This window comes from Aegilops tauschii, chromosome 2, assembly GCF_002575655.3.
Source record: "Aegilops tauschii subsp. strangulata cultivar AL8/78 chromosome 2, Aet v6.0, whole genome shotgun sequence".
Classification (NCBI taxonomy): Eukaryota; Viridiplantae; Streptophyta; class Magnoliopsida; order Poales; family Poaceae; genus Aegilops; species Aegilops tauschii.
This window is the reverse complement of record NC_053036.3, coordinates 123,935,771-124,005,488: the sequence shown is the minus strand read 5'-3', so window position 1 is coordinate 124,005,488 and position 69,718 is coordinate 123,935,771. Positions and strand designations below refer to the sequence as shown.

General features: G+C 52.6%; 4 protein-coding genes and 1 long non-coding RNA gene across 5 annotated transcripts; 3 read left to right on the top strand and 2 right to left on the bottom strand.

Annotated features, from left to right (window-relative positions):
• The first annotated feature begins 24,020 nt into the window (after positions 1–24,020).
• Positions 24,021–24,593, top strand: LOC109744633 (uncharacterized). The gene has a single exon (XM_020303792.1). The coding sequence runs from the start codon at positions 24,021–24,023 to the stop codon at positions 24,591–24,593; it is 573 nt and encodes a 190-aa protein (XP_020159381.1).
• A 3,757-nt stretch (positions 24,594–28,350) lies between these two features.
• Positions 28,351–31,056, bottom strand: LOC120973634 (uncharacterized). Its single transcript, XM_073508208.1, has 4 exons — positions 30,968–31,056; positions 30,439–30,884; positions 29,491–29,595; positions 28,351–29,360 (listed from the first exon to the last, which is right to left on the bottom strand). The coding sequence occupies exons 2-4, from the start codon at positions 30,770–30,772 to the stop codon at positions 28,999–29,001; spliced, it is 801 nt and encodes a 266-aa protein (XP_073364309.1). The 5' UTR covers positions 30,773–30,884; positions 30,968–31,056; the 3' UTR covers positions 28,351–28,998.
• Positions 31,057–38,188: 7,132 nt separating this feature from the next.
• On the bottom strand, positions 38,189–44,475 carry LOC141020570 (uncharacterized). The gene is made up of 2 exons (XR_006669614.2): positions 44,276–44,475; positions 38,189–38,821 (listed from the first exon to the last, which is right to left on the bottom strand). It is a non-coding gene; the product is annotated as an uncharacterized lncRNA (long non-coding RNA).
• LOC109744619 (sucrose synthase 2) lies at positions 38,652–42,985 on the top strand. The gene is made up of 15 exons (XM_020303771.3): positions 38,652–38,769; positions 38,914–39,043; positions 39,126–39,277; positions 39,367–39,559; positions 39,968–40,086; positions 40,175–40,391; positions 40,501–40,596; positions 40,680–40,853; positions 40,937–41,053; positions 41,137–41,303; positions 41,388–41,612; positions 41,693–42,011; positions 42,109–42,353; positions 42,461–42,599; positions 42,693–42,985. The coding sequence occupies exons 1-15, from the start codon at positions 38,660–38,662 to the stop codon at positions 42,738–42,740; spliced, it is 2,451 nt and encodes an 816-aa protein (XP_020159360.1). The 5' UTR covers positions 38,652–38,659; the 3' UTR covers positions 42,741–42,985.
• Positions 44,476–44,619: 144 nt separating the features above from the next.
• LOC109744620 (uncharacterized) lies at positions 44,620–48,049 on the top strand. Its single transcript, XM_020303772.4, has 5 exons — positions 44,620–44,806; positions 45,598–46,455; positions 46,533–46,733; positions 47,041–47,236; positions 47,650–48,049. Exons 2-5 carry the CDS (start codon positions 45,652–45,654, stop codon positions 47,832–47,834), a joined length of 1,386 nt encoding a protein of 461 aa, XP_020159361.1. The 5' UTR covers positions 44,620–44,806; positions 45,598–45,651; the 3' UTR covers positions 47,835–48,049.
• Positions 48,050–69,718: the final 21,669 nt, after the last annotated feature.

Genomic DNA, 69,718 nt, shown 5'->3' with positions numbered 1-69,718 from the left:
AACCGAAGGCCCAGTGCAAATTGCTGTTTTTTTTGCCTATTTCAGTGTTTCGCAGAAAATGAATATCAAACGGAACGAAACCTTCGCGAGGATCTTTCTTGGAACAAACGCAACCCAGGGGACTTGGAGTGGAAGTATGGAACTCCGCGAGGAATTCACGAGGCAGGAGGGCCCGCCCCAGGGGGGTGGGCACGCCCCCCACCCTCGTGGGCCCCTCGCAGCTCCACCGACCTACTTCTTTCGCCTATATATACGCTTATACCCTGAAAACATCCAGGAGAGCCACGAAACCACTTTTCCATCCCCGCAACCTTCTGTACCCATGAGATCCCATCTTGGGGCCTTTTCCGGCGCTCCGCCGGAGGGGGAATCAATCATGGAGGGCTTCTACATCAACACCATAGCCTCTTCGATGATGTGTGAGTAGTTTACCACAGACCTTCGGGTCCATAGTTATTAGCTAGATGGCTTCTTCTCTTTCTTTGGATCTCAATACAAAGTTCTCCTCGATCTTCTTGGAGATCTATTCGATGTAATAATTTTTGCGGTGTGTTTGTCGAGATCCGATGAATTGTGGGTTTATGATCAAGATTATCTATGAACAATATTTGATTATTCTCTGAATTCTTATATGCATGATTTGATATCTTAGCAAGTCTCTTCGAATTATCAGTTTGGTTTGGCCTACTAGATTGATCTTTCTTGCAATGGGAGGAGTGCTTAGCTTTGGGTTCAATCTTGCGGTGCTCGATCCCAGTGACAGAAAGGTAACCGACATGTATTGTATTGTTGCCATTGAGGATAAAAAGATGAGGTTTATATCATATTTTTGAGTTTATCCCTCTACATCATGTCATCTTGCCTAATGCGTTACTCTGTTCTTATGAAATTAATACTCTAATGCATGCTGGATAGCGGTCGATGTGTGGAGTAATAGTAGTAGATGCAGAATCGTTTCGGTCTACTTGACACGGACGTGTTGCCTATGTTCATGATCATGCCTAGATATTCTCATAACTATGCGCTTTTCTATCAATTGCTCGACAGTAATTTGTTCACCCACCGTAATATATGCTATCTTGAGAGAAGCCACTAGTGAAACATATGGCCCCCGGGTCTATCTTACATCATATAAGTTTCTGATCTATAATTCTAGTTTACTATTTAGTTTATTTTGCAATCTTTACTTTCCAATCTATACAACAAAAATACCAAAAATATTTATCTTATTATCTTTATCAGATCTCACTTTTGCAAGTGGCCGTGAAGGGATTGACAACCCCTTTATCGCGTTGGTTGCAAGGTTCTTGATTGTTTGTGCACGTACTAGGCGACTTGCGTGTAACCTCCTACTGGATTGATACCTTGGTTCTTAAAAACTGAGGGAAATACTTACGCTACTTTGCTGCATCACCCTTTCCTCTTCAAGGGAAAACCAGCGCATGCTCAAGAGGTAGCAAGCGGCTCGCTGACGAGCTCCGCGACATTGGCGCCAAGGTGTCCGACAACCTCATGCTGAGCACCCTCACCGCCGGCCTCAATGAGGATTTCGGCAACGCGGCTTCGAACCTCACCCTGCTGCCAAACCCGACGTTCCACTTCGTCGTCGCGTACTTACGCTTGGAGGAACGACGGATGAAGAAGGTCAAGGCTCGCGTCCACACCACCGCCCTCGCCGCCGGGACTTCTCGCGGGGCGCCTCCGCCGGCCTCGCCTCACCCGCGCCAACCTGCACCACCGAGGTATTTCCCCCTCCCGCCGGCCCCGCCCACGCCACCTGCCCCCTCGCAGCAGCCGCAGCAGCAGGGCGGTGGCCGCTATGGAGCACCACAACAGCAGCAGCAGCCGGGGTACGGGGGGGCTCCACGTCATCACCAGCCCTCCCCTCCCTGGTCCGTCGGCACCAACCCATGGACCGGCGTGGTCCATGCGTACCACATGCCGGTACCACGGGCCCCGGGCATCCTCGGTCCGCACCCCGCTGGCCCACAGGCGCACTTCGCCGCTGCCCCGTATCAGGCGATAGGAGGCGGCTACCCGGCGACTGGAGGTGGCTACCCGCCGGCGCTCGCGCCTCCACCGGGTGGCTACCCGCAGCCGGGCGGCTACGTGCCACCCCCCGCGCCGACCCAGCCCGGAGGTTACTCCCTCCCGCCGGCCCCGTGGGACCCTGCACTTCTCGCCGTGCTGCACTCGGCGTCGTCTTCCTCCACCTACAGAGGTCGCGGTGATTGGTACATGGACACGGGGGCTACCGCCCACATGACGACGCACCCCGGTAACCTTGCTTCCTCCTTTACGGTCACCACCTCGAACCGCATCACCTTCGGTGATGGTTCTTCCGTACCCATTACTCATGTCGGTCATAGTTCTTTCCGTCTAGTTCTATGCCTATTAACATGACTAATATTCTTGTCTCACCTAACCTAGTTAAAAAGCTTGTCTCCGTTCGTCGTCTTGCACATGACAATCCTCTCACCGTTGAATTTGATGATCTTGGTTTCTCTGTGAAGGACGCCCGTACACGGTTGGTACTCCACCGATGTGAGAGCCCAAATGGCTTGTACCCGGTGCTCTCCGCCTCCATCGCCACCACCTCTCCGGTCGCCCTCTCCGCCGGTGTCAACCTTTGGCATGCACGCTTGGGTCACCCCAACTCCACCGTCCTTCGTCAGATTCTCAAGAGTTTTTCATTTTCATGTAATAAATTCGACGAGCACACTTGTCATGCTTGCCGTCTCGGTAAACATGTTTGTCGACCCTTTAGCGAGTCAAACACTATTTCTACTTTTCCATTTCAGTTAATTCATAGTGATGTATGCACATCTCCCGTTGCGAGCAACACGGGCTACTTATATTATCTTGTTTTACTTGATGATTTCTCTCATTTTGCGTGGATGTTTCCACTCCGTCGCAAATCCGATGTCCTTGCCACTCTCGCAGCCTTTTACTCCTACATCACCACCCAGTTCGGGCGCCCTATTCTCGCCCTCCAGACTGACAACAGAAAAGAGTTTCACAACGCTGCCACTCACCACCTTCTCGCGTCTCACGACGCCACTTTTCGTCTCACGTGCCCCTACACATCCCAGCAGAATAACCGCGCCGAGCGGATCCTCCGCACTCTTAACGATTGCGTCTGCACATTGTTGTTCCACTCCAACGTGCCCCTCGGTTTTGGCCCGATGCTCTCGCCATCGCCACTCTCCTAGTTAACATTAGGCCATGTCATCCTCGCTGGAACTACACTCCGCACCAACTTCTCTTCGGTTCCCCTCCATCCTATGATGGTCTCCGTATCTTCGGTTGTCTGTGTTATCCTAGCACCGCCTCCACTACACCACACAAACTCGCTCCTCGCTCCGTAGCGTGTATCTTCCTAGGCTACCCCCCTAACACCAAAGGTTATCGGTGCTACGACCCCGTCTCCCACCGTGTGTACACCTCCCGACACGTGTACTTTGATGAGCGGGTATTTCCTATTCACCAGGTACCGCCTTCTGCAGAGGGTTCAGCGTTGTTTGACGGTGTTTCGGACGCGGCCCTGGTGCAGCCCCCGACGCGGCCACCTGTGGCCTCGACGCGGCTCCTTACGGCCCCTCCCGGCATGGCCTCGGCACGCCCTCCCACGACAGGCCCCTCTGGCGCGGCCCCTGATGCGGGCACCTCGGCACCCGTGCAGGCCCCCTTGCCGCGGCCCCGGCTGCGGGTCCCTCGGCCTTGGTCCCGGCGCGGCCCCCCGTGGCCTTGGGTGGCCCTTCGGCTCCCACTCTGACGGGTGGTGATACGTCTCCAACGTATCTATAATTTTTGACTGTTCCATGCTATTATACATTCTGTTTTGGATGTTTAATGGGCTTTATTATACACTTTTATATTGTTTTTGGGACTAACCTATTAACCGAAGGCCCGGCTCGAATTGCTATTTTTTTGCCTATTTCAGTGTTTCGAAGGAAAGGAATATCAAACAGAGTCCAAACGGAATGAAACCTTCAGGAACGTGATTTTCTTAACAAACATGACCGATCAAAAACAAACATATTCTATTGTGTGTTGACCACCGGGAAACGAATGGATTAAGATGAAGACGGACGGTTCAATTAGCGAGCATGGGAAGGCTTGTGGAGGTTTAGCAATAAAAAGGGGATATATGCGTTCTCTCAAGCAGTTAAGAACAAGACCCCGTAGATTTCATTGTTCTTGATATAGATTGCAATCCTTCATGTCCTATTATTCTTGGTAGACCTTTCCTTAGAACGATTGGTGCAATTATTGATATGAAGGAAAGAAATGTTAGATTCCAATTTCCGTTAAGGAAAGGCATGGAACACTTTCCTAGAAAGAAAATAAAATTACCTTATGAATCTATTATGAGAGCCACTTATGGATTGCCTACCAAAGATGGCAATACCTAGATCTATCCTCGCTTATATGCCTAGCTAGGGGCGTTAAACGATAGCGCTTGTTGGGAGGCAACCCAATTTTATTTTAGTTTTTTGCTTTTTGCTCCTGTTTAGGAATAAATCTTTGATCTAGCCTCTGGTTATATTTGTTTTTGTGTTTTAGTTAGTGTTTGTGCCAAGTAAAACCTATAGGATCCTCTTGGATGATAGTTATTTGATCTTGCTGAAATTCCAGAAACTTTCTGTTCACGAAAACAATTGCAGCAGATCAATAAACAAATTATTTAGGTCTTCGTATTTTGGTAGAATTTTTTGAGTTCCAGAAGTTTGCGTTAGTTACAGATTACTACAGACTGTTATGTTACAGATTCTGTTTTTCGTGTGTTGTTTGCTTATTTTGATGAGTCTATGGTTAGTAAAATAGTTTATAAACCATAGAGAAGTTGGAATACAGTAGGTTTAACACCAATACAAATAAAGAATGAGTTCATTATAGTACCTTGAAGTGGTGTTTTGTTTTCTTTCGTTAAGGAGCTCACGAGATTTTCTGTTAAGTTTTGTGTTGTGAAGTTTTCAAGTTTTGGGTAAGGATTTGATGGATTATGGAACAAGGAGTGGCAAGAGCCTAAGCTTGGGGATTCCCAAGGCACCCCAAGGTAAATATAAGGACACCAAAAAGCCAAAGCTTGGGGATGCCCCGGCAGGCATCCCCTCTTTCGTCTTCGTCCATCGGTAACTTTACTTGGAGCTATATTTTAATTCACCACATGATAAGTGTTTTGCTTGGAGCGTCTTGTATGATTTGAGTCTTTGCTTTTTAGTTTACCACAATCATCCTCGCTGTACACACCTTTTTAGCGAGACACACATGACTCGGAATTTATTAGAATACTCTATGTGCTTCACTTATATCTTTTGAACTATATAATTTTTGCTCTAGTGCTTCACTTATATCTTTTAGAGCACGGTGGTGGTTTTGTTTTATAGAAACTATTGTTCTATCATGCTTCACTTATATCATTTTGAGAGTCCTACAAAACAGTATGGTGATTTGCTTAAATTGTGAAATTAGTCCTAATATGATAGGCATCCAAGATTAGTAAAAACTTTCTTATAAGTGCGTTGAATACTAAGATAAGTTTGATGCTTGATAATTGTTTTGAGACATGAAGATGGTGATATTAGAGTCATGCTAGTTGAGTAGTTGTGAATTTGAGAAATACTTGTGTTAAAGTTTGTGATTCCCGTAGCATGCACGTATGGTGAACCGTTATGTGATGAAGTCGGAGCATGATTTATTTATTGATTGTCTTCCTCATGAGTGGCGGTCGGGGACGAGCGATGGTCTTTTCCTACCAATCTATCCCCCTAGGAGCATGCGCGTAGTACTTTTTTTCGATAACTAATAGATTTTTGCAACACGTATGTGAGTTCTTTATGACTAATGTTGAGTCCATGGATTATACGCACTCTCACCCTTCCACCATTGCTAGCCTCTCTAATACCGCGCACTTTTCGCCGGTACCATACACCCACCATTACCTTCCTCAAAACAGCCACCATATCTACCTATCATGGCATTTCCATAGCCATTCCGAGATATATTGCCATGCAACTTACCACCGTTCCGTTTACTATGACACGCTCCATCATTGTCATATTGCTTTGCATGATCATGTAGTTGACATCGTATTTGTGGCAAAGCCACCGTTCATTATCTTCATACATGTCACTCTTGGTTCATTGCATATCCCGGTACTCCGCCGGAGGCATTCACATAGAGTCATATTTTTGTTCTAAGTATTGAGTTGTAATTCTTGAGTTGTAAGTAAATAAAAGTGTGATGATCATCATTATTAGAGCATTGTCCCAGTGAGGAAAGGATGATGGAGACTATGATTCCCCCACAAGTCGGGATGAGACTCCGGACGAATAAATAAAAAAAGAAAAAAAAAGAAAAAAAGAGGCCAAAAAAAGAGAGAAAAGCCCAAATAAAAAAAATGAGAGAAAAAGAGAGAAGGGACAATGTTACTATCCTTTTACCACACTTGTGCTTCAAAGTAGCACCATGACCTTCATGATAGAGAGTCTCCTATGTTGTCACTTTCATATACTAGTGAGAATTTTACATTATAGAACTTGGCTTGTATATTCCAATGATGGGCTTCCTCAAATTGCCCTAGGTCTTCGTGAGCAAGTGAGTTGGATGCACACCCACTTAGTTTCTTTTGTTGAGCTTCCATACACTTATAGCTCTAGTGCATCCGTTGCATGGTAATCCCTACTCACTCACATTGATATCTATTGATGGGCATCTCCATAGCCCATTGATACGCCTAGTTGATGTGAGACTGTCTTCTTCTTTTTTGTCTTCTCCACAACCACCATTCTATTCCACATATAGTGCTATGTCCATGGCTCACGCTCATGTATTGCGTGAAGATTGAAAAAGTTTGAGAACATCAAAAGTATGAAACAATTGCTTGGCTTGTCATCGGGGTTATGCATGATTAAATACTTTGTGTGATGAAGATAGAGCATAGCCAGACTATATGATTTTGTTGGGATAACTTTCTTTGGCCATGTTATTTTGAGAAGACATGATTGCTTTGTTAGTATGCTTGAAGTATTATTATTTTTATGTCAATATTAAACTTTTATCTTGAATCTTTCGGATCTGAATGTCATGCCACAAATAAGAGGATTACATTGAAAATTATGCCAAGTAGCATTCCACATCAAAAATTCTGTTTTATCATTTACCTACTCGAGGACGAGCAGGAATTAAGCTTGGGGATGCTTGATACGTCTCCAACGTATCTATAATTTTTTATTGTTCCATGCTATTATATATTCTATTTTGGATGTTTAATGGGCTTTATTATACACTTTTATATTATTTTTGGGACTAACCTATTAACCGGAGGCCCAGCCCGAATTGATGTTTTTTTTGCCTATTTCAGTGTTTCGAAGGAAAGGAATATCAAACGGAGTCCAAACGGAATGAAACCTTCGGGAACGTGATTTTCTTAACAAACGTGATCCAGAGGACTTGAAGTGGACGTCAAGCAATCAACGAGGAGGCCACGAGGCAGGGGCACGCCTACCCCCCGTGGGCGCGCCCTCCACCCTCGTGGGTCCCTCATAGCTCTCCTGACCGACCTCCTTCGCCTATATATACTCATATACCCTGGAAACATCATATACGGAGCAAAAACCCTATTTCCACCGCCGCAACCTTCTGTACCCGTGAGATCCCATCTTGGGGCCTTTTCCGGCGCTCCGCCGGAGGGGGCATTGATCACGGAGGGCTTCTACATCAACACCATAGCCTCTCCGATGATGTGTGAGTAGTTTACCTCAGACCTTCGGGTCCATAGTTATTAGCTAGATGGCTTCTTCTCTCTCTTTGGATCTCAATACAAAGTTCTCCTCGATTCTCTTGGAGATCTATTTGATGTAACTCTTCTTTTTGCGGTGTGTTTGTCGAGATCCGATGAATTGTGGGTTTATGATCAAGATTATCTATGAACAATATTTGAATCTCCCCTGAATTCTTTTATGTATGATTGGTTATCTTTGCAAGTCTCTTTGAATTATTAGTTTGGTTTGGCCTACTAGATTGATCTTTCTTGCAATGGGAGAAATGCTTAGCTTTGGGTTCAATCTTGCGGTGCTCGATCCCAGTGACAGCAGGGGAAACAACACGTATTGTATTGTTGCCATCGAGGATAAAAAGATGGGGTTCATATCATATTGCATGAGTTGATCCCTCTACATCATGTCATCTTGCTTAAAGCGTTACTCTGTTCTTATGAACTTCATACTCTAGATGCATGCTGGATAGCGGTCGGTGTGTGGAGTAATAGTAGTAGATGCAGGCAGGAGTCGGTCTACTTGTCACGGACGTGATGCCTATATACATGATCATACCTAGATATTCGCATAACTATGCTCAATTCTATCAATTGCTCGACAGTAATTCGTTTACCCACCGTAATACTTATGCTATCTTGAGAGAAGCCACTAGTGAAACCTATGGCCCCTGGGTCTATTTTCTATCATATTAATCTCCCGTCAACAAGCTATTTCTGGCGCCGTTTATTTTGCTTTCTTTACTTTTAGTCTTTATCATAAAAATACCAAAAATACTATCTTATTATCTCTATCAGATCTCACTTTTGCAAGTGGCCGTGAAGGGATTGACAACCCCTTTATCGCGTTGGTTGCAAGGTTCTTATTTGTTTGTGTAGGTGCGTGGGACTTGAGCGTGGCCTCCTACTGGATTGATACCTTGGTTCTGAAAAACTGAGGGAAATACTTAAGCTACTTTACTGCATCACCCTTTCCCCTTCATGGGAAAACCAACGCAGTGCTCAAGAGGTAGCAGGTGGCGCGACCTGCCCCGCCCCGGCCGGCTCCACTGCCCCTCCTGGCCCCGCTGCTCCGGCCGGCCCCGGTCCCGCTGCGACGTCGGGAGCGACGGAGTCTTCGCCACCTCGTCCGTTGCTCCTGCCGCAGCCGACCCACCTCCCGCCGGCATGATGATGCGGTCTTGTGCCGGTATCCACTGGCCCAGCATGCGCTACGCTGTTGATGAGTATGCGTGCATGGTGTCGACATCGTCCTCTCCACCGTCACCCATCCCCTCGTCCGCACGCGCCGACCTTTGTGATCCACATTGGCTCGCCGCGATGCGCGAGGACTTCGCTGCGTTGCAGCGCAACCGCACGCGGCATCTTGTGCCGCGACCCCCTCACGCCAACGTCATCAGTGGCAAATGGGTGTTTCGTCACAAGACCAACCCTGATGGTTCTCTCGAGCGCTACAAGGCTCGCTGGGTGGTGCGCTGCTTCCGCCAACGCGCCGGCGTGGACTTCACCGACACCTTCGCCCCGGTCGTTAAACCGGGCATGATTCGTACGGTGCTTCAGCTGGCGGTCTCCCGTGCCTGGCCTGTGCATCATTGGATGTCTCCAACGCCTTTCTGCACGGCCACCTCACAGAACGGGTCTTTTGTGAGCAGCCGACCAGCTTTGTCGACGCCGAGCATCCCGACCATGTTTGCTTGCTCTCTCGGTCTCTTTATTGACTGAAGCAGGCCCCCAGGGCGTGGTACCAGCGTATGGCTGGGTTCTTCCAGCAGCTTGGGTTTCAGACAACCCGCTCCGACGCGTCTCTTTTCGTCTACCACCAGGGCACTGCTATTGCATACCCGCTGCTCTATGTGGACGACATTATCCTGACGGCATCCTCACCTGGGCTCCTTCAGCAGCTCACGACTCGTCTTCGTGATGAGTTTGCCCTATAGGATCTGGGAGCGCTGCACTACTTCTTTGGCATTGAGGTCGTTCGCCGTGCCGACGGGTTCTTTGTGCATCAGCAGAAGTACGCTCATGAGCTTCCCGAGCGCGCGGGTATGCTTAATTGCAAAACCGCCCCTACGCCTGTTGACACTAAGGCGAAGGTTTCTGCTTTGGAGGGTTCCCCTGGACCGGATGCCGCGTTCTACCGCTCCATCGTCGGTGCCCTGCAGTATCGCACTCCACTCGGCCTGACTTGCAGTATGCAGTCCAGCAAGTGTGCCTCCACATGCACTCCCCGCGTGATTCCCACTGGACTCTGGTGAAGCGTATTCTTCGGTACATATGCGACACTATGACCCTGGGACTCACCCTGACGGCATCATCCTCCATCGACATGGTCGCCTACTTCGACGCTGACTGGGCTGGCTGCCCGGACACACATCGCTCTACGTCAGGCTATTACGTCTACCTCGGGCCCTCGCTGATTTTGTGGTCGTCCAAGCGGCAACCCACGGTCTCTCGCTCGAGTGCCGAGGCGGAGTATCGAGCAGTGGCTAACGCCGTTGCTGAGTGCTCTTGGCTCCGTCAGCTTCTCCTGGAGTTGCTTTGTGTGGTCCCCAAGGCCACGATCGTCTACTGCGACAACGTCTCCGCCGTCTATCTCTCCGTCAACCCCGTCCACCATCGCCGTACGAAGCATATTGAGCTCGACATTTACTTCGTTCGCGAGCATGTGGCTCTTGGGAAGGTTCGTGTTTTGCACGTTCCTACCACTCAGCAGTTTGCCCATGTCATGACTAAGGGACTACCGACCCCAGTCTTTGAGGAGTTTCGGTCCAGTCTCTGTGTCTCCGGCGACGCTTCGACTGGGGGGAGGGGTGTTGAGCGTACGTTGTCCACTGCATATGTATAGGACTTGGGTCTGTATTTATACCGTTGTATCTCTCTCTCCCCTCGTATATTTGTACATCTTGGGAGACAAGTAGAGGCCCGTCCACCCAGTACCTATATATGTGCACCATGCACACGATCAATGATTATCGATTCGTGCAATCTCATTCTTCCTAACTAACAGAGCTGAGAATATGTCTCCTCTTTCCACGTCTTGTTATTTCTTCTCATTTTGCATCAGCCGGCGGCATCAAAACAGATGAAACCTGTCACCAAAGCAGCCGAGGCAAATCACAGCAAGCCATCCCACGAGAGGCATAGCTAACAATCTCCACTCATCACGTGTAGTGGCACGAGAATCGATCCCTAATCCTCCAACTTAGCAGCAACACCACGCCACTTTCGCCACGACAAGCGATCGATGCCTCCTTTCTTTCCGCGACACAAGGATAAGTGATGCTCAATCTGTGAAGAGAAGATCGCACCAGATCTCATTCAACTTTCGAGCAAGGATTCTGCAATCAGTTCGGAAAGCAATCTGGCACCCGTGCCATCAAATCTCTGTCCTGGCTATCTCGAACACACGATTCTAGTCACTGATTTCGTAGGTTAACAGATGACTACCTATCCAAAAGAATACTACAGTACTACAGTAGTAAGATTGGTGACATGAGTCTAGTATCATAATGTTAAATTTCGTAGAACTTTTGCTAAAACAGTCCAATGTATAGGTAGAGGACTGCTGATATCTAAAACATTGCCTGTTTATGAACATAGAGTTTTTTTTTTAAAACGGAGGTAAAAGCTTTGCCTCACCCATTAAATAAGGGAGAATAGAGTTTGTTACAAGTAACCCGAATACACGACATGAGATTACTCTCGCAAAATAATAGATCCTAATTTCTTTGCACCAGCGATGACCCAAAGGTTGGCCTCGGTCTCGATGGAGGCAAACAATATAGTCGGTGGTGCGCTCTTGTGATTGAAGACTCCTGCGTTTCGCTCGTTTCAGATAGTCCATAAAACAAGCATGGTTAGGGACGCCTTAGCTTGGCGGTTTGGCGTGTCGTTGTCGCAGGTACTTGCCCACCAAGCCTCAACCGAGTCGAACAAGGGCCAACCGGAGGCGTCAAGTCCGAGAATGTGGTATTTGTCAATGATCAAAGACCAAAGCCTTCGAGAGCATCACACTAGTGAGATGTCACCTGTCACTGACCCACTGCATCTAGGCTTCATTGTTAGCCCTTCTCATCGCCTCTTTTCCTCGGAGGAAAAAGAAGACGGGGAAAAGTTTGGGCAAAGGCGCTTAAATGCTCCGTGAAAGGCAGTAGATGCGAGGCAATTTTTGCTTGGTGTGGATAGACAGCGACGGAGACCGAAGCTTGGAAGGAAAAATGTCAGTTGGTTTCTTAAACTTTGCTTGGATCATTGGATGTATGGCATCGCCAGTTATTGCCGTGCGAGGTTGCAGCATACACATTATGCTGAAGGCAAGGCGCATTTGCTAGTGCCAGAAGTGAAACAAAAGAGAGGCGACGGAAACCACAGGACAAGAGAAGGGGGTTCAAAATGAACAAAGTTGTCACCGTAGGGAAGAAATGCAGCTTGGAGGTTGCACTTGGTTAGCATCTCTGGTTGTGAAGGCAGATCCTATCTAAGCTAACGATTTTCATGGGCTTTTCCCCCCAAAAAGAAGGTGGAAACCCTGGCTTCTACATCAATTTATTCACACAACCATGCTTGTTAATGTTGATGTCAGCCTGTAAGGCCAAAATCATCAATAAGTGTAGTACTCCCCGTTTTTATTTACTCGGCATATTTGCTTTGACCTAAGTCAAACTTTATAAAGTTTAACCAAATTTATTGAAAATAATCTAAACTTTCACAATGAAATATATATATATATATATTATAAAAGTATGTTGAATGATAATTCTAATGGTATTGATTTGGTACTGTGGATGTCAGTTATTTTTGTATAAACTTGCTCAAAGTTTAGAAAGTTTGACCCTAGACAAAGCTAATATGCGAAGTAAATAAAAATGGAGGAAGTACATAGAAAAACAACTACAGAACCACTACAAGATATGAATGTAACACGTACGACTATATTGACTTCTTGTGTGACAAGCCTTCAAGAAGGGATAAACGCCCTCATGACACCATCTCACAGAGCCAACGACGTCTTCAACAAGATTTTCATGGGTTGTCTTGGTTAGTTTCTTTTCTTTCGGCTTTGGCTTTCCTTTCTTCTTCCCGATGGCCGGTTGCCATTGCCTCGAGAGAAGGGCCCTTGTGGGGTGTCGAACGACATGCAAGGTGGTCGTCGAAGGCAAGGAATGTTAGGAGAAGGAGGCAGCGGCGGAGTGGAGGTGATCAAGCAAGAGAGGAGGGAGGGAGGCTGACCTCGCACAAGAGAGGAAATCTTTTATTGAGACTTTGTTTTGACTCCTTAAATTTAAGAGAGAATAAAAAATTCTTCTTCAATATTTAAGGAATTGAAAGGTGTTGAGAGTTCAACCAAATGCGGCTTAACTCTTCGAAAACGTTTTAAAGAAGTTAAGCCCTTTTAAACTTCAGTTAGAGATGCCCTTAGAGTGTCTACAACCACAATTCACGAATCCGGCCCTTAAGCATCCATGGACAGTGCTGGATCACCCCCTCAAATGTCCGCATCAATAACTATTTTCCTCATTTAGCAAATTCTAACCCCTTACAATCATGCAACGTTAAAATAACACACGTAATTCATCTAGGTCAATACACATAGCAACATATAGGCTTTCGTTTATACATGCCATCAGACTACCAAAAATTGACATGTTCTACAAGCTATAAAATATGGCTATCGAGGAAATTCACCCACGACCGTCCTTGCCCTTTCCGTCTTCGTCGCGGAAGTAGCGGTCGAAGACGCAACATGGGGCCAAATCTTCTCATTGTTGGAGTTGTCTGATCCATCACCGGCTCCTCCTCCTCTTTGGGGGGCAGTCAGGCGAGGGCACATACTGCCAGGGTTTGCTCCTTTATGAGGGCACGTGCCATCCGGACTTGCCGCTTCGCTGGGATGCAGGCATGGAGGGACCCTGGTCTTGTTCAGCGTGGCACATGACTCGGCCTTCATGATGTGACGCAACTTCTTCCTTGCACGATGGGCACTCCTCTACTCGGCGCATCTGTGGTCGTTCCGTCTGGTGGCGTTGACCTTAGACTCAGAGCTTGATGTCGCGGAGATGAGGCTCCACCACAGGGGTTGCGCTGCCAACCCGGGGTCATCTGGTTGGGCGCGGTGATCCCTGATGAGGTCACCTATTACAGGTAGGGTCAAGGACCCATCATATGGGACCCACATGGGGCCCATCACCACCATTGGTAGGTCCCTGGACCATACTAGCATTCAGATGCACTTATCAAGGAGTCTACTCAGACAGCTCGACAACACTCGGACGACCACCCGTTACTCGGCTGAACCAACCACCACTCGGACTCAAGAGGTGAAAGGACGGCGTGGGAGATGCAATGGTCGAGGAATCCTAAGTCGCCCTTAAGGCAGAGTCAAGACTACTGTTACCTGTAACTGTTGTAGTACAAGCTCATAACACCTGTAACTGACGGAATCAATGTCATTAGGCGCCCTAGCGACGTGGAGGACATGGGGCTGCGACGCACTCTATTTAAGCCGCACTCCACCTCCTGAGCTAGGGTCGAGCAATCTTTGTAATCACACTCATCAAATCAAAACCAAGCCCCTGGGCACGAGACGTAGGGTTGTTACCTCCGCCGAGAGGGGCTCGTACTCATTAAACACCGAGTGTTACACCTGCGCTGTAGCTAGGTTCTGCCCCTTATTTGTATCTCTAGTACTCATTGTCAGGATCGTAACCCCGACAGTTGGCGCCCACCGTGGGGCTAGGCGTATAGCGAAATTTCTTGCGTAGGTGGATTCCTTCATCATCATGTTAGTCGGCGGCAAAATCAGTTTTGGGGCCTCGACCTCTCCAAAAGGTCACTCGGTGATTCCTCCGAGGAGTACGAGTGCAAAAGTATCGAGTCGACTGCCGAGGTCCTCATGGTGGACAACTCCGAGCACCACGGGCCGCCGGGGTACACGGATCCCCAAGCCGGCCGTGCGGGTACGTCCCGTGGGAACACTAACGGCGGCGGCAAGAATAACCACTCCCCTGCTCATGAGCCGTACGTCCTGCAAGCTCTCACCCGGGAGCAGCGCGAGGAGCTTCGCTGAAAGAACGAGCAGTTCCTAAATACCCCCATCACGGGAATGACTCCTGAGGCCCTGGCCATGGACTCGACAAGCCTGGCAACTCTGGTCGAGCGCGATCGCCTCGAGCGGCTTCACAAAGAGCTGGACGAATGCGCCCACCGTCAATCCAGTTCCAGTCGGCATAAGCGCTGGCTTTACTCAAGTGACCAGCCTCGTAAGTATCAAGTTCTAAGTACTCCGCTTCAAAACTTGGCGGCAGCCACTCGGATCGTGGATCCCATCTAGCCCTCCGGTTCCACGGCTAAAGAGGGGATTCAGCAGATCCACGCGCTCTTGAAGACGGCGCTGTCGCAGAATGCGGCGGTGTTCCAGTCCAGAGATCGCATCCATATCGCGTTGGTGCATGCAGAGACCGTTCAGTTGGCTCACAGCCCACTCGGCTTTGATAGACGCCGAGTCACATCCTCCTCAAGAGATCACTACGAATATCGGAGGCGCGATCAGATTGCATCACCCGGCGCCACGACAATCGTGATCGTGCCCTGATGCCTCCACCACGAGATGGCGCATACGGGCGCCAGCCCTATGAACACAGACAGACACACGGCGGTGATTGTAGTCCAAGTCCTTCTCGTCACACGAGGACACTCGAGACCCACAGTTCAAGGCAAGATCCGTCCTCGCCCAGAACCTGGTCGACAGGAGCCGGGCCTTGCGAGAAGGCCAGGACGCCAATGTTCCGAGTGGTTCCGTACCCTTAGGTCCTGAATGTTTCATCCGATACATACGGGCGGCTGAGATCTCCAACAACTTCAGATTGGCCACGGGGATCAGCGAGTTCACTGGCGAGTCCAAGACAGAGATATGGCTGGAAGATTACTGGGTGGCTGTCCAGATTGGCGCGACAATGACAACATGGCCATGTGTCAGGGAAAATATACAGGGGCAGGCATTTTCCCCTGACTAGTGCATGGACAAGACAAGGACAAACCAAAGATTGAAGAACCAAGAGATTTGAAGAACCCACATGCAGCTCGGAGAAACCAAGATCAAGCCAGAAGAACGAGATATCTATAAGGAAAGGGCCTCCCTTGCGGGGCAGGCGAGCCCGGCAAGGGGCGAGGCCACCATCAGAACCAAGCGACCAAGACTCCCCGGCAGAGCCTACCGGGGCTCGCGGGGGCTGAACCACCCCGCCAACCACTCCAGCACGACCCACGTTGTCAATTAGTGCAGTGTCAAGCCGCAAGATGATTAAGTGGCAGCCATTCGCCACATGGCAGCCATCTCCTACAGAAGAAACTGACAGATGACACCCGTCTTGCGACGTGTCAGGAGAACAGATGCGGAGCTGGCGAGATAACCCGATAGGCCTTGCCGGGCAACCAGTGATGTGACACTAAGCGGTGCATTTAATGCACCCTGTCAGCCCGCAGAGTTAGGTATGATAGCACTGTTTGCTATCATATCAATGGATAATGACCACTTTGCCACTGTGGCGACCCCTTAATCTATAAAAGGAGACCCATGGCACTCGTAGGAGGGGTTAGGGGGTTGGAAAGTTGACAAACCCAAGCAACTATACGCGCGTAGTCGCTACAGCTCCGAGGCATTCCTTGCCAGGCAAAGTGTACTACGCACCACCACATCCATTCCATCATCAATCCACCAAAGCAGGAGTAGGGTCTTACGCCTCGCGGCGGCCCGAACCTGGGTAAATTGCTCGTGTGCTTTCTGTCGTGCTGTCGTGCGCTTATCTGCTCTTTGTGCAATGCGACGTCCCCCCGCCGAACCAGCAAGGGGCCGCCCGGTCCCATAGGTGGCCGCGGATATCACGCGACATCTTTGGCGCGCCAGGTAGGGGGCAGATCGCTTGCGCGAACCTGAAAGCGTGCACAGCGCGTCATCTTCATCACCATCTTCATCTTCAAACGACACCATTGATCGTGGCGTCCGCGGCGACGCGAAAGCGGAGCAGGGGAAGATCCACCCTTGCACCATGTTGTCACTCTCCAAGATTCGCCGTGGCAACGATTACTACCATGGCCACGATTGATGGCGACAGATTTACTCTGGCGTGTCGTATGGCGTTGTCGCCATCCAAGCACTGTCCAGAGGAAGGGGCACAAGATGTGCAGGCACGAGCTTCCTCCTTCCTATCCATCCACCTCGTCAGCAGTCAAACCGCTTTAGCCTCGGCATCGTCGACGTCGACGATTACCACACGACGCTCAGTTCAGCATTTCCCCCACCGTGGGTAATCCTGAGCAAAGCACTGGTATGAGTCCGTCGGTTGATTCCCCGGCAAGCACACTTCGGCGAGGCTGCCCGCATTGGCACGGTCCGTGCGATGGCAGTCGTTGTACTGACTCGAGGGGAGGGAAGTAAATGGGAAGGGGACCAGAGAAGCCCGCCACCGTGCCCCTACGCCTGCCCGCTGCAAGAAACACACACCGGCCCTTGCCGGGAACGAAGAAGCCACCAGATTTCCTTCTACTCCTCCAGGCGCCGCAGAAGCGTCGAACGCGCACGGCCCGGCAGACGAAAAAGAAGCTTAAAACGAAAGCTAAGTTGGTGTTATCACTCCTTCTTGATGCAGTTTCTAGATTCTTGCAGTTGTTTATCCCTTAACTCTAGCGAGTGTTCGTATCGAGAAACCCCTCATGCGATGGAACCTTGGCTAGTTTCTTTGATCGCACCATCGTCCTGTCCAGAGCCATGTTCGCAGGTCGAGAGGCTGCATTGATAACTACTTGGGAAAAATCTCCCGAGACGCATCCACGCCAAGATGACTGTTAAGGGCTGGACCCTTACGACAATCGCGGCAATATGATATCGGCAGGCATCCAGAGCATACATAGGAATTGATCATACGAACACAAGCATATAGAGTTCGACGGGATGAACGTGCATTTAAAGATCCAACTAGGAATGTCAGTCTTGTACAAACACTAGAGATAAAACGACTAAACACAAGATTCACATCATGTTTTCATTACAGGACTAGGCGGAACAACTTAAACACGAAGAACCCTGTCGGCATGGGGAGCAGCCTTCTCCTTAGCAGCAGCAACGTCAGCGCCCGCTGGCGGCTTCTTGAAGCCATCATCGAGATTGAGCTCTGTGTGGCGACAGGCGATGTTGCTCAAGACCATGAAGAGGGCATCACGAGCAAGCCTCCAGGACTCGGTCGTGAAGCACTCGGCCCTCCCCTCTTCATGCACCTTCAGCTTGTCGATCAACTCATTGAAGAAGATCCCCAGCTTGACACTCGGGACCTCCTGCTCGCTGGCTGAGTAGACCGGGCCATCCATGCCCATCGCCGCAGCTTGGGCACCAAGGCGTTCTGCAATATCAATCAAGCCGTGATCTAGAGGTTGCTCATATCAACCCGATTCTTCAGCCTATCCTCTGCATCTTGCCGGCGACGCTTGGCGTTTTCCAATTCTTTAGACAGCAACTACTGCCGGGATTCAAGGGACCCTGCCGATTCCTCCAGCGAGCCGATCCTTGCCTTCATATCAGTGATATTGCTGTTAGCAGCCTCAAGGCTCGGAAGAAAGATGCGACTGCACATCAGCCAGGTGAAGCTCTGCTTGCCGTGCCTCCTCTTTGAGTGCCTCCACATCCTTGGCACTCCCGGCAAGGTCTTCATTCAGTTTGGCCACCTGCCGGTCAAGCTCAGCCTTAGCAGAAGATGCAGCATCCAGATCTTCAACGAGCTTCTTCAGCTGGGCAGCATGATCAGCAGTAAGGGCGTCCAGAGCAGCCCCATGCCCGTCCTTCAGTTCTTTGGTGTGCTGCTGCACCAAGGTCTCCAAACTCTCATCCTTGGCGTGGAGGGTGGCTTCAAGATTCTCCTCCCGAAGGGAGATCGCTTGCTCCCTGGCATCCAAAGATGCTTTGTGGTCCGCTAGACGCCTCTCCCGAGCCACAACATCCTCCCTCATCATCTGGAGAGTCTCCTACTGCCTCATGAGCACCTTGAACTATTTGTCATGCCATTTGCACAGCTCCAGACATTTGCCCTTCAGCCTCTGATCTACTTTATCGGCGGATTCATGCTATGTCTTGAGCTCCCGCTACTTTTGGCGGTGCCGGGCCTGCATCTCCTTCATGCCTGCCGCCATGGACTCCATGAAGGACAAGTCCATGGTGACGGCCACAGAGTCATCGGCCTCCTCGCCTCCCAAATGCAGCGGTGCCAGAAGTCGCTGAAGCTCTTCGTCAAGCTCTGCGTCTGTCAAGGACGGGCCGGGGGCTCCGATATCAGGCAACAACGACACCACAGCCAACGTATTCGAGGAGGACGGTGGGGCATCAGCAGCGCCCCCGGAAGAAGGGAGTGGGCCCATGGTTTGAAGAGGAATCTTCGCCTCGATAACCACTCCCTCTACCGGAGCGCTCTCCAGAGAATGCTCCACCACTGCCGAGGAACCTTGTGTTCCCCCGGCAGTGAGATCTTGCCCCTCAGTAGCCGCGACCTGCGCGGCCTCATCTTCAACGGACCTCCCTATGTCCGCCACCACTTCCAGCAAGTCTGGCTCTTCGGCCTGGGGGGCTGCAGATGGAAGGGGCCAGTTAACAAACAAAGGAATGGAAGTCTCGAACCAAATAAAGAAGCCAGTGGAGGCAGCCAGAGTATAAAAGAAAAGAAGAATTAAGCTCGGTACCTGGAGAGGTCTGCCGGGCAGGGATCTCTGTTTCACCGGCAACAGTCATTGCCGGGTCGCAAGCTTCTTCCTCTGCCGGGGTAGACTCGGCAGCCTTCTGCGTCATCTCTGCCGCTGAAGATTCCATGACATGGGCGGCAGGGGAGGCGTGCTCCTCAAGGGGCGGCTCGCTCTGCATCACATCACCTTCTCCTCCGCAGGAAGGGGCGGAAAGGCTGCCTCCATCATCTCCGGCGGGTGGGGTCAAATCTCCGCTCCCAGTCCGGGGGCTGAGCTGGGGTCTCGGCATGGGATCTTCTGCATCCCTCCCTGCCGAAGCCGAGCCTTCTACGCCCTTCAGCGACCCAAGGCGCCGGAGCCTCTTCCGAGAGTGGTGGACAAGGGTCTCCTCCTCCTCCTCCTCCATTTCCCTGCCGACAACGACAAGCACAAGAGGTCAGTCAGCAAAAGCATTCAAATCTACTTAGGAAGATATCTACCACAAAGAGAAATCTTCCTTACTCTTCCGCAATAAGCATGGAGTTCAAATTGAACTCTGTGGGAGGGGACTCCCATCCTCTCTTCAGAGACGGAAGGGTGGAACTCCCCGGCAGCTTCGGTACCTGCCGTGACACCAAGAGCTCCGGGGAAGGCGAGCTCTGCGAAGAACTCGAGCCGGAGCGGGAGCTGGACTCCTCCTCTGAGACCACCAGCCGTTTTGCAGAAGATGCCCCGGCCCGAGCAAGACGAGGGGATTGGCGACACGCCCCCTCGGCCTTGGTAGTCTTGGTGGAGGCCTTCTTCACCTTCTTGGTGGGTGGCGCTGGGTTGGGGGTTGCAGCTCCTCGGACTACGGCGCGCCTGCAGGTGCGCTGGTCTAGATCCGGTGCGGGGGCTTGCGGTCCTGCCGCTAGCCACTCCTCCTCTTCAAGGGCCGCTGCCGCACCCTCCTCCCTCTCCTCCTCCCCTCCCTCCTGGAGTTGTGTGGCCGCCTTGGCTAGAGCGTCTAGCCCGGCAAAGTTGTCCCCGGCAGTATCCTTTGTGGCTTGCGCCTCGCTGCCGCCCTGGGAAGAGCTCTTATTCCCAGCCTTTCCTTTGCCCTTCCCGGCCTTCTCCATTTCTGCGTAGCGGGCAGCCTTGTCCTCCGCGACTCTCTTCAGAATATATGTTACCTCCGCAGCAGAGGTGCGTTTATACATTCCATCTTCGACCCTGGTGGCCTTCTCCACCAAGGTGCTCGACCACTAGAGCTCTTCGTCAAGGGAAGGGAGCTGCCAAGTACCCGATACTCCCTTAGCGTTGCAATCCGGCATCCACTTCAGTATCTCGTCCCGGGCAGAGTTGACATTCAGGGGGACGACGGTTGCCGGGAGCTTGGACATCTTGAAACGACCAAACAGCTGGTCGCACAACCAAGCGTGACCATAAACCGACAAGTTATTGGCCAGCCCCGGCAGCAACCTCATCCTGTCCACAGCGCAGCCATACAGCCACGCAGGCCTATCCCTGTCCTGCAGAGGTGAGATGCGGCGGAGGAGGAAATCTGCCCCCACATGCTCGATGGTTAACCCGGCAGCCGCCAGGCGGATGGTCCTATTAATTGTCGGGCGCAACTTGTCATCAGAAAGGCCCTTGGCGCTCCAATCCTTGCCGTGCTCGACGCACTCTTGCCGCGCCTCACAAAACTCGGGGGCTTCTTTATCCTGGATCCAACACCAATCCCCTTTCCATTCATCCCATCTCTCCCATTGGCACCCCGGGAGGTAATTCTTCTTCGACCTTGATATCCAGCTGATGGTCCCAGAGCGGTTAACCCTGCTCTCCACCTGTGGGACAAAGTAATGACGGAATAAATCCACGTTGGGCTTCACCCCGACGAAATTCTCACACAAATGCGCGAAGATGGCCATGGTCGCCATTGCATTTGGCGTGAAATCAAGGAGGTGGAACCCATAGATGTTCATGATTGCCTCAAAGAACTCAGAAAAAGGAGGACACAGTCCGCAGATGAAATAAGCGGCAAAGAACCGATAAGAGTTAGGGGGATCCACCTCACCCACCTCGAAGACTACAGGAGCCCCGTGTCCCTTCTCGATGGGCCGCCCCCACAGGAACCTGTACTTCGCCTGGAGGACGGGGCCGCGCAAGTTGGACGGAATGAAGACGACGCCCTCGCTCCGTTTCTTGTTCAACTCCACCGACCTCTTGTTCTCTTCGGCGGCGGTCTATTTGGCCGCATCGTCGGCTTCTTCACAGGTTTCTTCCCCTTTACTGCGGCAACGCGGAGAAGGGGAAGGGATTCGTTGGGTGGCGGCGGAAGGAGAGGCAAGATGAGAACTGGCGCTTTGCTTGCGGAGGAAGAAGATGGGAGAGCGGGGCGAGAGGAAGATGAATCACGCCGCTCCAATTTTCCCTGACCTTAAGAGGGGGGAAGGTGGGACAGAGGCGCGACGCTTCAGAAAGTTACCGTTTTACCTTAACTGCAACAGTCCCACGACCCCACGACACGCAATAATTACGCGAAAGTGGACGTTGGATTGACTGGTCATTGTGGCGAACCGCCGCGCACAACCCTCTCATGCCACGTGTCCGCGCACTATTTGGGGCCTAACCCAACGTGCCACGCGACACGTATGGCTCAGGCCCGGGGGCTTATGTCAGGGAAAAAATACAGGGCCAGGCATTTTCCCCTGACTAGTGCATGGACAAGCCAAGAACAAATCGAAGATTGAAGAACCATGAGATTTGAAGAACCCACATGCAACTCAGAGAGACCAAGATCAAGCCAGAAGAACGAGATATCTACAAGGAAAGGGCCTCCCTTGCTGGGCAGGTGAGCCCGACAAGGGGCGAGGCCACCACTAGAACCAAGCGACCAAGACTCCCCGACAGAGCCTGCCGGGGCTCGCGGGGGCTGAACCACCCCGCCAACCACTCCAGCACGACCCACGTCATCAATTAGTGCGGTGTCAAGCCGCAAGATGATTAAGTGGTAGCCATTCACCACATGGCAGCCATCTCCTACATAAGAAACTCATAGATGACACCCGTCCTGCGACATGTCAAGAGAACAGATGCGGAGCTGGCGAGATAGCCCGACAGGCCTTGCCGGGCAACTAGTGATGTGACACTAAGCAGTGCATTTAATGCACCCTGTCAGCCCGCAGAGTTAGGTATGATAGCGTTTGCTATCATATCAATGGATAATGACCACTTTGCCACTGTGGTGACCCCTTAATCTATAAAAGGAGGCCCATGGCACTCATAGGAGGGGTTAGGGGTTGGAAAGTTGACAAACCCAAGCCACTATACGCGCTTAGTCGCTACAGCTCCGAGGCATTCCTTGCCGGGCAAAGTGTACTACGCACCACCACATCCATTCCATCATCAATCCACCAAAGCAGGAGTAGGGTCTTACGCCTCACGGCAGCCCGAACCTAGGTAAATTGCTCGTGTGCTTTCTACCGTGCTGCCGTGCGCTGATCTGCTCTTTGTGCAACGCGACGTCCCCCCGCCGAACCAGCAAGGGGCCGCCCGGTCCCATAGGTGGCCGTGGATATCCCGCGACACCATGAAACACTTGCCGCTAATGCTCGAAGGATCCACTCGGGCATGGCTAACGCAGCTCCCGCCTGGTAGCATATACCGCTGGGATGATTTGGCGAGAGTGTTCATCAAGACCTTTGAAGGCACCTACAAGCGACCGGGTGGTTTGGCCGAGTTGCAGCACTGCGTGCAGCGGCAAAACGAGACTCTTCGGGAGTACATTCAGCAGTCGACCACCATACACAACATGGTGGAAAATGTCACTAAGCACCAGGCGATCTGCGTCTTCAAGGCTGGAGTCCGATACCAAGAGCTGAACATGAAGTTCGGCCGAACTGAGACCCCGACTCTCAGTCGGGCTATGTAGATAGCCAATTGGTACGCCAATGGTGAAGAGGAAGACCGACTGAGAAGCGACAAAAGCCGAGCAGGCGACGCTCATCAGTCGAACAATAACAAGGGCAAGAAGCACAATTGGAAAGCTGAGGCTGGAGGGAGTGTTGAGGCTGGGGCCCTAGCCAGCCAAGGCAAAAGCAAAGGCTCCCAAAAGCAGAAGAAATACTGGAAGGGGAAGAAGCAGGTCACCCAGAAGAGTGACGTTCTTGATCAACCCTGCCAAATCCATACGAAGAAAGACGAGGAGGGCAATTTGATTTTTCCCAAGCACACCACTTGGGAGTGCTGACTCCTGAAGCAAGAGGTGCGACAAGATTCCTCTGCGGACAAGGAGGAAGATGACGATGGAAGCAAGGGTGCTTCCGGGTACCCCAACGTCGAAAAAGTCTTGATGATCTTCGCCGACGTCGAGAGCATGAGTCGCCTCAAGGTTATAAACCGAGAGATCAACATGGCGGTTCCAACTGTCACCAAATACCTCGACTGGGCCAAGATACCAGTGACCTTCGATTAGTCGGACCACCCAGCCGACATACCGACTCCCGGGCAGAAGGCTTTAGTGGTTGACCTAGCCGTTGAGGGAGTTCGATTGCGCAAAGTCCTAATGGACGGCGGCAGCAGGCTCAACATCATCTATGCCGACACACTGGAGGCAATGGGCATTTTGATGTCCCGACTCAGCAATAGCAATATGCAGTTCCACAGGGTAATCCCCGGGAAGAAGGCCAAGTCACTCGGCCAGATCGCTCTCGACGTCGTATTCGGCGGAGAGAAAACCTTCATGAAGGAGCGACTGACTTTTGAAGTGGTAGACTTCCGGAGTGCTTACCACGCCATCCTGGGTAGGCCTGCCTACGCACGTTTCATGGCCCGTCCATGTTACGTGTATCTCAAACTTAGGATGCCAGGGCCGAATGGTGTGATCACTATCACGGGCAATCAGAAGCTAGCCGAGGAGTGCCTCCAGAAGGGCTCCCGGATCGCTGACGAGCAAATGGCGTTGGCCGAGCTGGACGAATACAAGAAGATTGTGGATTCGAGTGATCTGTTGAAGTCCAAGAAGCCGGCTGTGGAATCCGCTTTCCAGTCGGCCGGAGAGACGAAACCAGGGCACATTCATCAAGATGATCCGAATGTCACCCCTACCAACATCTCCACCACCCTTGACAGCAAATAGGAAGGCGAGCTCATCCAGTTCCTCCATGAGAACTGGGGCATCTTCGCATGGAAGCCTTCCGACATGCCGGGAACTGGCTGAGCGTAGACTCGGTGTCGACTCAAAGATGAAGCCTATCAAAGAGCACCTTCAGCGATCTTCCACAGAGAAGCGCAAGGCGATTGGCGAGGAGATCGCGCAGCTCTTAGCCGCCGAGTTCATCCGAGATGTGTACCACTCCGAGTGGCTCGCCAATGTCGTCATGGTGCCGAAGAAAAATAATTCTCTCTGAAGGTGCATTGACTTCAAGCACATCAATCGGGCCTGCCCGAAGGATCATTTCCCTCTACCTCGCATAGATCAAATAGTAGATTCTATTGCCGGGTGTGAGTGGCTATCATTTTTGGATGTGCATTCCGGGTACCACCAAATCCGAATGTATGGTCCTGATGAAATAAAGACTGTGTTCATCACCCCATTCGGGTGCTTCTATTATATTACCATGCCTTTCGGGTTGAAAAATGCTGGAGCAACGTTCCAGCGAATGATCCAGAAGTGTTTACAGAAGCAGATAAGTCGGAATATGGAGGCCTATATGGATGACATCGTGGTCAAGTCTAGGAAAGGTTTCGACCTCCTGACTGACCTCGCCGAGACCTTCGTGAACTTGCGTGTTTTCGGCATCAAGCTTAATCCGGCCAAGTGCACATCTGCGTACCCGCGGGCAAATTACTCAGTTTCCTCGTTTCCGAATGCGGGATCGATGTCAATCCTGAGAAAATATATGAAACAACCAGAGCGTCTCCATGACGTGCAACGCCTCACGGGCTGCCTGGTGGCCCTAAGTAGGTTTATCTCTAGACTCGATGAAAAAGCCCTGCCGCTTTACTGATTGATGAAGAAGTTTGACATGTTCGAGTGGACTCCCGGAGCGCAGGCCGCGTTCCAGGAACTCAAGGCCCTGCTCTCCACCCAGCGGTGCTAGCTGCCTCGAGCAGCAAAGAGCCCTTGCTCTTATACATTGCGGCCACGAGCCAGGTTGTTAGCACTGTGCTCACTTTGGAGCGGGAAGAACAAGGCAAAACCTTTAAACTCCAATGACCAGTCTACTATATCTCTGAAGTTCTGACCCCTCTAAGCAAAGGTACCCGCATTACCAAAAGTTAGTATACGGGATCTACCTGACTGTGAAGAAGGTGGCACATTACTTTCAAGAACACTCGGTCACGGTGATAAGTGACACCCCTCTGTCTGAGATCATGAACAATAGAGATTCTACAGGTCGAGTGGCGAAGTGGGCCATCGAGCTCCTTACATTGGATATCAAACTCGAAGCAAAGAAAGCTATCAAGTCGCAAGCTCTAGTGGATTTCCTTGCTGAGTGGATCGAACAAGAGCAACCCGTCCCAAGTCCTCCTAAGCACTGGACGATGTTTTTTTGACCACTCCAAGATGCTCCACGGCTCCGGAGCCGGAGTGGTCTTGGTGTCCCACAAGGGTGACCGACTCAGCTACGTACTTCAAATCCATTTCCACTCCTCCAACAATGAAGCCGAGTATGAAGCCCTTTTATATGGGCTGCAGATGGGAATTTCTCTGGGAATTCGTCGACTGATGGTCTACGGTGACTCGAACCTAGTGGTGAACCAAGTTATGAAGGAGTGGGATATCCCTAGTCCAGCAATGACAGGATATTGCAATGTTGTTAGAAAGCTAGAGAAACAGTTTGAAGGATTGGAGCTCCATCACGTGCCACAGCTCAAGAATCAAGGGGCTGATGATCTAGCAAAGTTGGGTTCCACTCGGAAGGCCGTCCCCAAGAATGTGTTCCTGGAGCACCTACACTCTCCCACAATCAAGGAAGACCCTTTTGTGGAGGAACCCCCGCAACCAGTCGGTCCTTCAAATCTGACTGAAGTGAACGTCCCTGCGGTGATTGACCTGGTCCAAGAGATCCTTGTTATCACTCCTGAGTGGACCGAACCTTATTTGGCTTACATGCTCAGGCAAGAACTCCCAGAAGATGAAGCTGAGGCCCGTCAGATCATCCGTCGATCCAAAGCATTCACTGTCATGGGGGATCAGCTCTATAAGAAAAGCACTACCAGAGTCACTCAGCGCTGCATATTACCAGAAGAAGGGTAGCAGATTCTGCAGGAGATTCACTTAGGAACCTGTGGACGCCATGCGTCCTCTTGGACGGTGGTTGCCAAGGCGTTCAGAGCCAGGTTCTATTGGGCCCGTGCCAATGAGGCCCCCCAAGACATAGTGGATCAATGCGTCGGGTGCCAATTCTACTCAAATCAGTCACACAAACCGGCGTCCGCTCTGAAGACAATCCCCCTCACTTGGCCGTTCGTCGTGTGGGGGCTCGATATGATTGGCCCTCTCTGGACCGGGGCAAGTGGTTTTACGCACCTGTTAGTGGCAGTCGACAAGTTCACCAAGTGGATTGAAGCGAAGCCCGTAAAGAAGCTGGACTCGGCAACTGTCGTTCAATTCATCAGAGAAATAATCTTCAGGTTTGGAGTCCCCCACAGCATCATCACCGACAATGGGTCTAACTTTGACTCAGATGAGTTCCGCGAGTTCTGATATTCCCAAGGCACTCGGGTCAATTATGCCTCCGTGGCGCGGCGCACCCGCAGTCGAACGGACAGGCGGAACGAGAGAATGGGCTGATACTCCAAGGGTTGAAGCCTCGCCTCATGCGCGATTTGAAGCAAGCGACGGGGGCTTGGGTCACCGAGCTGCCATCAGTCCTCTGGGGCTTGCGGATGACCCCCAACTGGTCCATGAATCAGACCTCATTCTTCATGGTGTATGGGTCAGAAGCGGTCCTGCCGAGGAGTGATCTTCTTCACAACTCACCCCGAGTTGATTTGTACTTAGAAGCCAAAGCTGAAGAAGCAAGGCAAGATGGCCTCGACCTCTTAGAGGAGGAGCGTGAGTTGGTGCTCATCAGGTCAACGTTATACCAGCAATACCTGCATCGCTACCACGATAGACACATCATAGGGCGTGCTTTTCACGAAGGGGATCTGGTTCTCTGAGTGGATCAACAGAGACCTCACAAGCTGGTGCCTGCATGGGAAGGGCCATTCGCCATATCGAAAGTCCTGCACAACGGAGCCTACAGGCTCTACAACTTCAGTAAAGACATGGAAGAGCCCAGAGCTTGGAACGCGGACCTGCTCCGCAAGTTCTACACGTAGAATAAATTTCTCCTTTGTAATAGTTTTCTGAATGAATTTATATGAATAAAAGTCTTACTTTTCCTGTATATCATCTAGTTCGGCCTAGAGACGTTTTTTCACTCAGGTGACTAACTACATTCGGAAACTAATACACCCCCAGTGGGTGAACCGGCTTAGTAGCAAACCAGCTTTTGCATAAACTCAAATACAATTCGAGTGCGGATCAGCTCCACACTCTGGGGCTTAGCCGCAGACCAACTTTCGCCTAAGTTAAAATACAATCCGAGTGAGGATCAGCTCCACACTCAGGGGCTTAGCCGCAGGCCAGATTTTGCCTAAGTTAAAATACAATCCGAGTGAGGATCAGCTCCACACTCAGGGTCTTAGCCGCGGATCAGCTTTCGCCTAAGTTAAAATACAATCCGAGTGAGGATCAGCTCCACACTCGGGGGCTTAACAGCAGACCAGCTTTCGCCTAAGTTAAACCACAATCCGAGTGAGGATCAGCTCCACACTCACAGACTTAGCCGTGGACCAGCTTCCGCCTAAGCAAAACGCAACAACAAATAAGAACTCAAAGGTTCCCAAATCAGAAGGTTCGATCAGTTCAAATGTTTCAAGCAAAAGTAAAACAAGCTCAAGGCTCGCCAAAGTATGCGGTTACATCAACCACCCAACATTCCAGGGAAAATTTAAGGAGTTTCTCAGGCATCCTCCTGGCGGCTGGCTGGCTCGACGAAGGTCTCCAGATCGATTCCGTCGGCGATGCGCGGGGCGACTTCAACGAACGTCTCCATGAAGTCTTCAAATTTTAGCTTCTTGGTGTTGACCACACGGAGGTTCTTTATCTTCTCCTCGTTGACGTCCTTGCAGTGGACTCGGACAAGCGACAGGGCCACATCAGCACTGCTCCGGGCAGCCGACTTCTTCCAAGCTTGCACTCGAGCAGGAATCTCATTCAGCCGTGTCATGATTGACTCCAAATCAGTCTGGGTCTTCTCGCCAGGCTGAAGCTCCTTCTCAATCCGGCTTACAGCGCCCCTCACCCGAGTGATGTAACCCAAGACATTGTCCAGATGGTCTTCCAGTCGCAGGACAACAAGAGCCGCTTTTTCGGCAACGAGTGACCTTGAGGGGTTCAGATCCCTCTCGATCCTCTCCATCTCCAGCTCCACGTTGTAGCAGTGTCTGTGAAGAGGAAACCATTCCTGAATGAGTGATCGAGGAAATCATAACAGCACAAGAATTCCATTCGGATAACAAAGAAACTTACCAACAAGCTTCTCGCTCATCTCCGTGCAGAATTCCTCAATGTATCCCTCCAGGGCATTCTTCTTCTCAGTGAGTTGTGTGACCTTCTCCTCCAGAGTTTGCTTCTCTTGCTCAAAGACAGCGGCTTGACCTGTGCACTTCTTCTCCCACTCGGCCGACTCGCCTTTAGCCGCGGCTGCAGCTTTGAGGGTCTCGATCTCCTTCTCCAGCTTGCTGACTGACGCCAGCTTCTCGTCAACAAGTTTGGTCTTGGTCTTGGCTTCCTTCTGGGCCATCGCCAGCTCCTTGTCTTTATTCTCAAGGGCTTGCTTCATGGTTTCTAAAGAAATAGAAGTCCTAAGCCTCTTTACGAGTTGGGTGTTCTTTCTACGAACATATGTCGGAGTGGAATGACTCGGATGAAAGAGAAAAAAACAACATGCAATGACTAGTCAGAAGAAATGTCTTACCTCCTAAGGCCTTCTTCTCTTGTGCTTCTCCGCGTCCAAGTCCAACCGAAGGGATACCACCTCCTTCTCCAAGGAAGCACAGTGAGATCCCAGCTCGCAGGCTCTCTGCACCACACAAGAGATAGTCAGTCAGAATGCATGAAAGTAAGAACGAAGTCCCAATATGTTACCACTCGGATGGCGACTGGGAACGCCCCCGGAGGAACAAGCTGGACCAGTACCAAATCCTCAAGTACCCTTTACCCATCGAGTCGGCAATGAAGAAGATAGAGGACAACAACACACCGGTCTACCTCCATTCAGCTGACCACCGAGTCGACAATGAAGATAGAGGACAACAACACACTGATCTACCTCCATTCAGCTGACCTTTGAGTCAGCAATGAAGGAGATCCCACCTATTGTCTCACCAGAATACGAGTGTTGCCAAGCACCCCGAGTGTCACACGACAGTTCTAAAGACCGCCGCCGATTGCCCGCAATCGACAGCAGTCTCGAGGACTACACCCAGTGGGTGCACTCAGCGTACCCCCACCGGAAAGGGACTCGTGTTGAGCTAAAAAATGGTAATCAGCCCCAGGGAAAAAATACCAAAGTTCTAAGACTACCATTGTCTGCATCCAGTCAGTAGCAGCCTCGGGGACTACACCCAGTGGGTGCACTCGGCGTGCCCCCACTGGGCCGCTAGCACTTGGAAACGCCCCAGCTAAGCCCGAGTGAAAGCGATAACAACAAAAAAGTAAGTTCTAAGACTCCCGTCGACTGCTTCCAGTCAACATGAGCCTCGGGGAGTACACCCAGTGAGTGCACTCAGCGTGCCCCCACTGGACCAAAGAAAGCACCTAGTGGGTGTGCCCTGCGCAAACCCACTTACAGAAACCCCACCGTGGAAAAAGGAACAGAAATTTGGCAAATGAGGTTGAAAATTCTACTCACAATGGTACTTACTCGGACGTTGGTCTGCAGCGCCTCGCTGGCATCGTAGGCATCTTTCAGCCGATGGCACATCAATCCCATCTGAATTAGGGCCCCTTGCTCGCCCCCACTTGGTCCTTCGGGACGCGGTGCAGGGAGATAGCAGTAGCAAGGGCCGATGGAGACGCTGATGCAAGCCTTGGAGCCGGAACCACGATGGCTGTGCGGCAGCCTGCTCGGAGGAGCCAAAGTAGACCTCGTAGCTGGGACCATTGCAGTCCCAGACGCTGAGCCGCCTTGGGCCAGAGGACTCGGCCCCGTGGCCTTCGCGGCGACCTTCGCCGGGGAAGTGCGATCCACTCGGCATGGGGAGACCTCCTGCATGACCACGTCGGCACTCGACACCTTTTCCTTGCCAGCCCCTAGATTAGACAGGTCGGGCCTCTCCTCGTCGTCGAACTGGATGATCTCAGGCGGAGCTGCATGAATACACAAACTAGAAAAGTAAGCAAAGAACAGTCGGAAGGTATTCGACCACCATGACTAGTCGACAAGAAGATACCCTTGGAAGTGGCAGCATCAGCCGCGTCGGCGTCACCTTGGTTCTGCTTGTGAGCTTGCGGGTCTGCTGATGTCGTCGAGGTGTCGTTGCTACAAGGATCAAATAGCACTCAGTTGTTAGCCGAGTCGATGAACCAATAAAGACCAAACTAACAAGAATACTTACGTGGAGGCCAAGGGCACTGTCACCCGAATTCGAGGCACCGCAGCCTTCTGGGGCTTGGATGCGACCTGCTTGGGTCGCTTCTTGGCCGAACTCTCCGTTTCTGCGCGTGAGCGTTTCGAGCTACGAGCCGTCCGCCCTAAGGCAATCGGCTGCTGAGCCCCACCCATCTTACCACTCAGATCGTGCAGTTCCTTGGAGCGAGGTTCCTTGGGGGCCTCATAGGATGGCGAGGACACCGCCTCCTCTCCCTCTTCGGAGCTCTCCTCCTCGTCGCTTTCCTCCTCATTGTCACTTTCATCATCGTCGTTAGAATCCTCCGAGTACCGCTGCTCAGTGTCACTCATCACGTCTTCGGGTGACCGGTCGACCACCGGGATCGCGGAGACCATCTTCTGAAAGTACTGAAAGACAAGAAAATCATAGCACCGGAATCAAGCACACATAGAGCAACACATTGAGAGGCCGATTGAGCGGAAGATGATTGCCTTAACATGCAACAAGTCCTTGAGGATGGTCGGCACCAACTGAGTTCCCTGTGGGTTGTCTCGGGCGCAGGTGATGGCCTTGATCTTGGCCCACATGTCCTTCTCGGCGAGCTCCTCGGGGTGCACTCGGGTATGGTCACTCGGTCCCTCATACAGCCACATCGGGTGGGCCCTGGCCTGCAGCGGCTGGATGCGCCGAGTGAAGAAGGCCTCGAGCAGATCCATGCCATTGACACCAGCGTTCACAACTCCAACCAAGGCGATGGACAAAATTCTGATGTCTGTTTTCTCCTCCTTGTTCACAGAAAGAGGCGCAAGAGCTCTTACCCTCTCCGACGAGTACGGCGGAAGGCCCGACTGACTGCTGGCGCCGGGGACATCAAGTTCCCTGCCTCCCTTTGACGGAGTCGGGGAAGCTCATCTTCGGGAAGGATCTCCCCCCACGGACCTGGATGCCCAGGCCCTCGCATAGCCGGGTGACGTTGGTCTTCTCACCGGTCGATGAGTCCTTCTTAATAGTCATCGACCGACAGGTGAAGATATGCTTGAAGAGGCCCCAATGGGGATGGCAGCCAAGGAAGTTTTCGCAAAGAGAGATGAAGGCCGAGAGGTAGATGATGGCATTGGGAGGAAGATGATGGAGCTGCTCCCTGAAGTAATCAAGAAAAGCTCGGAAGAAGGGATGGGGAGGCATGGAGAAGCCCCACTCGATGTGGGTGACCAGCAGGATGCGCTCATCCTCATGCGACGCTGGCTCAACCTCCCCCGCGCCCGGGGGACGCCACCCGTCCCGCGAGATGAGATGCTCCTCCACAAGCTCCTCCAACCGCCGAGCCGAGACGCGCGACGGGATCCAATCCCCCTCTACGCCTCTAGTCGCCGCACCGGAGCTGGAAGAGGTGGCTTTCCCGGCTTCTTCGCCTTCTCCGCCTTGGCCGTGGAGTCTCTCGCCATTGTTGTGGGGGCTCTAAGCGCTTGAGTGCAGAGGGGAAGCGGAGGAGCCGGAGAAAAAGAAAGGGGATCTGAGGTCCTGGCCTCAATCTCCAAACCTTTTATATCACAGAGCAAATCGCAAGCCGGATCTCGCACCACAGATCTCCGGATCAGCGGCGCAACAGGGCATCACGCAGAGCAGGCGCGACACATGGCGGATTTCGTGCGCGAAAATCGAGGAACCGCGCCCCACTTTCCCCACTAACGCACGTCGTTACCGCTTTTGCGCACGCACACACAAATTCAAATCCCGTGATTTCTGGAGCAAATCAATCCGATTGATTACTCACGATTCCTTTCCTAAAGGACGCATGTCAGTCCGACTGACCATCCTCGATGGGGACCCGTGCACTCGGCCACGCTAAACACCCGACTGAAGTCCTCTTCAGGATTGCTATGAGACGAGCTTGACGCCCCTCCGAGGGTTCACTTGTCCCTTTCAGTAGGCTCCAAGGCGCATGACTCGTAAACCTGGACTCGTAGAAGGCCTGCGCTAGCGTTCCCCTAGGATAAGGAATGGCATCTCTCCAGAGAATCGTACCACGCACCAGCGTCGCCACTCGAGTTATAATGGCATGCTCTCACTCGGGCCTCAAGTCTATCTCTTCCGAGAGACAAATGAATGCCATCGGGTTTTTCTCGGCGATCAAAAGTACCCGGTCATCTGGGTAAACTAGTAGTCCAGAATCCGTTGTGTTTCGTCCAAGGAGCGGCATACCACGACTCGGAAACATATTCCGAGTGCTCCAGCAGCACTCGAACTTAACCGAAGGATCAGTTCATCAATCCTACGAAACCTCAACCGATTCGGGGGCTAATGATGAGGTCACCTATTACAGGTAGGGTCAAGGACCCATCATATGGGACCCACATGGGGCCCATCACCACCATTGGTAGGTCCCTGGACCATACCAACATTCAGATGCACTTATCAAGGAGTCCACTCGAACAGCTCGACAACACTCGGATGACCACCCGTCACTCGGCTGAACCAACCACCACTCGGACTCAAGAGGTGAAGGGACGACATGGGGGATGCAACGGTCGAGGAATCCTAAGTCGCCCTTAAGGCAGAGTCAGGACTACCGTTACCTGTAACTACTGTAGTAGAAGCTCATAACACCTGTAACTGACACAATCAATGTCATTAAGTGCCCTAGCAACATGGAGGACATGAGGCTGCGACGCACACTATATAAGCCGCACTCCACCTCCCGAGCTAGGGTCGAGCAATCTTTGTAATCACACCCATCAAATCAAAACCAAGCCCCTGGGCACAAGACGTAGGGTTGTTACCTCCGCCGAGAGGGGCACGAACTTGTTAAACACCGAGTGTTATACCTGCGCCGTAGCTAGGTTCCGCCCCTTATTCGTACCCCTAGTACTCATCGTCAGGATCGTAACCCCGACAATCCCTCCACCAGATGCTCGCAGCCTTTGGTTCCGCCATGGTCACGCGTCTCAAGCCGTCGACACCACCGGATTCAAGCCCCACTTGCGCGAACGCAATGGATTCCCGCCGGAGCGACTCTGACGCCGTGTCTCGGATTTCCTCCTGGAAGCGGCAGAGAGTCGGTCGGCCGGCTAACTCCTCCTCATCCCCGCATGGGACGAGTTCCCAGTCAATGGATCCAAAGTATCCGACCGCCGGCCATGTTGGAGAAGGCTAAGATTGTTAAGGAGGAGCAGGGTGGGGTGTAGGGGGGGAGCGGAGCGGAATGAAAGTGGATTGTCTTCACAATAGTGGTCCACTGAGGATAGATACCGTCACCTAAGTAGTATCCTTTGTCATAGTTGTGACCGTTGATGGTAACATTCACCGGTGGGCTGTTGCCTTCGGCAATCCTAGCAAACACCGGCAAGCGTTGAAGCACGTTGATATCATTGTGTGATCCGGCCATGCCAAAGAAAGAGTGCCAGATCCAGAGATCTTGTGAGGCCACTGCCTCAAGTATGACAGTGCAAGCCCTGGCATGGCCCTTATACTGCCCTTGCCAAGCAGAAGGGAAGTTCTTCCACTCCCAGTGCATGTAGTCTATGCTGCCAAGCATCCCTAGGAAGCCTCTGCTGGCATTCATCGCCAACAAGCGGGATGTATCTTCAGCAGTCGGCTCTCTCAAGTACCCAGGGCCAAACACAGCAATCACAGCCTTGCAGAACTTGTACATGGAGTCTATACATGTAGACTCGCTCATACGGATGTACTCATCAATGAGATCACCGGCACTCCGTATGCAAGCATCCGGACGGCTGCATTGCATTTCTGATAAGATGAGGAGCCAATCTTTCCAACGACATCCTATTTGCACTCGAAATAGTCATCGTATCCGACTACCCCCTCTCTAATACGGTTGGAAAGATGCCTACTCATACGGAAATGCCTTCGGAATTTCTGATGGTTGAACAGCGGTTTGGTTGAGTCAAAATAGTCCTTCCAAAGAAGGAAATGACCACTCTCTCGGTTGCGATTCAACGTCGGAAGGTGCCCCGGGATGGATCCACAGAATAACGGTCGCTGGATATTAAGGTGGTGATGGACCAACACGGCAGCCAAGATCTCCTCCTCATTATCGGACGAGGAATCGTCAGAGTCTCAAAGGAAATTGTGGAAAAAGAACTCATCGGCGTAGTCCATTTTGTACCTTGGCAAACTATCGAACAACTTGCGGGCGTCGACGAAGAAGCCGGCCGGCGAAAAGACGCCCGCCTCCCTTGGACCAGGTGGCTGGCCTGGCGGCGTCCGACGAGCGTGCTGGCGTCAGGCCGAAGGAGTTGGCCGGGGCGGCGAGGCGGCTTCCTGCTCGCGTTGGCGTCGGGAGGTGGGGGTGGGAAGCTTCGGTGCCCCAGCGGCGAGATGGTGGTGGCGGCGACGTGGGAGGTGGCGGCGTTGGGGAGACGGTGGTGGCAGCGACGGCCGTTGGCGGCGACATGGCAGAGGCACCGGAGATGGGTGGCGGCGGCGACGCGGGGGAGGTGGGCGAGGGTTCGCTGTTGGGGTGGGAGAGGATGGCCAATGTGCCACCGACTAGCGGGCCAGGGGGGAGGAGGCGGGCGTCGCGCGCGTCCGTTTCGTGTCCGCGCCGACGCAGACGAGGCTCGAAATTGGGTCGGGAATGGGTCGGCAGGCGGACGCGCGTCCGTTCGCGCCGACCCAAACGGACGCACGCGGACGAAATGGCTCGCCGCGTTGGAGTTGCTCTTATGGGAGGTGCCGGACATATCATATATATATGACGGTTTAAGGGACCCAGTAGGGTGGCGGTTTCGTGACTGTCGTCTTCGCCCCTACTTTATCGAAGCTGAACAAATTTTATTGTAGTAGACAATCTAAAAATCGTGGTGCTATAGTCACTTCAGTCACACACAGGATACAGATAATGTTGTAGTACCACGAAGTGTCCGACTAAAAAAGAGTACCACGAAGTGCAGGTTCTGCGAGTGCGAGGCAAGTGCGGTGGGAAATTAAACCGCAAACGACATGGCAGCGGCATACGAGAGCCATTCATTGCTACAGGACATACTACTACGTAATCACGTATGCCGTATGCGTTGCTAGCCAGCTAGTTTCCGACGGTGCCGCGCGCTCATGAGCTGCACAAACTTCTAAATGCGGTTTTTAGGTGCAGCGCAGAAACAAACGTGGTTTTCTTTTTACGGAAAAAGAAGTAGAAAACCCAAATGCTGTTGTACGCAACAAAATTTGTCGCGAACAGCTAAGCTACCACACATCCACAGCGCCGCATGCAGCCGATGGCACACCAGCACGAACACTTGTCACGGTGCGCTCCTGCAAAGCGTAACACTTGGCGCGGTGCATTCCCCTGAGCCGGAGCACCTGTCTTCACCGCCTCGGGAACCGGCCGGGCGCGCTAATCTCCAAGCCAAACCGGAGCCTCCACGGCCACTGATGCGACGCTGCCAAGAACCAGTGCGGGCGCCGAGCAAAGCGACGGAAAAGAGAGCGTCCTTTTCCCCGGCCTCCCGGCGAGAGGAGTTGGCAGCGGCTGGCGGCTGCACCTGACCCACGCCTCCTCCTGGCAGAGTGGGAGCTCCTCCGGCGCGCGCGCCCGTGTATAAATAGGGGCGCAGGCATCATCGCCCAGCCATCTCACTCGCCCTCACCGCGCACCAAACCCGGGCCGCCTGCTCCCCTGTGACGTTTCCTTGTTTCTCGCCCTCCCTCCTCCCTCCTCTGGAGCAAGGTAACTGGACATGGCTTCTTTTCATGGTACTTGCACATAGTATGGGTACGGTTGGGGCCATACGGAGGTCTGTGGGGCTAGCCTAGTTTCAGTGATTCAAGTGAGGTGCTGCATGCGAAATTCTCTTTCTACTTTCTTCAGCTTAGGTTCGAGAGTATATATACTGATAAGAAAAGTTTGGGTCAGGCTTGTCGATCAATTTGGCTTTCTTGGTCCCTGCATGCACGCATGCACTTGGGTCCGGGCCCTGGAGATCTTCTCTTTTGGTTGCTGTAGCTAGAACAAAGGGAGATCTTCTCTTTTGTGTTCTGGAATTGGAACTAGGATGGTAGAGTGGGTGAACTGCTGGGAGATCCATGTGATTATTACGCCGGTTAGTACACTGGATCGGTGTAGGCGTATGGGCGTATGGCAGTACCGTAGAGATCCAGTGCAGAACTGCGTATCCTGCGGACTGAGATCAGGTGACTTGCCTCTTGCAAGTCATGCTGTACCTTGCGCCCCTGTATCAGCCGCCCAAATAAGATCCAACGGACAGTATTGATCCAAACCAACCAAACAGCTTGGGACTTGGGCGTTTTCAAGCACACGACAAAAATAAGAAGTTCACGACTTCGCCAATGGAGCGTGAGTTTTATCCTTGATCCTAGGTTGGAGTAGCAACAATCCGCGGCGAGGTCGGCGCTTGCACCCGCAGTGATGGACGAGCAGTGTCATGCCATCGGGCTCGCCGTGGCGACCGCTGAGGCTGCTACGTCCATGGTGCTGGCGGCGGCAGTGGCCGAGGTGGTCCACCTGACTAGACGAGGTTGCGCGCTCTCGGGTTGGTGAAGTTGCAGGAGCTAGTGCAAGGGCACAACATGCAGAAGCAGACGAACATGAAGCTGAGGTGCATGCAGCGCCTGTGCACACCATCCACGACCAGCCGATGCAATTCTCCCTCGAGTCCCTGTTCGCCTCCGGTACGGCTGGCTGCTGGCTGCGGCAGCAGCAAGTCCCTCTACAATACTACAAGAGTACAAGACTACAACGTTGACTTGATCCATCCACGTTGTGAGATTCCAAGCGAGAACTAGGCGCCACTGTGTAACCACAAGTCCCGGCTATATTTTTGGTCTGGCTCAATATTGTCCGTTGGATCTTGTTTGGGTGGCTGATATAGGGGCGCAAGGTACAGCGTGACTTGCAAGAGGCAAGTCACCTGATCTCGGTCCGTATCCTGCATGCCTGTGACATCCTCCTCCGGGGAGGCCAGGCTTGTCTTCAGTCTGAAATTTTCTTCTGTTTTCTGAGAGCATATTCGAAGTTCCCGGAATGCAAAAATAAATCTAGCAGTTTTTCCGCTCCCTCTTTTATGCAACTTGTTAAAGGGGCTATTAACTTTGCAACAAAGTTTTTCCAAGGCCAGTAATTAAGAGTTACAGTGCTCCTCACATATCTCACATAAGCCACTTGCTCTGTGGATCATGTGCATGTCTTTGTATTACACTACTAAATTACCTGATCCATTTCTATTATCTGCATGCCCTTTACTGGAGAGCCCGGCAATAGTTCCGTGCTCCTGTGCTCACTCATATTTTGGTCAGTTTTAATTAGCTTGCCAAGCCACGCAAGAAACGGCTACAACACATCTCACGCTAATCCCACGATCTGGTTCCCAAAGCACAGCCTTCTAGGCACTCTTGCACGTCACGCCAACCTTTCTTCTTCCTTTGGCTCTATTTATCAGTAGAGCTCATGCATCGTTGCTACTAGGACAGAGCGCCCTGTTGTCTAGGAGGAGGCTTCACTGTTTCTGCTATTCAGATTTACATGACTGTTTCTGCCGTTCAGGTTTGAGGATAGCAATGGGGGAGACTGCCGGAGAGCGCGCCCTGAGCCGTATCCACAGCGTGAGGGAGCGCATCGGCGATTCCCTCTCTGTGCACACCAATGAGCTCGTCGCCGTCTTCTCAAGGTCTGTCCTTGATCTTCTGCAGGCTAGACTGGCTGCCAGTTTGTAGAAATCTCTGCATATAAGATACAATCGTTACCACACTTTGTTCAAGTAACGTTTGTTGATAGATCTGACCCACCTGCTGTTACACGATAACTTGTTCAGGCTTGTTAACCAAGGAAAGGGGATGCTGCAGCCCCATCAGATCACTGCTGAGTACAATGCCGCGATCCCTGAGGCCGAGCGCGAGAAGCTGAAGGACACCGCCTTTGAGGATCTCCTAAGGGGTGCACAGGTTTGCACCACCAAAACTCACTGCAGTGTCTGTCATTCCTGTGATGTTCAGCTCTTGATCTATGTTTTGGTTTGTCATGCAGGAGGCAATTGTCATCCCTCCATGGGTTGCTCTCGCCATCCGGCCAAGGCCTGGTGTCTGGGAGTATGTGAGGGTCAATGTGAGCGAGCTTGGTGTTGAGGAGTTAAGCGTCGCTGAGTATTTGCAGTTCAAGGAACAACTGGCGAATGGAAGGTATCTGTGATTTGTGAAATTATTAAGATTCAAGAGTCCAGCTTATACCTTAGTTTTATCATACAACGCTTCTTCTGTTCAAATTGCAGCATCGATAACAACTTTGTGCTTGAGCTGGACTTTGAGCCATTCAACGCCTCCTTCCCGCGCCCATCGCTGTCGAAGTCCATTGGCAACGGTGTGCAGTTTCTGAACAGGCACTTGTCGTCGAAGCTGTTCCATGACAAGGAGAGCATGTACCCGTTGCTCAACTTCCTTCGCGCGCACAACTACAAGGGGATGGTAGGTTACACTCTCCAGTGTCTGGCTCTGTAGATTGGATCATTTGGCTTTGTAGATTGGATCATTCAACTATATCTTTGCTGAAGGTTCTCTAGAAAAACTATATCTTTGTTGTTGAAGGCTTACATCATTTGTTTATAGCATGTCAATCTCTTAGATATATCTAAAAGCAGCATATGAGCATACTCAGCCTGTAAGAAAATATAGATACAATCTTACTTAATGTGTTGGGCATTTGCCCTGATGATATGTGCATTTTCTAAGTAAAAAGAATTGTTTTAGAACAAATTCTTTAAGTAAGTGCAAAAGCCTGATCACTATCTATGAGCCAACTGAAAGTTTAAACTGGAACTATTACACCTGCTGTTTAATCACGATGAGCATGTAATATTTTCTTTCTTTCTTCAGACCATGATGTTGAACGACAGAATTCGCAGTCTCAGTAAACTCCAAGGTGCACTCAGGAAGGCAGAGACACATCTGTCAGGCCTTCCAGCTGACACCCCTTACTCAGAGTTCCACCACCGGTACTGTATATAATCATCATACACATGATCATTGAAACCCTTATTGCTCTCAACAAAGAACTAAAATCGTTGCGTATCAATTTTTCAGGTTCCAGGAACTTGGTTTGGAGAAAGGTTGGGGTGACTGTGCTCAGCGTGCGAGCGAGACTATCCACCTTCTCTTGGACCTTCTCGAGGCCCCTGATCCATCCTCCTTGGAGAAGTTCCTCGGAACAATCCCAATGGTGTTCAATGTTGTTATCCTCTCTCCTCATGGTTACTTTGCTCAGGCCAATGTCTTGGGGTACCCTGATACTGGTGGACAGGTAGAATCCTCTACCCCACTTTTGACAGCTTGACATATTTCCTCTTGATAAACTGAACACCAGGAAATATTTATTATCACCAATTTTATTATGTCATGGCAACCCACAGATTGTCTACATTTTGGACCAAGTCCGTGCTATGGAGAATGAGATGCTGCTGAGAATCAAGCAGCAAGGTCTCGACATTACACCAAAGATTCTAATAGTAAGTTTAGTACCCCCAATATGATCGAATACGAGCTCTCTATTTTAATTGATCCCTAATAAGGTGCCTTTGGCCTTACATAGGTCACCAGGTTGCTCCCTGATGCACATGGCACCACCTGTGGCCAGCGCCTTGAGAAGGTCCTTGGCACCGAGCACACCCACATCCTGCGTGTGCCATTCAAAACAGAAGATGGTATTGTTCGCAAATGGATCTCGCGTTTTGAAGTCTGGCCTTACCTGGAAGCTTACACTGATGTATGCACTTCACTTTCCAGCAGGTTTTTTGTAGCGTTTCATTAGAATGGCAATTCATCATTTTGTTTTCCTGTTGCTTTCAGGATGTGGCACACGAGATCGCCGGAGAGCTGCAGGCCACCCCTGACCTGATCATTGGAAACTACAGCGATGGCAACCTAGTAGCATGTTTGTTGGCGCACAAGTTGGGAGTAACTCATGTACGCATTCTATCCCCTTTTGCTCAGTACAAGATGTATTCTCATCTCCGTAGTATCCTATCATAATTCTTATTTCCTCGTAGTGTACCATTGCTCATGCACTCGAGAAAACCAAGTACCCCAACTCCGACCTTTACTGGAAGAAATTTGAGGATCACTACCACTTCTCCTGCCAGTTTACAGCCGACCTGATTGCAATGAACCATGCTGACTTCATCATCACCAGTACCTTCCAAGAGATTGCCGGAAAGTAAGATTCTCTCTTTCACAGAAACACCGCCGTGGTCATTTGCAAATAGCATAAACTGATCTAATGTTATCGTCCAATTTTCAGCAAGGACACCGTAGGGCAGTACGAGTCGCACATGGCATTCACAATGCCAGGCCTCTATCGTGTTGTCCATGGTATTGATGTCTTCGACCCCAAGTTCAACATCGTCTCCCCTGGTGCTGACATGTCCATCTACTTCCCATACACTGAACAGCAGAAGAGGCTTACCTCCCTCCATACTGAGATTGAGGAGCTACTCTTCAGTGATGTTGAGAATGCTGAGCACAAGTATAATCATATATAACTCTTGAGTTCTTATAAAACAGATTGCCTACCATGCTGGTTATCTAACTTGACTACCTCTCCAGATTTGTGCTGAAGGACAAGAAGAAGCCGATCATCTTCTCGATGGCTAGGCTGGACCGTGTCAAGAATATGACTGGCCTGGTAGAAATGTATGGGCGGAATCCTCGCCTACAGGAGCTGGTAAACCTAGTGGTTGTTTGTGGTGACCATGGAAAGGTGTCCAAGGACAAGGAGGAGCAGGCAGAGTTCAAGAAGATGTTTGATCTTATTGAACAGTACAACCTGATTGGTCACATCCGCTGGATCTCTGCTCAGATGAACCGTGTTCGCAATGGTGAGCTCTACCGCTACATCTGCGACATGAAGGGAGCCTTTGTGCAGGTGAAGGACACTGTCAACCTAGGAACTCACTATGACTGAATCACGACATTTACTAGTTCTGACACCTCTTTTTTCATGTTTGGCTTGCTGTGCTCAGCCTGCTTTCTATGAGGCTTTCGGTCTTACCGTGATAGAGGCCATGACATGTGGCCTTCCAACATTCGCCACTGCATATGGTGGTCCAGCTGAGATCATTGTCAACGGCGTGTCCGGCTACCACATCGATCCTTACCAGAATGACAAGGCCTCCGCACTGCTCGTGGACTTCTTTGGGAAGTGCAAGGAAGACCCGAGCCACTGGAACAAGATCTCGCAGGGAGGACTCCAGCGCATCGAGGAGAAGTATATATGCAATTCTCTGTTACCTATCTATGTTACCATCTGATGCACATGCTCTGACTCTTTTAACAGCACTGAGCTGAGATTGATGCCCTGGGATCTTGACGCAGGTACACCTGGAAGCTGTACTCTGAGAGGTTGATGACCCTTTCTGGTGTCTATGGTTTCTGGAAGTACGTCTCCAACCTCGACAGGCGCGAGACTCGTCGGTACCTTGAAATGCTCTACGCCCTCAAGTACCGCAAAATGGTATGTGCCATGACATTGCGTTTGACCACCTTGATAATTTCAGTTCGGTTCATATCTTGAGACTTAATTTCTCTGTGCCTTTGTCGTGTGCAGGCTGAAACTGTCCCATTGGCTGTTGAGGGCGAGACCTCGGGCAAATGATTTGTCCTTACCAGAGAAATAAATGGCGGGCGAGCGCTCCGCTTTACCGTTCTTGATTCAGTGATGGAGCACAGATCGGAGCGTGTTATGCCTTTGCTTGTCCTTTGTTACCGTTCTTGATTCAGTGATGAACTTTAGTTCCTGTTGAGTCCTGTCGCGGTAGGGGAACTGGATGGATGCTGTGTTGTTGGCACTTTCTCATGGATACAGTATTTGAATGAATGAATAAGATAGTCTTTGTTTTACTCCCAAGTTTCCCAAAATTCTGTGCAATTAACATTTATTAGGACCGGATTTTGATTGAGTCATTTTTCTGAGGGAAAAAGGAAAAGGAAGATTCAAAATCCTTTTTCTTCAGACTTTCACAAAGACATGGCTTCCTTTCTTCTTAGATATATTTCATTCATTAAATTTCTCTATAGTTAACACTAGAACATCTTGCTAATCCTATAAGATCTCGAAAAGGGTGGTAACAGTGAAACCCAATCTACATACACATTGAACTTCCTATCTTGCCAAGCTAGCACCTCCATCCCACCAACCAATTATACCACTCTCCATCCTCCTCCGCCTCAATCTTACCTTGGCTCACAAACCCCAAGTTTGTTTAGTTGTTTTTTTAGAATGGATTTTCTATGAGGAATACTATTGGATAGGGCCTCGTTGCCAAGAGCTACAAGACCTTAGTGCACTGGAACTCGTGGTTATGGATCCAAATCCTTCAGTATGAAATATTGTCTTTTCTAAATAAAAACCTGTAGTATATTGAAAAAGGTAATTTCGTTCTTGTGGAAAAAGAACCCCTTGCACCCTAATGAAATGAAAGGAAAAAAATCATATTTTTTCGTTCCTATAAATCTTATGACTAAAATACCGGATAGGGCTACATTAACTCCCTAAACTATATAGGAAGAGAGGTACTCCCTCCGTCCGGAAATACTTGTCGTAGAAATGGATATAAATGGTTGTATCTAGAACTAAAATACATCTAGATACATCCATTCCTCGGACAAGTATTTCTGGACGGAGGGAGTACTTGACAAATAGGGGGCAATTACATTGCAAATGACGGCGAGGGACCTCTTGATACCTTTTGTTCATTTCCTAACCGTAGCAGGTTTCGTGTGGCAGAAGCCTTTTCTGGGTTTAAACCGAGCCAAAACAGAGAATTTTTATTGAAGAAGGAAGTAATGATGTTAGCTAGAGAATCAAGAAATAAATAGTACTCCCCTTCAAAGAAATATAAGATCTTAGTGATCTAAACGATCTTATGTTTCTTTACATAGGGAGTACTTCCCATTCCGATTCTTTTTTAGTCCCCAAGACATAATAATTTCTTGGTTTTGGCAAGAGCGGTGGGTGACAACTGACAACGTTCAGAGCTCGCTGGTCGGTGGTTCTGGGCGATTGATTTAGAGACCATCGAGAACAGAATTTACAACCAACGATAAAATAATTTGGTCATTCGGTCTAACCCAAAAGATTTCAGCGAGATTTCCACGGAATCGAAGCAACAAGCTAAGTAGAGGACTCACACGCGATGGGAGCGCAGACGGGAGACCCAGACGCGTGCGCCGCCCGCCCTCCTCCACACCGCCAGTTCGCAGCCGCGGCCGCTGACAAGAACCAGGGCGAGCCACGCCGTCGCGCCGCTCCAGTCTCGAGCGGTCGAGCTTTCGCTTTCTGCCGCGGCCGGCGTCACACGGCAGCACGACAGAGAGGGCGCAAAACCGGCCGGCCCATCACCCCGCGTCACCTGCCTTCCTGGGCCTGAAGTGGGCCCCGCGGGTCCGAAAAGCAAACCGCATCCGTCACGGCTCTGCCCACCCACCCAGGTCGGACCGGATTGACCAGGACCCAGCCCAAGCCCGAGCCCGATAACGTACAGATGAGGCAGCCGCGTGCGGCGGGCGTGCCCGCATCGCTACTCCCTTCAACTTCTTCCCCCTTCCGTCCATCTTTGCCGGCGAACGGAAGAAACCCAGCCCGATCCCCCACGCCCGACGCTTCCTCCCGCGACGATCGCCTCCGAATCCTCGCCCCCCGCCGATCCGGCGCGCCCATAGGTCGGTACCGCCCGCCCCCTCAGTTCTCCTCCGTGGCTCGCGCGTTCTACGGCGGGGCGATTCGTCAGGGCGGACGGATGGAGACGATTGATTTAGCTTAGCTACCTTATCCTTGCCGAGTCGTTTGATCGATCACGCAGTATTGTTTGATTCATCTGTGGTGTTTGTTCGCGATTGATGTTCTACTGGCTAGGCAGGGTTAATTTTTCGGCTGATCGACCCATCTGTTTCGTCTAGGGTTTCAGAAATTGCCCCCCCAATTGCTTGCTTGCTTGCCCGTAGACGCTAGGTATAGGTATACGTGGGTAAGAGCTTGTTTTTGGGGAGTTACTTCGGGTGTGTTTTGCTGTAGTGCAGCTGCGATTTCACCTCTTGATTTGAACTCATGATGCACATAGAGTTACATGAATCGTTCGTGGCTCTGTTGCAATGCGTTCTACTGAATAAAATGCTCAATTAGAATGCTACTCAAAGTTCTTAGCCATATCTCAAATACGTGTATATAGACTATAAAGTTTGATGTATCTGCTTAGGGATGCAAACAGACGGCGTCGGTGAGCGTTGGCGAAAGCATAATTAGAATTATCATGGTTATTAAAGCAATGAGGATTAGTATGTTTTTGGCTTCGTGGACAAGCGGACGCCGTCCGCCTGCATCCCTATATCTGCTAGTAGACAATAAAATGAATGAATTGGGGTGAAAGAATGAGCTTGTTATAATGTTATATGGACTAGAAACACTTTGAAGGATCTGTGCCTTATTAATCTTCGTTGCCATCTCTGTTTTTTAGGTCTTTTTGTGTCATTGCTTATTACCTACATGAGTGCTGTATCTACATGATTCCATGGAGATCCCAAATGAAGTGACGTCGTACTCATCCCTCTCCAAATTCGATAGCTACCACAGCCAGGCAGATCCTATGTCCAATCTAGCTCCAGGAAACACATACCCAGTGCATGACTATCTCTATGAGCCATCTCTGGAACCAGACTTTCCATCTGAATATGGTTCAAGAGAAGATCCGTTCCCTACAGCTCAAGCTAGTTCAACTATCAATCTGAAGACCGTACTAGGTGGTCTTGCTGCGATTGTTTCGCGCCCAAGCAAGGTTGGGGATGATGCATCACGGCAGCAAAGTTTCAGCACAGATGTATCATTTCTAGGCGCTGGCAAGGATGGTGACTTGCATTCATCTGTCTGCGTTCCGAGTGCACCACCTCTACTTGAAGCAAATGCTTTACAGTTCAGTGCATACAGGGAGGTGCTGCAGGCAGATCCCCCGGAATGGTTACCGGATAGCTCTGCCAGTGTATGCCTGCAGTGCAGCTTTCCTTTCACAGCTCTGACTCGTGGAAGGCACCATTGCCGCTTCTGTGGAGGTATATTCTGCAAAGAATGTTCCAAGGGAAGATGCTTGATGCCCATGAAGTTCAGACTGCGTGATCCTCAGAGAGTGTGTGATGCTTGCTACGACCGACTTGATCCACTCCAGGCCTTATTGATCAACTACAACAGCAATGCCATGCAGCCTGCCAAACATGACGTCATGGATTGGACAAGTACGAGGAGCTGGTTGAATTTGCCTGTTGGACTATCAATGGAGTATGAAATATACAAGGCAACAAACACACTGAGGAAATATTGCCAGGTATGTTTAATTTTGTACCCAACTGATATATACTTGCATTCCAGAGCTCAGAAGCGTTTCTTTTTTGGTATGTGTAGGTTTCTAGATTAAATCCTGAGAAGTCAATCCCATCATCTATCCTCAAGGGAGCAAAAGGGCTTGCTGTGCTCACAGTGGCCAAAGCAGGTGCAGTTCTTACGTACAAAATGGGCACTGGTCTTGTAGTTGCTCGCCGGTCAGATGGATCATGGTCTGCGCCATCAGCGATTTTATCTGTTGGATTGGGATGGGGAGTGCAGGTATTTCTCCAGTAAAATCTTCTCTCTGAATCCACATGCAACGCCTAAGCTTATCTGCTGGTGATATAATTCTTGGGACGTTCACCAGAAAAAAAGAACATGCATGCTACTCATTTCATTCCTGTGATCTTCACAGAATAATTTCCATGAAATGCATTAAGCAGCATGTCCTGTTTGCTTATGAGATTAGCATGATATCAGAGACAAGTTTATGTTGAAGCGCTCTTATTATTTGGACACTGAACTACACTATGTCATTACTTAAGATTATCTCACCATGATAATGACATTTCTTTGTGTTTTCCAGATTGGAGGAGAATTAACAGACTTTATAATTGTACTTCATGATCTTAAAGCTGTCAAGGCATTCAGCAGCCGCATGCATCTTTCTCTTGGGGCAGGATTGAGTGCGGCAGCAGGACCAATTGGCAGAGCCCTTGAAGCAGATGTTCGAGCAAGTGAAAAAGGTTCTGGGATATGCTACACTTATAGCTGCAGCAAAGGTAATAAGAAAGTTGTGTCTGAGAATTATCACTGTTGTTTCAGATGTGCTTGATATTAGAAATGACTGAAATGGGTAGAAATCAGCACAATTTTAACAGTGTTTATCAAGTAAAAAAACAAATTTAAGTTTTTAGACATCGCACTGAGTTTGCTCTCTGAAGTTATTTGTCAAGTTTGAAAGTGTTTATTGCGGCATGTAAAGTAATAGTTTTGAAGCTATTTTACAATCTTATTTTTAAGGAGTTTTTATTTTACGTAGAAACACATGCTCTCTTCTCATTAGCCAGAGGAAGTCTTTACAATTAAATTCAATGTCCTATGTTTGGCTTTCCTTGTTAAGAATCTTGTAGGTTTCATCACAGCTATCTCAGTATCCTTCTGATTTGTAGCTTTATCTCAAAACTTGCAACAGGTGCCTTTGTTGGGGTCTCTCTGGAAGGAAATGTCGTGACAACCAGATCAGACACCAATCTGCGCTTCTATGGGGACGCCTACGTGACCACGACCGATATCCTGTTTGGGAGGGTGGAGAAGCCCAGAGCTGCGCAACCCTTGTACTCAGCTCTAGATGATCTGTTCTCAAAAATGGTTTGCTAGTTCTAGCCATGGTAGTTTCAGCATTCAGTGGTGTACATATATATCTCTAAAATATGCTAGGAACAGTCCTTGGGAGAAAATATCCCAGAAAAAAATGTACAGCTTTTATTGGGTGTGTTCACTGCAAGTATGTGTCCACGCATGTAAATATTGTCAGGATATCAGTATGTTATCCGCCGTTGTGGGTTGATTATTGCAGTGTGATGCTGTTAAAATATTTCGCTCTTTTTAGCACTTGAAGGGTGTAAATATTGCTTGATTTGGCTTGTTTTATATACTGTAGTAGTCAAATGTTGACAGCAGTACACATAATTTGAGAGTAGGAACGATGATATACCCGGGTAAGTCTTTGATTACAATCCTGTGATGAATAACACTTCAATAAATTAGCAAAGTTGCTATCGTCTAAAAATTGTGCACTTTGTAAATACTGCTGGATTTCTGGCTTTATTATCCTCTCCGAATTTTTAGACTGGCCGCCTGTAGGAACTGGCATAGCCCAACCATCGGGCTGTCTGGCACCCACATATCTGGGGCAGACATGAGGAGGCTACACGCGTTCGCCACATCGGATACAGCCCATTGTGGCCCACCATGGCCCCATAAATACCCTACCAACGGCCGAAACTCTAATCAAAGTCCACACTCTCGACTGCTTCCACTCTTCGTCTCCTCCCCTTCCTGTCCCCTTCCCTCTACCATGGCCAACTCTGACAGTCACTCTGGCAGCACCTTAGGTAACGAGTCAGATCCCATTGACCGGGAAGAGCTCTTGAAGGAGGACGGCTCCAGCAGCAAGGCTCTGGATGACGATGAGCTTGTGCTCTGCTTTGCCATCCAACGTTCGTGGGTGGACATTGGCAGGAGCTTGACTTCGCCTCGTCCCCGATCCCCCGATGATGCAATTTGGCCGAGCGCGGCGCCCCATCGCGCTCTGCGCAACTGCAGATCCATCGTTGGGCATGCCACTTCCCTTTCCCTCCGGCCCCACCTCCTACCGGGCAGCATTAGGTGCTCGTGCTCGCGCCGAGCTAATGAATGAGGATGTCAGAGTCAGAGGCCAAAGCTGCACGCATCGAGTGGCAGCGGGATGGGCAGAGGGCGGTGGAGGCCGTTTCCTCCCGCACACGTGCGAGATCCATGCATGTCGATCCGGAGGAGCATCTTCTACGCAATGTCCTTTGCCGGTGGCTAACCATGGCGAAGACGGACCCCGAGGCGCCTTCGCCACAAGAACGCGAAGGCGCACCGGCTCGGTATCAAAGAGTCAACACCTCATGATGTAGAAGGAGACCGCCAAGGCGAAGACAACATGGTTCGCAAAGGAGCAGGCACCCGCCGCCCGACGCTCATTAGCATCATCTCGTCATCGTCAGGCAGGGGCATGACTAGCACGGACGATGATGATACAGCCCCCGCCAGGGGTGCCTACACGGAGGATCCTGTACCACCGCCGCTCTGGGCCGCAAGGGAAAGGGCTCTGCGAGAAAATGGCGATGTCTGTCGGCGTCCCGGGAACGGGGGTCCCTAGACTTGCCTACCTGCGGCCCGTGGCGTGGCCCCACTAATGGTCTGGTACGGCCCATCTTCATCAGCTAACACTCAAGACCCTCACGAGGGGCCGAGCCTCGCGAGGCGGACGACACAAGACCTCCTCAGGGGCAGCCTCACTAGGCTGGCTCACGAGGAGCGGAGAGATCAAGGCGAGGGGCACCTCGCGAGGTTTCCGTGACGTGAGCCATGATGACCAAGGCCAGGCGGGCGCCAGCGGGCACAGAGTACCGGTTGCCTCTTTGGTGCTAAAGGGGCAGGTGCAGGCGAGGAGTCCCGACGCATCAGGCAAAGGTTTCCATATCGGTGCAATGAGACCAAGACCAGCAGGACGGCAGGACGGAGGTCATCGCGGAGCCCACGACGGCGTCACCACCGGAGCCTTTGGCAGGCGAAGACCACCTTTTGTCAGGGTAGCTTGTACTAGCTGTCCCCCTTTGAATTGGCCGTTGTGGGATCCCTTCCCGCCTAAACATTTGGGAAGAGGATTGGGGCCTCTATAAATAGGACTAGCCACCACCATAGGAGGCAACTGGTCTTGAACCGGATCCATCCCACCAAGACCATCCTCACCAGCTCATAGAACTCAAGAACACCTCTCCTCCTGAGGCAGTTCACCCTTTGTACTAGTTCATCCTCAGCCTACAAGGCAATCCACCACACCACACTGGAGTAGGGTATTATACCACATCGGTGGCCCGAACCAGTATAAACTCTTGTGTCCCTTGTTTCTCGGGTTCAGCGGGCTAGGCCTTGAGATCGTTGTGCGAGTGAGCTAGAGAGGGAGAGATCTTCGTGCGCACCCCAGTGTTCAACCTCAAGGGTTCGCTGGAACCTGTAATCCTACATTTGGCGCGCCAGATAGGGGTGCGCTGAAGCTTTTCTTCCGTCAATCCACGCTCCACTGCTCCACCGCGTCCATGGCGGACGCACACCAAGCCCGCGCCGAGCATCGGGCCGCCCTGGCCGCTCGTGTCGCCCAGACAGCTCCTGTCGGCGGGCCTCCTCGTCGTTCTCCATCACCCGCCGCCAACTCCGCCACCGGCCCGGCAGGAAACAAGCAGCAAGCATCATCGCTGCACCCCTCTGTGCGGCGGGACGGCCGCACCGCCACCCCGTTGCTGACTCCGGCCGGCTCGTCGTCCCACGCTCGTCGTGCGCCCACGGACGCATAGGCCGCCCTGCTCATGGCACGCGAGCTCCTGCGCTACTGCCCGGTTGACGTTCTCTACGAGGACTGGCTGGACCGCATCGCCGAGCTCGTCAGCGCCGCTGGGGGCTCCCCCGTACCATCTCTCTCGCTGCCTCGCCCTCCTCCAGTTGCGGGCGACGTAGCTCACGGAGCGCCTCCGCCACCTCCGCACCAAGACGGCGTCCTAGCACCAAGACGCGCGGCCCCTCAGCGCGACCCGCCGCGCCGGGTGCCCGCGCGCGAAGAAGGAAGTTGCCAAGAAGTTCCCCGACCGCGAGAAAACGCTCCTGCACTCCCGGCGCCACCGCGTTATGACCACGTGCCGCCTGCGGCGGCGGTGCGTGGGCATCAAGATCAAGCTCCGCCCCCGCGACGGGCCCCGGTGGCCACAACATGCTGTTGTGCCTTCACTCCAGAGCTGCGTAGCGTCGTTTGGCCAGGCAAGTTCAAGCCAGACCTACCCTCGCACTACGACGGCACCCCCGACCCTGTGGAGTTCTTGCAGCTCTACGAGTTGAGCATCGGGGCAGCCAACGGCGACGAGAAAGTCATGGCGAACTGGTTTCCCATGGCTCTCAAAGATGGTGCTCGCTCATGGCTCCTGAATTTTCCCCTGGGGTCGATCTCCTCCTGGGGTGAGATGCGCGACCGCTTCGTCGCCAACTTCCAGGGCACTCGCGACCGCCGGCCGGCCGCGGGTGACCTACGCCGCATCAAGCAGCAGCCAGGAGAGACCCTGCAGAAGTACATCCAGCGCTTCAACAGCGTTTGCCTCAAGATTCCCAAGGTGACGGACGAGGCCATCATTTCAGCGTTCTCTGATGGTGTCCGTGACGTCAAGATGAAGGAGGAGCTCGCCATCCATGAGGAGTTATGCACGGCTCTGGAGATGTTCAACATGGCGACCAAGTGCGCAAGTGCTAAGGAGGGCCGCCTCTCCCTCCTCAAGCTCCCTATCACCGACCCAGAAGAGAAGAAAGCCAAGGCCAAGGACGTGAAGCGCAAGGGAGTAGTCGTGCTCGCGGCGGAGCCGGACACGAAGTGCGGCCGGGACCACCCCGAGTCGTCTAAGAGCAGCCGCCCGTTCTGCGCCTTCCACAACGTGCACAATCACAACACCAGCGACTGCCAGGAGCTCAGGGCCATTCGAGATGGACGCTTCGGTCGACGCCCCAAGCGCAGCAACCGAGGCTACGGCCGGGGAGGAGGACGAAGTGGAGGACGCTGGGACGACCGCGGCCCCCATCAGGAGTGGCGCGACGGGCCCCGCGAGGACTACTGGCAGGACCAGCCTCGTGAGGGCGCTTGGAGGGACCAGCCTCGTGAGGACCGTCCTCAGGGCAATGCCGGCCTCCCTCCGTTGCCGCCACCGCCAAGAATGAACGACGACCACCATCAGGACGAGGGGGCTGGGGGCTTCCAGGAGCCGCGCGCTATCGCCTGCATCTTGGGCGGTGCTCAGGCCCCAGCTTCCCAGCGCTTCAAGCAGTTTGCTCATGAGGTGAACGTGGCCCTTCCCAGGCTCGAGGCCACGTGCCCGCTCAGGTGGTCCAAGTGCACCATCACCTTCAGCTCGTCGGACCAGCTCAAATGCGCGGCTACTGCCGGCGCCCTCCCGATGCTTGCTCGCCTGTCATCAGCAACGTCCAAGTCACCAAGACCCTCATCGACGGCGGCGCAGGGCTCAATGTCCTGTCCGTCGCGACATTCAATAGCCTCCAAGTGCCATACGATCAGTTGCAGTCTACCAAGCCTTTCTCAGGAGTGACCGATGGCTCCACCACCCCGATAGGGTAGGTCCGCCTCCCTGTCACCTTCGGCCAGCGTAACAACTACCGCACCGAGCTCATTGACTTCGACGTCGCCCACATCTGCCTGCCGTACAACGCCATCCTTGGGTATCCAGCATTGGCCAAGTTTATGGCAGTAACCCACCACGGCTACAATGTCCTCAAGATGCCAGGAAGCGGTGGAGTCATCACGGTCCCCTGCGAAGAAAGGGATGTGGTGTGCTCCCTTGAGCGCGCCTTCCAAGCCGCTGCGATCGAGGACCCCGACAAAGAAGGCACCCTGTACCCTCCTGAAGCCATCCCCAAGAAGAAGAAGCAGCTACTCCACCCAGGGCCTCAGGAGAGTGGCGTCTCCGGCGGCACCACCACAGGATCCGCGCCCGCAGTTGGGGCGCCTCCCTCCCTCGCATAGGAAGGCGCACCCGGCGCCCTCCTCTGGCAAGGCTCGGGGGCTCTTTTCTGGAGGGCCTCAGACCTAGCCAACATCACGAGGAAGGCGCTCGGGCACCATGTGGAGGCGTGCTTCGCCACACGTTTCCCCCAGAAGGGCACTGGGTGAGGCACGCCCGGTGCTCAGGAGTTCATCGACAAGGCGACCCAGGAGCTTCAAGAGGCAAGGACCATACGCGGCGACCGCCGCCCACCACCCGGTGTAGCTCCCCATCCTGGCGAGGACGGCGGGCTACGCGTCTGCGTCGACATCCCAGGGCTCAACAGGGCCGCATCTCAAGAGCGCTTCTGGCCTTCGCGCGTTGGCCTGTGCGAGGGCCCACCTCACAGCTATGTTCGCATGCCATTTGGCCTGCCGAACGCGGCTGTCACTTTCCAGCGTCACTTACGGAGCATCCTGGCGGCCCAAGAGGTCGGGCATCACGCAGTCCTAGCGGAGATGGCGACGGTCCTCAAGGAACCACCCTGTCGGCGTCCTGGGAACGGGGGTCCCCAGACTTGCCTGCCTGCGGCCCACGGCGTGGCTCCACCAGCGGCCCTGTACGGCCCATCTTCACCGGCAAATACTCAAGACCGTCGCGAGGGGCCAAGCCTCGAGGGGCGGACGACGCAAGACCTCCTAGGGGGCGGCCTCACCAGGCTGGCTCGCGAGGGGCGGAGAGATCAAGGCAAGGGGCACCTCACGAGGTTCCGGTGACGTAAGCCATGACGACCAGGGCCAGGCGGGCGCCAGCGCGCGCAGTGTCCTCGTTTCCTCTTTGGTGCTAAAAAGGCAAGCGCAGGCGAGGAGTCCCGAGGCATCAGGCAAAGGTTTCCATATCGGTGCAACAAGACCAAGACCAGCAGGAGGTCACCGTGGAGCCCAAGACGGCGTCACCACCAGAGCCTTTGGCAGGTGAAGACCACCTTTAGTCAGGATAACTTGTACTAGTTGTCTCCCTTCAAATTTGGCCGTTGTGGCATCCCTTCCCGCCAGCATTTGGGAAGAGGACCAGGGCCACTATAAATAGGGCTAGCCACCATAGTAGGAGGCAACTGATCTCGAGCCATTCAGATCATGCTCATCCACACAAGCGCACCAAGCACAAGAGCACCTCTCCTCAGGAGGCTGTTCTTCCCTTGTAACTGTTCATCCTCAGCCCGAGAGACAACCCACCACACCACACTGGAGTAGGGTATTACACCACATCGGTGGCCCGAACCAGTATAAACCTTGTGTCTCTTGTTCTGTGAGTTTGACGCGCTGAGCTTTGAGATCGCGGTGAGGGCGTGAGCTAGGGGGAGGAGAGATCTTCGTGCGCACCCGAGTGTTCGAATCTCAACGGTTTTGCCGGAACCCGAAATCCGACTTTTGGCGCGCCAGGTAGGGGTACGCTGAAGCCTTCCTCCCACCGATCCGCGTCCCATCGCTCCACCGCATCCATGGCGGACGCGCGTCGAGCCCGCGCAGAGCGCCGGGCCGCCCTCGCCGCCCGTGTCGCTCAGACAGCCCCTGTCGGCGGGCCTCCTCGTCGTTCCCCGTCACCCGCCGCCAACGCTGCTACTGGTCCGGCGGGAAATGAGCAGCAACCATCCTCACTGCATCCTTCTGTGCGGCGGGACGGCCGCACCGCCACTCCGTCGCTGACCCTAGCCGGCTCATCGTCTCACGCTCGTCGCGCTCCCACGGACGCGCAGGCCGCGCTGCTCATGGCACGCGAGCTCCTACGGTACCGCCCGGTCGACGACCTCTACGAGGACTGGTTGGACCGCATCGCCGAGCTCGTCAGCGTCGCTGGGGGCTCCCCCGCACCCTCCCTCTCGCTGCCTCGCCCTCTGCCAGCTGCGGGCAACGTAGCCCACGGAGCACCTCCACCACCTCCGCACCAAGACGACGCTCTGGCGCCAGGGCGCGCGGCCCCCCGGCGTGACCCACCGCGTCGGGCGCCCGCGCGAGAAGAAGGGAGCTGCCAAGAAGTTCCCAGGCCGCAAGAGAATGCTCCCGCGCTCCCAGCGCCACCGCGACAAGACCGCGCGCCTCCTGCAGTGGCGGCGTGCGGGCATCAGGGGCAGGCTCCGCATCAGCAAGGGGCCCCGGTGGCCACAGCAGGCTGTCGCGCCTTCACTCCGGATCTGCGTAGCGTTGTCTGACCGGGCAAGTTCAAGCCGGACCTGCCTCCTCGCTACGAGGACACCCCTGACCCTGCGGAGTTCTTGCAGCTCTACGAGCTGAGCATCGAGGCGGCCAACGGCGACGAGAAAGTCATGGCGAACTGGTTCCCCATGGCTCTCAAGGATGGTGCTCGCTCGTGGCTCCTGAACCTGCCCCCGAGCTCGATCTCCTCCTGGGATGAGATGCGCGACCGCTTCGTCGCCAACTTCCAGGGCACGCGCGACCGCCCTCTGGCCACGGGTGACCTACGCCGCATCAAGCAGCAGCCTGGAGAGACTTTGCAGAAGTACATCCAACGCTTCAACAACGTTCGTCTCAAGATCCCCAAGGTGACAGATGAGGCCATCATTTCCGCGTTTTTGATGGCGTACGCAACGTCAAGATGAAGGAGGAGCTCGCCATCCACGAGGAGTTATGCATGGCTCTAGAGCTGTTCAACATGGCGACCAAGTGCGCGAGAGTCGAGGAGGGGTGCCTTTCCCTCCTCGAGCTCCCAGCTACCGACCCGGAGGAGAAGAAAGCCAAGGCCAAGGACGTGAAGCGCAAGGGAGTGGCCGTGCTCGCAGCGGAGCCAGATACGAAGCGCAGCTGGGACCATCCCGAGTCATCCAAAAGCGGCCGACCGTTCTGCGCCTTCCACAACGTACACATCCACAACACGAACGACTGTCAAGAGCTCCGGGCCATTCGAGATGGACGCTTCGGTCGATGGCCCGAGTGCAACGACCGGGACTATGGCCGAGGAGGAGGATGAGGCGGAGGACGTTGGGACGATCGCGACCCCCGCCAGGAGTGGCGCGATCGGCCTTGCGAGGACCGCTGGCAGGACCAGCCTCGTGAGGGCGCCTGGAGGGATCAGCCTCGCGAGGACCACCCTCAGGGCAACGCTGGCCTTCCTCCGCTGCCGCCACCACTAAGAAGGAACGACGACCACCATCAGGACGAGGGGGCTGGGGGCTTCCAGGAACCGCATGCTATCTCCTGCATCTTGGGCGGAGCTCAGGCCCTAGCATCTCAGCATATCTTCAAGCAGTTTGCTCGCGAGGTGAACGTAGCCCTTCCTAGGCTTGAGGCCACGCGCCTGCTCAGGTGGTTCAAGTGTGCCATCACTTTCAGCTCGGTGGACCAGCTCAAGTGCGCGGCCACTGCTGGCGCCCTCCCGATGCTCTGCTCACCCGTCATCAGCAACGTACAAGTCACCAAGACCCTCATTGACAGTGGTGCAGGGCTTAACGTCCTGTCTGACGAGACATTCGACAGCCTCCAAGTGCCATACGATCAGCTTCAGCCCACCAAGCCCTTCTCAGGAGTGACTGGCGGCTCCACCACCCCGATAGGGCAGGTCCGCCTCCCTGTCACCTTTGGACAGCGCGACAACTACCGCACCGAGCTCATCGACTTTGACGTTGCTCACATCCGTCTGCCGTACAATGCCATCCTCGGGTATCCGTCCCTAGCCAAGTTCATGGCGGTAACTCACCATGGCTACAACGTCCTCAAGATGCCAAGAAGCAGCGGGATCATCACGGTCCCCTGCGAAGAAAGAGATGCGGTGTGCTCCCTCGAGCGCGCCTTCCAAGCCGCAGCAATCGAAGACCCCGACAACGATGGTGCGCAGTACCCTCCCAAGGTCATCCCCAAGAAGAAGAAGAAGCAACTACTTCATACAGGGCCTCAGGGGAGCGGCGCCTCTAGCGGTGCCACAGCAGGATCAGCGCCCGTGCCGGCGGCGCCTCCCTCCTTCGCATAGGATGGCGCGCCCGGCGCCCTCCTCGGGCAAGGCTCGAGGGCTCTCTTCTGGAGGGCCTCAGGCCTAGCCAACATCACGAGGGAGGCGCTCGGGCACCACGTGGAGGCGTGCTTTGCAGCACGTCTTCCTCAGGGGGACCCCGGGCAAGGAGCGCCTGGCGCTCAGGAGTTCATCGCCAAGACCACTCAGGAGCTACAGGATGCAAGGGCCATGCGCGCGTCTGCATCGACATCCTAGGGCTCAACTGGGCCGCATCTCAGGAGCGCTTCTGGCCTTCGCGCGTGGGACGTTGCGAGGGCCCACCTCACAGCTATGTTCGCATGCCGTTGGGCCTGCCGAGCATGGCGGCCGCCTTCCAGCGCAACCTGCGGAGCGTCCTGGTGACCTAGGAGGTCAGGCATCACGCGGTCCTGGCGGAGATGGAGATGGTCCTCAAGGAACCACCTGGACCCCCAGAGCCTCCCGAGGCTCGCGGCCCCGGTGGCTCATGAGGAGCAACCCCTTCGCCACGCATCTTCAGCTACCCCAACATCCCTTCGACAATGGAACCAGGTGACATTTTCCAAGTTTATTTAGCTGGGAGCACCCCCCGGGCTGCATCATTCCCAGGCCGCGTGGGCCTGTCCCTGCGGCATGTATCCTTTTACATCTTTAGCTTACTCTGCTGGGGGCGCCCCTCGGGCTGCATCATCCCCAGGCCGCTCGGGTCCGACCTAGAGGCATGTATCGTTCTCGCATTTACCTAAGCTAGTTCGCTTTCCATGCATAATCTATCCATGGTCATCACCTGCTTGATTGTCACCCATCATGACCGCCCGCGTTGCCGGTCTGCCCCATGATCATCCTGCAACAGGAGCTACTCACGCTGGCACGACGCTTGTGCTCGGGTCCGTCCCTGCAACGCCGACAAATCTGAGCAGTCGAGCTCTGACTCGCGGCACGCCCCGCGCACGTCACCTCACCAGGCCCTCAGTGCCTTCATCTTCTTGCGGAGCGACCAACGGCAGACCGGCAATCGTAGTGGCAATCTGTGTCCCTCCTCACGCTAACCTGCAGGAACCTCCTGAGGACAACAGCAAGCGGTACCGCGGGCTCCCTCTTCTCCCATGCAATTCGCTTGCGCGTTAAAAGGGGGGCTCCTGAGCATCGCGACTCAGGAGCTTTTACTGGCTCTCCAGCCCTCACCCCCTGGCCTTGACCACGGCATTGCGACCTGGCATACCATCGGTGGCTGAGCTCGCTTGAGGGCCGGGACCTGTGGACGTAGAGCACATAGAAGAGCGTGGAGAAGAGGGGGAGACTCGCACGGGCCCAACCTAGCTACACTACAGCCGTCGACGCACGAGTCTGGCGCAGCACAAGGAACCGACTCTCGTCTGCCAAGATAAGTTTCGCGCCCGGGTCGATCAAGCACTACGGCATAGGACTCTCACTTGTTACAGCCTTGTTACGGCAACGTCGCCTCCCTTTCCTACCTCTCGGTGGCTGCTTGCGGGCTAAAGGGGACCTCTTGAGCATCGCGCCTCATGAGCTCTTACTGGACCTCGGGCCGCTCACCTCCTGGCCTTGACCACGACATCGCGACCTGGCATACCAGCGACGACTGCAGCCTGCCTGGGGACCGGGACCTGTCGACGTAGAGCACCAAGCTGTCATGGGGTTGGAAAGGGGGGACTGAGCCGAAACAGGACATGCATTTGCAAATTTTCATAATAAGGATAATATCAACGAAAGACATTATAGACCCTTTACATGCCCTCGCGGGGCCCATCTCAATTCCTCGCAGGGAACAAAAGAAGTGAGTTTCTAGTAGCCCTATCTACACGCGCCAGCGCGGCCGACGCCATCACCAACAGTGGGCCACGAGAGGCCGGCGCCAACCCCATCCAGATCAGCGACGGCGACGGCCGGACGCTGCGGCCTTGCTCCGAGCGCGGTGAGAGCTCGGGGGCACGTAGCTGTCGTCGCTCGTCTCCGGGGTCTCATAGGGCTCAGGAGAGTCGTTGGACTCCCAAGCGCCACCGCTGCTCCTGGAGGAGCTGCTGGCGAAGCCAGCGGCGGGCTCGTCGATGGCCGCTGCGCCGCCCCGACGACCCCCTCCGGGGCAGCACTCCAGGCGGCGGCCTTCCTCGTCGAAGACCTTGAAGAACATGGTGGAAGCGCCATCGTACTCAAAATGGATGGCGAGGGCACCTTCCGAGTGGCAGACTCGAGCAACCTCCCCCAGCCACGGGTCATGAAGATCTTTCCTGGGGAGACGGCTTCAACCTACGCTCCAGTCGCTGGGGCATCGCAGTCGGCGTGCTGCAGCCAAAGCTCAAGGGGGCCCCTCGGCGACATCTCGGCGGAGAAGAACTACGGAAAGCGAATCCGAGTGCGCGGAGGCATCGCCGCCCACATCACGAGTTCGCGTGAGGAGTCCGCGGCGTGGGCTCCTGGGGCGACAACGTGCGTCACCACGGCGCGGTGACCACGGCCACGGCGTGGGCGGCGGCGCTCGCCGCCTCTCCCTCCGGAGCCCTCAGCTTGGGCGTACAGAGGCAGTGGGTACCCGGGAGGAGGCCGCTCGCACCAAGGCCTCGACACCTCCGGCCTCACGGCTTCATCACGGCGGTGGGCTAGCCTCTTCTTCGGCGGAAGTGGCCCGGGCTCGTCGCGGGGGGGGGGGGGGGGGGTTCCCTTCTCTGCGGTCGAGAACCTCCATATCGGCGCCATGAGTGTCGCTGCTAGTGATGAAGCAGGGGAGAAGAAGCGAGCGGAGCAAAAAGTGATGAGCGACGGGGGCTCCCCCCCCTCCTCATTGATAGCAGGAGAAGGCCAACCGGCGATCCCCACGATCATAGGTAATGATGATTTTTCTCTGCATGCAGCAGGGACTTGTCAAGTCAGGCAGTTCCCGAGGCAGTGTGGGGAAGCGGAGACGCCCATGTCCAATCAATCGCCACGCGTCAAACGAGGCCGCAGGATGTTGGGGCCCGCGGCGCTCCGCACTTGCCCTTTGGCTTCGCCTCGAAGCCAAGTCCGAGCACGCCTTGGGCCCGGGGGCTACTGTTGGCGTCCTAGGAACGGGGTTCCCCAGACATGCCTGCCTGCGGCCCACGGCATGGCTCCACCAGCGGCCCTGTACGGCCCATCTTCACCAGCAAACACTCAAGACCCTCGCGAGGGGCCAAGCCTCGCGAGGCGGACGACGCAAGACCTCCTTGGGGTCGGCCTCACCAGGCTGGCTCGCGAGGGGCGGAGAGATCAGGCAAGGGGCACCTCGCGAGGTTCCGGCGACGTAAGCCATGACGACCAGGGCCAGGCGGGCGCCAGCGCGCGCAGTGTCCTCGTTTCCTCTTTGGTGCTAAAAAGGCAAGCACAGGCGAGGAGTCCTGAGGCATCAGGCAATTGTTTCCATATCGGTGCAACAAGACCAAGACCAGCAGGACGGCAGGACGGAGGTCACCGTGGAGCCCAAGACGGCGTCACCACCAGAGCCTTTGGCAGGCAAAGACCACCTTTAGTTAGGATAACTTGTACTAGTTGTCTCCCTTCAAATTTGGCCGTTGTGGCATCCCTTCCCGCCAGCATTTGGGAAGAGGACCAGGGCCACTATAAATAGGGCTAGCCACCACAGTAGGAGGCAACTGATCTCGAGCCATTCAGATCATGCTCATCCACACAAGCTCACCAAGCACAAGAGCACCTCTCCTCGGGAGGCTGTTCTTCCCTTGTAACTGTTCATCCTCAGCCTGAGAGGCAATCCACCACACCACACTGGAGTAGGGTATTACACCACATCAGTGGCCCGAACCAGTATAAACCTTGTGTCTCTTGTTCTGTGAGTTTGACGCGCTGAGCTTTGAGATCGCGGTGAGGGCGTGAGCTAGGGGAGGAGAGATCTTCGTGCGCACCCCATTGTTTGAACCTCAAGGGTTTTGCCGAAACCCGAAATCCGACACACCCGAGCCCCCGGAGCCTCCTGAGGCTCGGGGCTGTGGTGGCTCGTGAGGAGCGACTCCTTCAGCATGCACCTTCAGCTACTTCAACACTCCTTCGACAATGGTACCGGGTGACATTTTCTGGTTTACTCAGCTGGGAGCGCCCCTCGGGCTGCATCATTCCCAGGTCGCATGGGCCTGTCCCTGCGGCATGTATCTTTTTTGCATCTTTAGCTTACTCTGCCGGGGGCGCCCCTCGGGCTGCATCACCCCCAGGCCGCTCGGGTCCGTCCCGATGGCATGTATCGTCCTTGCGTCTATTTAAAATAGCTTATCTCCTTGCGTGGTTTCCCTACGATTATCACTTGCCTGATTGCACCTCGCGGCATCCCGCGCTGCTAACCAATCTCCTATCTGCCTCGCGGCGAGAGCCCCGCACGTCGGCACGACGCTTGTGCTCGGGTCTGTCCCTGGAACGCTGACAAATCTGAGAGATCGAGCCCTGGCTCGCGGCCTGCTCCGCGCATGTCACCTCACCTGATCCTCAGTGCCCCCGTCTCTCTACGGGACGATCTACCTCTGGGTAACGGGCGCGATCGCGGGCTATGTTCCCTCTTCAGCTAACTTGCAAGAACCTCCGGAGCACTAGCTGCAGGTGGTCCCGTTAGCTCGTTCCTCCTCTCATGCGATTCGCTTGCGCGTGAAAGGGGGGCTCCTAAGCATCGCGCCTCAGGGGCTCTTACTGACTCTCCAGCCCTCACCCCCTGGCCTTGACCACGGCATCGCGACCTGGCATACCAGCGGCGGCTGAGCCTCACTCGAGGGTCGGGACCCAAGAACGCAAAGCACTTAGGAGAGCGCGAGAGGGGGAAGGACCTGACGCGGTCCCGACCTGACAATACCACGACCGCAGAGGCGCAGGTCGGGCATGGCCTAAGGAATTGCTCCAAGATCGCTAAAGATAAATCACGCTGTCGAGTCAACCCAGTACCATAACGCAGGATTCCTAGCCCGTGTATCCTTGCTACGGCGAAGCCACCTACCTTTCCTGCCTTCTGGGAGTTACTTGCACGCTAAAGGGGACCCCTTGAGCATTGCGCCTCAGGGGCTCTTACCGGACCTCGGGCCGCTCTCCTCCTGGCCTTGACCACGGCATCGCGACCTGGCATACCAGCGACGGCCGAAGCCTACCTGGGGACTGGGGCCTATCAGCGTAGAGCGCTAGGCTTCCGCCAGGTTGGAAAGGGGAACCAAGCCGAAGCAAGACGCGCGAACATAAGCTTTCATAATGGGGATGATATTAACACCAAAGGCACTACAGATTCTTTACACACCCGTGTGGGGTCCATCTTGATTCCTCGCAGGGAACAAAAGGAGAAGACTATCGGAAGCTATATCTACGGGCGACCTCGCCCCATCCGCGAGTCATGAAGATCTTGCCTGGGGCGACGACCTCAACCTCCGCCCCCGTCGCCGGGGTGCCACACTCGGCGTGCTGCAGCCACAGCTCGAGAGGCCCCCTCGGCGGCATCTCCGGCATGAAGAACGGCGGGAATCGGATCCACATGCGCGACGACATCACCGCCCACACCACGAATTCACGCGAGGAGCCTTCGACGTGGGTTCGTGGGGCAGCGGCGCGCGTCACCACAGCATGGCTACCACGGCCATAGCGCAACTACTGCGAGCCACCTCCTCCCTCTCTAGGGCCTTGCGCCTGGGCATACACAGGCAATGGGTAGCCGGGGGGAGGCTGCTCGTACCATGGCTTCGTCACCTCCTGCCTCGAGACGGCGCCGCGAAGACAGACCAGCCTCTTCTTCGGCGGGAGTGGCCCAAGCTGAAAGCACAAGTGCTCCCCGGGTGGTTTTGGTAATTAATGTCAACATATCTCTTGTTGGACTGATGTTTTCCATCTAGTATATTTCAGATAAGTTCAACAGTGAAGTGGCATGGACAAGAGGATGTGGAACCCCTTCAAGTTGCTAAGGACAAGGGATTGGCTCAATCTCAAAAGCTCAAGACTCTACATTTTACTTTTAGTGATCCAAGATCACATTGAGTCCATAGGAAAGCCAATACTATTAAAAGGGGATGAGATGTTTCTTAATGGCTTGCTTGCTCAAAGTGCTTAGTGATATGCTCCAAAGCCCTCAACCACTTTCTCATATCCACATATGTCCCAAACCAAAAGTCAAACTCGGCCCCACCAAAACTTTCTATCCGGCGCCACCGAGTTCAGTTGACATAGCCACTGGCAAAAACCCTAATCAATTCGGTCTTACCGATGGGATCCCGGTCTTACCAAGATGGGCTTGCAAACTCTCTGGATCCTGTTGCATTAAATTTGGTCTTACCGAGTTCTGTAATCGGTCCCACCGAGTTAGCTTGACCAACTCTCTGTTTTGCTTATTACCCAAATCGGTCCCACCGAGTTTGTGTAATCGGTCAAACCGAGATGAGGCTTTTCCCTAACCCTAGCACATCGGTCCCACCGAGTTGATCATGTCGGTCCCACCGAAATGCCTAACGGTCACATTATGAACTGAATCGGTCTGACCGAGTTTCGTTATTCGGTCCCACCGAGTTTGGTGATTTGTGTGTAACGGTTAGATTTTGTGTGGAGGCTATATATACCCCTCCACCCACTCTTCATTTGTGGAGAGAGCCATCAGAACATGTGAAAGAACATGCGGTGCCCCCATGTTTGGTTTTGGTAATTGATGACAATCTTTATGGACTAATGGTTGCCTTGAGTTATATTTGAAGGATTTGTCCATAGGCTTTTCTTGGAGTCCATTTGTTGGTTTCAAGGAGAGTTTGTGATGACCAAGGTGCTATAAAGGAATTATCCGAAGATTGGTCTTGTGAGTGTTGAGCTTATTGCAAGCATGTCTTGAAGAAGAAGTGTGTGTGATCATTCATGTTTACCTTCAAGACATCATCCAAATGAAGAGAGTTGGAAAGATTCAAGCTTGATCAAGACTAAGTCAAAGAGTGAATCAAGTTGATCAACACACAAAGCGTAGAAGATGTACCGAGAGGGATCACGTGATCGCATGGTAAGGTAAGCATTGTCCTTTATGCTTTGTGTACTAACCCATGGTCTACGTGAGAGTTCTATGTGGGGTTAGGTATGTTTCCATGGGCTAGCGTCAAGAGGAAGATATTATACAACCCACGGAGGACGACATCAAGCAGTGGTCGTCATCAAGTTTGCGGTGTGCAAGTTCAAGGGGAGCATCATGAAGAGATCAAGTACTTGAAGCTTGCCGTCCATTGTGGTGTCAATGGACTTGTGAAGATGTGCTGAAGAGTGGCTCACCCATAGTGGAGTATGAGGGAGCAATCATCTAGTCTCCATCGACCCAACGCTATCAAGAAAGCTGGTCCATCTTGAGGAGGAGAAGATCGTCATCATCTAGCTCAAGTGGATCATGTGCAAGGCAAAGGTTTGCCCTTGATAGGTTTTCTATTTTACCGGTCTCATGGTGGTAGTTGGGAGACCGGGTTATAGGATCTTTTGCCGTACTATCAAGGGGGGCTCTCGATGAGTAGCTTGATCGTATCATTCGTAGAGAGCTCAAACCATTGCATCCTTGCATCATATTTCTTGGTTCTTGTTTGATTCTCCTTGTGAGTCTTAGAGCTCTTGGTCATCTTGATGAAAAGCTCGAGTTCATCGAAAACGGAGTTCACATGCTTCTTCTATGATGTTTTCGATGTTGGAGGTTCTGCCGGTTCTTCTCTGTTGGAGGTTTCACTTCTCTGTTGGAGGTGTCGCTGTTTTGATGCTACTCATCTTCCTCTATCCAACAAGCTTGAGTTTGCTCAATTCGGAGCTCATTTGCAGAAGTTATGGCAGTTCTGGTCTTCCTTGGAGTGCACTTGTTTTCGTGGACTTGACATAAGGTTGGCGCTAGCGGTAGTACCGCTGGACCGGAGCGGCAGTACCATGTATCGCCACAAGCGGTAGTACCGCTGTCCCACAACGGTAGTACCGCTGTCCCACAACGGTAGTACCGCCTATGGCCATAAGCGGTAGTACGGCTCCGGTTCCGCGCTGGTACCGCCTCGACTCGAGACGTGGTTTTCTCGTGTCGGGTTCAGCGGCAGTAGTTGCAGCAGTAGGAGCGGTAGTACCGCTCGTGTGCGGTAGTACCGCGGCTACCACCGCCCCTAGTACCACTGGGCCAAGCGGCAGTACCGCTGCGGCCAACGGTAGTACTGCTGGCTCCAGCGGTAGTGCCGCTCTTACGGCTCTGCCTCACCCTCTGTTTTGCTCCGCTCTCTATGTTCTACCGCCCAGGCGGTAGTACCATTCCCCTGAGCGGTAGTACCGCTCGTGCGCGGACTGAGCACATAACGGTTGGATTCGGGAGCTCCTATAAAAGGGGGTCTTCTTCCCCATTCAACCTTATCCTTTTAGCTCGTGTTCTTCCCCCATTGTTGACCTTCTTCGAGCTTGCTAACTCTCAATCCCTCCATGGATTCTTGCTAGTTTTTGAGGGAAAAGAGAGAGGAGATCTAGATCCACATTTCCACCAATCACTTTCTCCTCTATGTGAGGGGAACCCATTGGATCTAGATCTTGGAGTTCTTTGTGTTCTCCTTCTTGTTCTTCCTCTCATTTTCCTCCCTAGCATTAGTTGCTTCGGTGGGATTTGAGAGAGAAGGACTCGGGCACTCCGTGTGCCCTTGCCATTGCATTTGGTGCATAGGTTTGAGTTCTCCATGGTGATACGTGGAAGTGAAGTTTGAGAAGCTTATTACTCTTGGGTGTTTGGGCACCCTAGAGCTTGTTCCTCTTGGGTGCCTTGGCGCCCTAGACGGTTGGTGTTGTTCGGAGCTCAATCATTGTGGTGTAAAGCTCCGGGCAAGCGTCGGGGTCTCCAATTAGGTTGTGGAGATCGCCCCGAGCAATTTGACGGGTACCGGTGACCGCCCCCAAGGGTTGCCAAAGTGTACGGGTTCGGTGACCGCCCCCAAGGGTTGCCATTTGTACGGGTTCGGTGACCGCCCTCAAGGGTCCCTTAGTGGAATCACGGCATCTTGCATTGTGCGAGGGCGTGAGGAGATTACGGTGGCCCTAGTGGCTTCTTGGGGAGCATTGTGCCTCCACACCGCTCCAAACGGAGATTAGCATCCGCAAGGGTGTGAACTTCGGGATACATCGTCGTCTCTGCGTGCCTCGGTTATCTCTTACCCGAGCCCTTTACTTATGCACTTTACTTTGTGATAGCCATATTGTTTCTTGTCATATATCTTGCTATCACTTAGTTGTTTACCTTGCTTAGCATAAGTTGTTGGTGCACATAGGTGAGCCTAGTTGTTTTAGGTTTTGTGCTTGTCAAATTAACCGTTAAGTTTATTCCGCATTTGTTCAAGCCTCAACCGTAATTATTTTAAAGTGCCTATTCACCCCCCTCTAGGCGACATCCATGATCTTTCAACATGCCTACACTTCCAACATCCATTTTCTGAGAGAGAACCACCTACACTTGTGTTGAGGTCAAGATATTCGATTCCAACCACATAAATCTTGATCTCTAGCCTTCCCCAAGTTGCTTTCCACTCAAATCATCTTTCCACCAAATCCAATCCTATGAGAGAGAGTTGAGTGTTGGGGAGACTATCATTTGAAGCACAAGAGCAAGGAGTTCATCATCAACACACCATCTATTACCTTTTGGAGAGTGGTGTGTCCTAGATTGGTTAGGTGTCACTTGGGAGCCTCCGTCAAGATTGTGGAGTTGAACCAAGGAGTTTGTACGGGCAAGGAGATCGCCTACTTGTGAAGATCTACCCTAGTGAGGCAAGTCCTTCGTGGGCGATGGCCATGGCGGGATAGACAAGGTTGCTTCTTCGTGGACCCTTCATGGGTGGAGCCCTCCTTGCGCGCGCGAAGCCATTACCCTTCGTGGGTTGAAGTCTCCATCAACGTGGATGTACGATAGCACCACCTATCGGAACCACGGATAAAAATCTCCGTGTCTTCAATTGCATTTGCACACTCCAATCCCTTCCCTTTACATTCTTGCAAATTGCATGCTTTACTTTCCACTGCTCATATACTCTTGTCATGCTTGCTTGATATGTAGTGTGAATGCTTAATCATGTGCTAAAACTCCACCTCAACTTGAAGAAATAAAAAACTGCCACTTTTCTTGCGAAGAGTCTATTCACCCCCTTTAGACACCTCGTCTCGATCCTTTCAATTGGTATCAGAGCTTTGGTCTCCATTGCTTTGGTTTAATCACCATTGGAGGAAGATGGATGAGTCTACGTTGGGGAGTCTTAGACATAGAGTGCCTATACTTGATAGAGAGTACTTTCATGAGTGGAAAAATGAGATGCTTGAGATTTTCAATGAATATCACTTGAACAAGTATATTACTAGTCCTTGCATTTCCCCTAGTGATCCTTTGCATCCCACTCCCGATGAGGATCTTGACATGATTCGCAATCTTAGAACTATCAATCTTATCATTAGAGGATTGCCCAAAAATTTGATTGCTAGCTTACCTACTCTTGATTGTGCCTACACTATATGTAGATTTCTTGAGGAACGCTTTCCAAACTATTCCTTGAAAAATCTAGATGAGATTCTCCAAAGTCTATTTCCTTGAATAGGATGAGTACTAGTGATCCTAAGTTTGATGATTGTCTATTTGAGCTTCGTGATCTCATGCGTGCCAAAGGAGATGTTGGAATTATTAGCAATATCATTTCCGAAGTCATTAGAATCCATAGAGATGAACATTGTTACGGTCATACTTCTAATGAATCACCTTTTCTAGGAAACAATCAATCAAAAGATGATGTTGAACATGGATACTATGATGAGGATGATGATAGTGACTTTGATCTCGATGAGTCTATGAGACATTTTGGTCTTATGGCTAATCTTCGCGGCTACATGGCTGGAGGAATGTAACGCCCGGATAATTAAGCTATAGTAATCATCTGCTAACGATGCCACATCACCACGATTACTGTTGTTAAACTCTCGTTGATTCGAAAACGGTTCAAATTCAAGTTTAAAAGATAAAGTAAAAATTAAAAGATTTCAAATGTCAAAACTAAAATGTGCAAACTGTGGCAAATAATCTGTAAGTATTATTGGTGAAGAAACCACACTTTTATAGAACATTTAAATGCACTTAAATAAATAAAACAGTACATAAACAATTATATAAATGCCTTTTATAATTTCTAAAATGTTAAACTAATTTATTTGTGAGTGAAACTTTTTTTTGCATTGGTATAACTAGGAATACTAATTTAGGAACAAATTGTATATTTTACAGAACTCTAATAAATTAAAAGTTGAATGAAAACAGAGTAGAAAATGAACAATATAGAAAAATAAAACCAAACAACAAAAGAAAACAAAACCTCCCTCCCCCTCATAGGGCCTTGGCCCAGCTGGCCGCTACCAGGCAGCCCACCCGCGCCCACTAATCCTCCTCCCTTGTTCATCGCGCCGTGGCCGCGCCGATGCCCGCGACGGCACCGCCCGTCGCCGTGGCGGCCATCCGGCGGCCCTCCGGCGATCCCCCTGCCTATATCTACTCCCCGCCGCACACGTACCCTAGCCCCCCTCCTCACTTTTCCGCATCGCGCCCCCGTTCACCCCTCCTTGTCATGGGCGCCCTGATCCGAAGCCACCACGCTTGTCCCCGTCGCCGTTCGCCGTCACCTCGACCTCTGCTTCCTCCTCGACCACGGCCTCGAGCAGCAGACCGCCTCAACGTCGAGATCGACGCCGCTCCTCCACGTCGGCCATCACCTCCGTCCGCTACGGTCGCCGCCGTCTTCCACGACTCCGGCGCCGCCCTGCAGCTACTAAGCCATCGAATGGCCACCTTGTCCCCCGCAGTGAGCCCCGGATCCGTCCCCCTGTTTCCCTATCGTCCCCTCATTGTAGATGCGATGTTCGGTCGCCGTTCAAGCCTACGCTCACCTCACCGCGCCCGAGCCCCTGCTTGCCCGCGGCCTCGACCATGTGGTCCACGTCCACGCCCACATCATGCCGCCTCCCGCTCCGCCCTGCGCGTGCCCGGGCTGTGTTCAATTCGCGCACACCGCCCCGCCCCTACCACGGCCTGCGCCCGGTGTCGCCCGCCCGCTGTCGTGCTGTCCATGCCTTGCCGCCGCTGCTACTGCTGTGTTGCTACTACGTGCGGCCACTACTGCTGCTTCCTGCACCACGCCCCACATGCCCCTAGCTGCAACAACTCCGTGCACACGCACGCGCCTGCCCGCTTGCCCACAGCCGCAGGCTGCTGCTCCCGGCCGCGCGCCCACACCTGTTGCCACTACTCTCTACTGCTGCCCCTGTCCGCTGTTGCTGCGTACTGCCGCTGCTATGCGCTGCTGCTGCCGCTTGCTGCCGCTCCTCCCGCGCGTGGCCTCGCCGCCGCTGCCTAGCGCCGCGCCCCGCGCCCAGCTCGTGCGCATACCGTTGCTGCTCTGCTGAATGTATTGCTGCTGCTGAATGTACTGCTATTGTTGAATGTTACGGTAGCTACGCTAGCTAGCTTTGCTAAATCTACAGTGACTAACCCTCTAGACAGCCTCTAAACTGCGGTTAAACAACTCTTAACAAGACTAAAGAAAATATGGGAAGGTAGTACACTTGACAAGGCTCAAATGTTTCCATTGGACCAAATTCGTTAGATGCATAGATTAAATCCTATGAAAATCACAAAGTTCTATATTCTGTTAACAGAAAACCGAAAAACAACTTTGTTTTGATAGCTACTTTAGAGCTGTTAATGGTCAAGCAAACGAACTCTAATTGGGATGAAAGTGCTACTATCTTGTAGATCACAGAGAATTCTCAAAATTAATATAAGGCACAAAATCATAGGATGTACAGAGCAATAGTTGTAGCATTTTGAAAACAGCCAAGTGATGTTTAAAAAAACTGTAGAATTCTCAAACTTAGCAAAATTTCAGGGAATTACAGAATATTGTTTAAATCTTTGAAAAATCTTAGAAAATAATCTGTAACTCGGATGAAATTTTTTTATACATGAAAGTCACTCAGAACGACGAGACGAACATGAAT

What these genes read in the sequence shown, in the direction of transcription:
- LOC109744633 (XM_020303792.1), top strand. Translation starts at nt 24,021, where the DNA reads ATGGACGGCGGCAGCAGGCTCAACATCATCTATGCCGACACACTGGAG.
- LOC120973634 (XM_073508208.1), bottom strand. Translation starts at nt 30,772, where the DNA reads ATGCCGAGTGGATCGCACTTCCCCGGCGAAGGTCGCCGCGAAGGCCAC. An exon ending in CGCTGCAGACCAACGTCCGA is followed by an intron (nt 29,596 to 30,438) that starts GTAAGTACCATT and finishes TGTGTGGTGCAG; the next exon opens with AGAGCCTGCGAGCTGGGATC. An exon ending in AGAGAAGAAGGCCTTAGGAG is followed by an intron (nt 29,361 to 29,490) that starts GTAAGACATTTC and finishes CTATTTCTTTAG; the next exon opens with AAACCATGAAGCAAGCCCTT.
- LOC109744619 (XM_020303771.3), top strand. Translation starts at nt 38,660, where the DNA reads ATGGGGGAGACTGCCGGAGAGCGCGCCCTGAGCCGTATCCACAGCGTG. An exon ending in ACCCTGATACTGGTGGACAG is followed by an intron (nt 40,392 to 40,500) that starts GTAGAATCCTCT and finishes GGCAACCCACAG; the next exon opens with ATTGTCTACATTTTGGACCA. An exon ending in ACAAGTTGGGAGTAACTCAT is followed by an intron (nt 41,054 to 41,136) that starts GTACGCATTCTA and finishes ATTTCCTCGTAG; the next exon opens with TGTACCATTGCTCATGCACT.
- LOC109744620 (XM_020303772.4), top strand. Translation starts at nt 45,652, where the DNA reads ATGGAGATCCCAAATGAAGTGACGTCGTACTCATCCCTCTCCAAATTC. An exon ending in CACTGAGGAAATATTGCCAG is followed by an intron (nt 46,456 to 46,532) that starts GTATGTTTAATT and finishes TGGTATGTGTAG; the next exon opens with GTTTCTAGATTAAATCCTGA. An exon ending in GATTGGGATGGGGAGTGCAG is followed by an intron (nt 46,734 to 47,040) that starts GTATTTCTCCAG and finishes TGTGTTTTCCAG; the next exon opens with ATTGGAGGAGAATTAACAGA.